General features: G+C 37.4%; 2 protein-coding genes across 4 annotated transcripts in view; both read left to right on the top strand.

Moving 5' to 3' along the window:
• Nucleotides 1–15,035: 15,035 nt before the first annotated feature.
• Nucleotides 15,036–60,012, top strand: LOC137634243 (uncharacterized). Of its 3 annotated transcripts, none has more exons than XM_068366519.1 (8): nucleotides 15,036–15,156; nucleotides 19,257–19,808; nucleotides 23,228–23,497; nucleotides 26,292–26,549; nucleotides 35,183–35,254; nucleotides 35,467–35,517; nucleotides 42,576–42,641; nucleotides 58,738–60,012. In XM_068366519.1, exons 1-8 carry the CDS (start codon nucleotides 15,055–15,057, stop codon nucleotides 59,500–59,502), a joined length of 2,136 nt encoding a protein of 711 aa, XP_068222620.1. In that variant the 5' UTR covers nucleotides 15,036–15,054; the 3' UTR covers nucleotides 59,503–60,012. The 3 variants fall into 3 exon arrangements, with proteins under 3 accessions (XP_068222620.1, XP_068222622.1, XP_068222621.1); XM_068366521.1 differs by lacking the exon at nucleotides 58,738–60,012 and adding an exon at nucleotides 46,937–50,469; XM_068366520.1 differs by lacking the exon at nucleotides 15,036–15,156 and adding an exon at nucleotides 15,176–15,327.
• Nucleotides 60,013–71,219: 11,207 nt separating this feature from the next.
• The window catches only part of LOC137634573 (uncharacterized), a 4,530-nt gene continuing 3,660 nt past the window's right edge, over nucleotides 71,220–72,089 (top strand). Inside the window, exon 1 of the mRNA XM_068367037.1 lies at nucleotides 71,220–71,327. Within this exon, the coding sequence (XP_068223138.1) occupies nucleotides 71,295–71,327 (33 nt within the window). The 5' untranslated portion in view covers nucleotides 71,220–71,294. The remainder of the gene's footprint in view (nucleotides 71,328–72,089) is intronic.

The raw sequence follows: 72,089 nt of genomic DNA, 5'->3' as shown, positions 1-72,089 counted from the left end.
CAATTGTCCCATTTTAGTGTCCCTTAGTTCTCTGTATGCCTGCAATGAACTAAAAATTTTAATGTCCCAATTGTCCCATTTTAGTGTCCCCTTAGTTCTTTGTATGCCTGCAATGTCCCAAAAAATGTAATGCTAAGCAACACATGAATTTAGTTTTTGAAACAGTTTAGTCCAAGAGCTATAAAGGATTTATCCACAATATTGAGTACAAGATATTCAAATAGCCAATTAGAATCAACTATACACAATTCTTTTAGAATCTAAGGTGTGATTCTTGGTCTGTTTTCATATCAAACTAATAAACGTAATTAAATTCGAAATCACGACACGTACAGTCGGTACCCAACGTCGTAATAGATCCACTAATCTATTGAGACGAAAAATAGCCTAAAATAGACATCACTACAACAAAAAATCAAACGAAAAAAAACATGAAAAAAGATAAAAGAAAATTGTCTTTACTCTACCTTTCCTGACAGCTTATTCCTCGGGGATGTCCTTACCTGGAAATGGAAAAGAAACAATAAAACAAAAATGTTATAAAAATTCACTTTTTGAATATGACTTCATCTTATACATTTTGCAATAATTTCCGACATTACACTGATTCTCCTTGCAGAGATGACTCTAGAGGTTATGCAATTCTTAATTGAAACCTAGACAGAAGGTCGATTTAATTAGTAGAACGTTGCCAATCAACTTCATATTGTATGCACGCTCGTTACTTCGAGTGTCAAGGCCCTTCCTTTCTAAAGCTTCTGCTAAGCACCTATATTTTATTGTATGATGCTATAAAACCAAATGCTAGGGTTGTCGTTAGTCACTTTGGTCGCTGCAAACTCACCATCCTTGTGAGCCATGGATGGGCAGTATGGCGGAGCCTACAGGTCTACTTGCTGAGTCATCTGTAGCCATTACCTGGCCCTCTCTAGTCCCAGTTTAGGTGGAGAAGGGGCTTGGGGGCTGATCATAAGTATATATGGTCAGTCTCTAGGACACTGTCTTGATTGCTAGGGCAATGTCACTGTCCCTTGCCTCTGCCATCCATGAGTGGCCTTTAAACCTTTAAATGAATTAACTTATCAGGGACACAAGGGTTATTCATAAGCAGGATTAATTACTGGTGGAAGGTGACTTCTGAAGAACAAAGTACCATACTTTCAAATGGAGCCTTTGGAACTGGAGCCGCGAATCTCTATAAAGGATTCAAAATGTCTCCAATGGAAGATCCAGATTTCTCTAGCAATATTTTCATGAATTTCAATAAGATTTTTACATTAATAGTTTTTTTCATTTCTATTGATTTTCATTTGTATAAATGCACTGCCATTATAGCGTATACGGACTGTGATTTATTGGTAACAATGCCCTGACGATAGCCAAAGTTAGTGGCTGAAACAGCTGTCGGAGAGGAATTCAAGGAAAAAACAAACAAACAAACACACACACACACATAAATATATATATATATATATAATATATATATATATATATATATATATATATATATATACATATATGTACATACAAATATATATACATATATATATATATATATATATATAGATATATATATATATATATATATATATATATATATATATATATATATACATATATTAACATATATACCGTTACATATATTTATATATATATATATAATATATATATATAGATATATATATATATATATATATATATATATATATATATATATATATATATATATATATATATATATATATATATGTTTATATATACAGTACACCGATACCACTTAAATCTCCCTGTATCCTACTCCATAAGCAATATCGGCTGTGACTTTGGAAGATTCCTAGTTCGCATTTCATACTTTAATGTAGAAAATGCCTATTCAGGATATGCCTACCACTGCTATCCATCCTTTTATCTACCTTTCAAAAGACTGTGGCCACAATTTCCTTTTCGAAGATCGCGGTGATATTGAAAAAGAGAGAGAGAGAGAGAGAGAAGAGAGAGAGAGAGAGAGAGAGAGAGAGAGAGAGAGAGAGAGAGAGAGAGAGAGAGGGAGTGTAGAGTTTTCAATTTATAGGCCAAGATCTTAAGTTGTATAAACGATAAAGGCCAGGAAAAAGAAAAAAACACCCTAAACGACAGACATTGTCATCAAAGCTGAGATCAAAGCAAATATAAAGTGTCAGTTTTTATATCTCAACTAGTGTACATGACCCGTCAAAAATGACGCCTAAATATTACTGTATGGACATGAGTCGTGGTATGACAATGAGACAATATCCAACAGGTTGTGTAGATTTGAGAACAAAGGCCACAGAAGAATATTGGGAGTTGAAGGTTTGGTGAACTAATCTCTCTTAGGGAGTGCGAAGAGCATGCACAAACCATTGCCATCTGCCCCTTGTCATGATCTCATCCACATATGGCAGTCGAGTAATCTCTCTGTAAGTTTCATTGCTAACCCTGTCCTGCCGACAGGATTAGAAATGAAACTACAAGAGAGATTACTCGACTGCCATATGTGAATGATATTATGACGAGGGGCAGATGGGGATGGTTTGTGCATGCTCTTCGCACTTGCCAAGTGAGATAGTTCGCCAAACCTTCAACTGGGCTCCGCAAGGCACTAGAAGAGTTAGAAGACCTAGAACTACATGGTTGAGGACTATGAAGCGCGAAGATGAATGGAGAAGTATTGATTTAAAAACTCAAGATACAGGCGACTGGCGAAATCTAACCGAGGCCCTTTGCGTCAATAGGTGTAGGAGATGATGATGGTGATGAAATATTTAGATAGATATTCACGAACAGGCAAAAACACACAAGATTCAGCTCCTCCTAACCCCCCCCCCCCCCCGTGAGAAAGGTTTAATCTATGTGGGCATGTACGCGTGTTCATATCCATGTGAATAATCTAAACATAATTTTGACGGCTCGGGTACACTAGTATAAACATAAGCATGCAATAAGACTTATCTAATTAAATCATGCCATGCAATATCCACAAAACTACCATCAACATCTGTCGAGTCCAGCAATCATTGCATTACAACAGTGTCACTTGCTCAACCGTCATCGGCAGTGGCCTTATCTGCTCCTCTCCCTTAATGAGGTTCAATCTTGTGGATTCAAACCGACTTACGGGAAACTGTGGCAATCACACTAATTGCTGCCCTAATTACCAGCTTCATAACTCGACGACAGAGACTATGTCTTAATTAGAAACTCTGGCGCCTCTTTGATTGGTTGGAAATCAATATTATACCCTCGCACTGAAATGTTCGTCTATCCTCAATTGACTTCAGGTTTTAGAAGTTTGCTTGCAGAATCTTAAGATTTTCAACTTTCTTCAGAAAAATAGTTACTTTTAAGCCCAAATTTTTTCTGTAGAAAAACCGGCATTTTTAATTGTAAATTCTTTTTCACTTTCTGCAGAAAAAAGCGGCACTATTAAGGGAAATTTATTTTTCACTTTCTGCCGATAAAGCTGCACTTTTAAGAGCAAATTCTCATTTTACTTTCTGTAGAAAAAGCAGCATTTTTATGCGTAAATTCTTTTTCACTTTCTGGAGAAAAAAAGCGGCACTATTAAGGGATATTTATTTTTCACTTTCTGCAGAAAAAAAAAAAGCGGCACTTCTAAGCGCAAATTAATTTTCACTTCCTGCATAAAAAGTGGTACTTTTAAGCACAAATTATTTTTTACTTTCCCCGGAAAAAAGCAGCGGTTTTTAGAATTTTTTTTTCACTTTCTGCAGAAAAATCGGCACTTTTAAGGGGAAATTATTTTCCCCTTTCTGCTGAGAAAGCGGTAATTTTTAAGCGCAAATTATTTTTCACGTCCTGCATAAAAAGTGGCACTTTTAAGCACAAATAATTTTTCATTTCTGCAGAAATAGCGGCAATTTTAAGCCCAAATTATCTCTAATTTTCTGCAGAAAAGGCGGCAATTTTAAGCCCAAATTATTTTTCACTCTCTGCAGAAAAAAAAAACAGCCCTTTTAAGCAAAAACTATTTTTTACTTTCTGCAGAAAAAGGGCCACTTTGAGTGCAAATTATTTTTAACTTTCTGGGGAAAAAAGGCAACCCTTTTAAGCAAAAATTATTCTTTACTTTCTGCAGAAAAAGGGCCAGTTTTAAGTGCAAATTATGTTTCACTTTCTGGGAAAAAAAGCAGCCCTATTTAGCAAAAATTATTCTATACTTTCTGCAGAAAAAGAGCCACTTCAAGTGCAAATTATTTTTCACTTTCTGGAAAAAAAAACAGCCCTTTTAAGCAAAGATTATTTTTGTTTTCTGCAAAAAAAAAAAAAAAAAAAAAAAGGGGGGGGGGCCAGTTTTAAGTGCAAATTATGTTTCACTTTCTGCGGAAAATATCAGCCGTTTAGAGCAAAAATTATTTTATACTTTCTGCAGAAAAAGAACACTTGTAAGCACAAATTATTCTTAAATTTCTGCCTAAAAAGCAGAGCTTAAAAACGTTTTACAAACGCAACAATAGCAAAGAACATAAATAAACATATTTAAGAAAGATACGCAAACACCTGGATAATACTAATAAAATAAGAACTTTCCAAATTGCTTTCCTGCGATATGACTTGATCAATATATGTGTGTGTATATATATATATATATATATATATATATATATATATATATATATATATATATATATATATATACATATAATCATTATTATTATTATTATTATTATTATTATTAGCCAAGCTACAACCCTAGCTGCAAAGACAAGATGCTATAAGCCCAAGGGCTCCAATAGGGAAAAATAGCCCAGTGAGGAAGGAAATAAGGAAATAGATAAATGATGAGAATAAATTAAAAATAAATCATTCTAAAAACAGTAACAAAGTCAAAATTGATATGTCATATATAAACAATTGACAACGTCAACAACAGATATGTCACATATAAACTATAAAAAGACTCGTGTATATGTATATAATAATAATACTAATAATAATAATAACAATAATAATAATAATAAATCATACTTTAAATAATATATCAACGTTAATAAAATATATCGACACAAATAAAATATATAAATGTATATATAACAACCTAGTACACGATATTCCAAAATATATATACCAGGCAACCCTCTGGCCGGCATGCCATCAAGTGTCGCCTCCTTTTGGGGCCTTTATCGAAGGCCAATGACACGCTGTGAAAATCGTTAGCTCAACGCCCACCTTACGACGTTATCACGCTGGAAAGCCTTGGAGGCCAGATGCTAATTTTGGAAGGACCTTTCCTTATCTGTGACTCGACTAAATAACACCTGTCTGTAAAAATAAGTCATTTCACTCTCTCGATAACCAATGAATAATGGGTGAAGGAAATATGATTGAATTGAGAAATTATGTTTGATTTTCAATATCAGTGAAGGTTTTATTTTTGTTGTTAGATAAATAAAACTTATGAGAACTAGAGGGCATTCAGTAGAACGCAGATCTCCGCCGCCGCAGCTTATTTCTCGACCTTTTGCTCGACCGTGACCTTGACCTATGACCTTAACATGCTTTAATTGGCGTGAATGTTGATACACTCAAATATGAACCAAGTCTGAAGTCTCCGACAACAATGTCCAAACTTATGGCTAATTACGTGAACTGGACATTTTACTCGACCGTGACCTTGACCTGCCAAAATTTAATAATTTCCAGCTTTTTACATAACAGTTAATCTCTGCAAGTTTCATTATTCTGCGATTGCAATTGTGGCCATGAAGCTCTTCACAAACAAACTTACACAAACAAACACACAAACAGGGGCGAAAACATAAATGTTCAGTGACTAAACCCTTGAGAAAAGAGGAATTTCTATTTTTCCCGCCTGAAGTAGCCCGTGCAAAATTACAGTGCAGTAGCTAACCCCTCGAATGAAGAAGAAGGATTATTTTTCCTGAAGTAGCCTCTAAACAACTACAGTGCAGTAGTTAACCCCTTGAGTGAAGAAGAATTGCTATTTTTCCTGCCTGGTGTAGCCACTGAAACTACTGCACTGTAATTGTTCAGTGACTAAACCCTTGAATGAAGAAGAATTTCTATCATTCTTGCCTGAAGTAGCCCGTGAACAAAAACAGTGCAGAAGCTAACCCTTTGAGTGAAGAACTATTTTTCCTAAAGTAGCCACTGAACAATTACAGTGAAGAAGTCAACCCTTTGAGTGAAGAACTGCTATTTTTCCCATAGTAGCCAGTGAACAATTGCAGTGCAGAAATCAACCTTTCAGTGAAGAACTGCTATTTTTCCTTAAGTAACCACTGAACAATTACAGTGCCGAAGTCAACCCCTTGAGTGAAGAAGAACTGTTATTTTTTCCTGAAGTAGCCACTGAACAGTTACAGTGCAGAAGTCAACCCTTGGAGTGAAGAACTGCTATTTTTCCTAAAGCAGCCACTGAACAATTATAGTGCAGTAGTTAACCCCTTCAGGGAAGAAGAATTGCTTTTTTCTATGATATCTCTAGCTCATTCTAAACATTTTCTGATAAGCTCTTTACTATTTCTTAACTCATTTCTTAAAGGTTTAAAAGGTATAAAGGCCGCTCATGAATGGCAGAGGCAAGTGACAGTGACATAGCCCTATCAAGCAGGACAATGCCCTAAAGACTGACCATATATATATATATATGATCAGCACCCAAGCCCCACCTCCACTCAAGCTAAGACCAAGGAGGCCCAGTCAATGGTTGCTGATGACTAAGCAGATAGACCTATACCCCAAACCCATCCCTTCTTAGCTTTTCCCTTCCAACCTTTAGATTCCTCCTTGACTGACCTATTTCGACCTGCCTTAGCCCCTCCCCTCGTTCTCAGATCTCGCCTCTTTCTCTTTTCCAACCTCTTCGCCATTCTTCCTAATCCTTTCCGTATCCTTCAAATCACCATCGACCCTTTCCAGTTTTCCAAGAGATCCGATTCCCCCTCAACCATTAATCCATGCATTTTCCATGTCTTTGTTACCCCTACTCCTTATATCTCCCCCCATCCCCAGGAGACCCCACCCCCATCTTTCTCCAGTTTCCTTTGTCGTCCTTTAAGCAGGGTCTTTACATGGGATAATGAAGGTAAACAATATTCAGTGTCGCATATCCATAGCAAAAAGAGACGTCTAGACTACATCTCTCTCTCTCTCTCTCTCTCTCTCTCTCTCTCTCTCTCTCTCTCTCTCTCTCTCTCTCTCTCTCTCTCTCTCTTTACTCTTTCGAATGAACGTGCCACATGCAGTTCATTCATAAACTCTTCCTTCAAGAAATTGGTCTCTCCATTCAGCCCAATGCTTTTCTATTTTAGTTACAGCTCATAAGTTAGCATTTCTAAGGTTAGTGTTTCTCACCATTTACCATTTTAAGAATTTCAATTCATTTGTTCTATATGTATCTTATTCTTCCAACTAATTACCATATCACATGCACCTGTAGCTACTTCTATTTCCTTAGATTGTCTTCAAAGTTCCTAAGTAACCTTTTTCATCGGTTACATCAAGTCACCTCTATTTGATTCTGCTATCTATATCATTATTCTTCATTCCAAGACCTCAAATTTCATTAAATAGCCTACAATATGATTGACATTGATCTAAGATTTGCTACAAGAATATGACGAAGTAAACATCACTAACAGACAAAAAAATAGAGAAGTAGTACAGTACAATAATCAATTGCTCTCCTTATCTATAGTGATGACCACTAAAATTATAGCAATTCTTTCTCTGGTGCTTTTCCTATTCCTCCTTTACTCAACCCATTCACTGACTCTTAAACTTAAATAATACCTCTGAATAAGGTAGACCAAATTTTACCAGTTTCAAAGCTTTAAGAATTAATGTCTCTTCCTACATTATCGATTCTTATTTATATCAACCAGTACTTTTAACATAGACATCATCTTAAGCCCTGTCCACACGATCGAGCATGCCCGACGGGCAAACAGTGATACCAGACCACAATAGTTAGTAAGAATGAGGGTTAATGACGTCAGAAGTGGGAAAACCACAGACAGGGATCTGGCATCATACAGTGTTGCCAGATCCCTGACTTTGGCTTTCTCGCTTCTGACGTCATCAACCCTCATTTTCACTATCTATTGTGGCCTGGTATCACTGTTTGCCCGTCAGCCATGCTCGATCGTGTGGACAGGGCTTTACAAGCCCACAGGCTTTGCCTATGAGCAGCTCCTTCATATAAGTATGGAACTTATTCATCCTTGTATGGGACCTTTTCAATAGGCTAAGAATGACAATAACTTCAATTCAATTTTGATGGGATAACCAAATTGCATGCAAACTATGAGCATTAATTCTCACAGAAACAATACACCTATGCTATCGTCTCCTTAGTTGGATAAGAATTATAGAAAATTGCCTCATAATTAAAAGGAAAATATATTATAAAAGAAAACAAAAAACAAAAGAGCTGATTCTCCATCGGCATATCAAATACTCTCACGCAAGAATGATTGTCTCGAATATCCAGGTTTTCGAGAAATTGGATCTTTTCACAACTGAGAGAAACCTAACCCTACGCCTACATTTGATCTCTTTCCCCTACAGGAACGCCAAGACAAGGTTTGAATCCCCCCCCCAAAAAAAATCTTTCCTTAATAGGAAAAACTTTTCTTCAAAAAAACTTTCTCGAAAAAAAACTTTCCTTAAAAAGAAAAACTTCCCTTCATAAAAACTTTCTTTAAAAAAAAAACTTCCCTTCAAAAAAACTTTCTTAAGAAAAACTTTCTTAAAAAAAAAAAGAAAAACATCAAATATCAGGTGGTGAGAAATTCTCCGTATGGAAGTACAACCTCTATTCTCATCTTGGCTTCTCGTTTTGGCTTCCAATTATGTTATTCAACTAAAAAAATCAGGATTAATTTGCGAGAAATTTGCAGATGGACGATGCACGAATTCTAATATTCAGGTTAAACCGAATGTTTCTGTTGAAACCTAATAAAAAAATTCAGGTTAAACTGAATATTACAGCTGAATCCTAGTTCCAAACTTCAGGTTAAATTGAATATTACTGCTGAAACCTAACATATTTACGTTTTAAATCTTTTATAAAGGATATATACCATCAAAAGATTCGTATGATCTTCGTAAACATAGATATGAAATTGCATAGAAATGAAAGAAAATCTTTTGTAATAGATATACTTAAGAGATAGGCGCAATATAAAAGAAAATAGTTATTTGAATACCACCGGGTGAAAACAACGGGACCTATAATTAAATTACAGTATGCGATATATTGCTGGTTCCGAGAGCGAACTGAAATTAACAGTACCGTTAAAAAAAGATGATGGGTTTTATGTAAAAAAAAAATTGAAAGCAGCGTTTTCTGTTCTTAAAAGTAGTTATGCATTCTTAATCGGGATCATTACGTGAATGGGTACCACCTTGGAACGTTAAACACCGCTGGTATAAAACTCCCATGCACATGTGTAATGGGACCAGGAACATATTGTGGCTATATGCAACGCAGCGAGAAATGAACGTAAGGGTAGAGCACCTGGTTTTAAACGGATTCCCACACTTATGCCACATCTGCACAGATCACTAGCTTGCCTTGTATCTCCAACCCTGCTTGACCTCCTTACTCTCTCTCTCTCTCTCTCTCTCTCTCTCTCTCTCTCTCTCTCTCTCTCTCTCTCTCTCTCTCTCTCTCTCTCTCTCTCTCTATATATATATATATATATATATATATATATATATATATATTGGCCAATTTGTGAGAGATTATAGTTTCTGAGAGGTTGCTGCTCAGCGTGACAGGGAATATATATATATATATATATATATATATATATATATATATATATATATATATATATACATATATATAATATATATATATATATATGTATATATAGATATATATATATATATATATATATATATATATATATATATATATATATATTGTATATATGTATATATATATATATATATATATATATATATATATATATATACTGTATATAATCAGTATATAGCGAGGGAGATCCTCAAATATCCAACTATTCCTAATACATATTCTTTACATAAAGCCGACATTTTCATTAATTGATATCAAATATTCCATATTGTTAAAAAATCTATGCAAGAAATTTAAATAATAATGATAAATTCAATGGAAAAAATATAAAAAATGTAAACTATGATTACCTTTGACCTAATAGTTTTTCGATAAAGTCATTTTGAAAGGGTCGGTATCGGCATTGATTATCTGTAAACTTTTTTTTTCTCTAATGCAGTATTCTAATCTAAGCCAGTTTGAATTTTGTTTATTAATATGGTTACCGATGCTATATTGGGAGCAGAAGCATGAACACACACATATATATATGTACACACAAAAACATATATGAATATATATATATATATATATATATATATATATATATATATATATATATATATATATATATATCATATACATATATATATATATATATATATATATATATATATATATATATATATCATATACATATATATATATATATATATATATATATATATATATATATATATATATATATATATATACTGTATATATGAAATATATATACATATATATATATATATATATATATGAAATATATATACATATATATATATATATATATATATATATATATATATTTTCATATATACAGTATATATATATATATATATATATATATATATATATATATATATATATATATATATATATATAAATATATATATATATGAGTATGGGTAAGTGGGCTCATATACAGTACTTGCACTCTCAATAGCAACAGTTACCAATCTCCAATAGATAAATGGTACAGTAATCTCCGATAGATAGACCGATCAGTGATCTCCGATAGATAAATGGGGCAGTAATCTCCAATAAATAGACCGGGCAGTAATCTCCGATAGGCAGGACAGTAATCACCGATAGACAAGGCAGTAGTCTCCGATAAATAAGCAGGCCAATAGTTTCCGATAGCTATTCTGAAAAGTAATCTCCAATACATTGACAGAGCAGTAATCTCCAACAGATATACAGAACAGAGTAATCTCCGACAGATAGACAGGGCAGTAATCTCCTAATGGATCAAAGGAAAATAAACAAGGCAGTTGTCTTCAATAGCTATGCTGGGTAGTAATCTCAGGTAGACAGACAGGGTAGTAATCTCCGACAGATAGACAGGGCAGTAATCTCCTGATGGGTCAAAGGAAGATGAACAAGGCAGTGGTCTCCGATAGCTATGCTGGATAGTAATCTCAGATAGACAGACCGGGCAGAAATCTCCTAATACAGTAGGTCAAAGGAAAATACCGCATGATGTAGTCCTTAAAAAATTTCTTAGCAATTCTGGACCTCCATCTACATATCCACTTAATAAAGAATAAAAAAGACGAAAATTCAAAGAAGAAAATATTAAACTGAATTTCATAAATACATAATTCTACTGTAAAGGGAAAAACTATTTAGAAAATGGTGACCGGATATAGTGGCCTGCATGTAATAATTTTGCTGGACAAAGAGACCTTTAATTTAAGAGGCCATTCTTTCTGTGTCCTCAGTCTTCGGTTCAAAGGAAAGGGAGATATCGAACTGCTTAATTGCCAACTACAAGACAGAAAGGGACTAAATGTCGCTCTTTTACAATGGCTATGGCAATACATACTTCATTACAGAGAGAGAGAGAGAGAGAGAGAGAGAGAGAGAGAGAGAGAGAGAGAGAGAGAGAGAGTTTCAGATTTATTCTGATGGTTATTTATGAAATAGTATTTCAAACTTTTAGATTTCGCCAGCTGTCTCTGTCTTGAGCTTTTAATTCAATACTTCTGCAAAAAGACAAACAGGGGCGAAAACATAACCCCCTTCCAACTTCGTTGCGGAGGTAAACGTGTACCAATAGTCAGTTCACTTCTGAGAATCGCCACACATTTGAGTTCATCGCCCCGCACCCCCCCCTCCTCCTCCCCCCCCTCTCTCTCTCTAATTTCTTCATGTCCATTTTCTGGACCTCTGCCCCCTCGGTGTTTATAAAGATCATTCCAGGAATCCGGGAATATTCCTGGTAGAGCCAAAATTCCTAGATCCTCCGCCTTTGGCCCGATACTCACCCACGCACTTATCGGACAAAGTCTTTTCTCTTCTTGATGTGTTGTCTTCCTGGAATTTTCGTTTTCTTCCAGGTTTTCTCTTTTGACGGTCATTAGTCATTGCAAAATATTGCCTCGCCATTTTAACGATTTTCGTTTGATTGGGAATTAACTTTGACTTGGTTGATTATATCGATATGAATATATCGTATACTTAGAAATCCTTTTATGCTAGTATACACGATCTATATATATATATATATATATATATATATATATATATATATATATATATATATATATATATATATATATATATATATATATACAAATATATAAGTTTATATATATATATATATATATATATATATATATATATACACACATATATTTATATATATACATATACATATATATATATATATATATATATATATATATATATATATATATATATATATATATATATATATATATATATACGCACAGTTTAAATAAATATAAACTGAATTTATATACAGTATATATATATATATATATATATATATATATATATATATATATATATATATATATATATATATATATACATAGTATATATACATATGATGCAATAAACCAAAAGAGGCTAAACAAATCAGAAACCAGAGAAAAAAATCCTCCAAAGACAACATCAGTTACAGCACAAACTGAGTTTTAATTTTTCTAAGAAATAAGACCTCCATGCATCTAAATGTATAAAAAAAAAAACTCTTTTTAACTGCATTCTCGAATGTGACCTCAACCCCCCCCCCCCCTCCAAACGTTTGCTGTCTTTCTTTATGTTTATTCTTAGTCTCGTCCACGTATCATTTGCCCCCAGGTGATATGACGAACATTGAGCACACCGAAAGTTTACCTTAACTGAAAACTTTAACGAAGGAAATGGGAAAAAAGTTTCTGTATCGTTGAAAGTGATGTCAATGCCTTATCATTCAGATAGGGAAATGGAAAAGAATCTCGTCCCCAGACGACGTACAAACTAACATACGTATATGCAAAGACTGAGAGACTAAAATAGATGTTGGTTGTTGCTTGCTTTTCAAAGGGTTTGGGTCATACTTAGTGCCAGAGATTTATTATTATTATAATTGCTATTGTTATTATTATTATTATTATTATTATTATTATTATTATTATTATTATTATTATTATCATTATTATTATTGTTGTTGTTGTTGTTTTAGTAGTAGTAGTAGTAGTAGTAGTATAATAATAATAATAATAATAATAATAATTATTATTATTATTATTATTATTATTTGCTAAGCTACAACCCAAGTTGGTAAAGCAGGATTCTATAAGCCCAAGGGATCCAGCAGGTAAAATAGCTCAATGAGGAAGGGAAATAAGGAAATAAATAAACTACATGAGGAGTAAAGAATAATATAAAAAAAATTCTAGGAACAGCACCAACATAGAAATAGATCTTTCCTATATAAACTATAAAAACTTAAAAAAAGCAAGAGGAAGAAAAATAAGATAGAAAAGTCCCCAAGTGTACTCTCAAGCAAGAGAACTCTAACACAAGACAGTGGAAGACCATTGTGCAGAGGCTATGACACTATAATGAGATCTTGATGTTACCAACAGTTTCAAAATAATGTTATGAATTTCAATAGCATGTCCCATAATTTTTTTTTTATTGCAATTATGTAAATTTCTATTTTTAATGCAATTAGTAGTGCTCTGCAAAAAACAAAAAAAAAAAACAAATAATAATAATAACAGTTTATATTCAATTCCTGGTAAATTGACAACCAATTAATATTGACATAATGGGAGTGATTTTTATCCAAAAGAGATTTTTTACCATGTAGTTTTTTCGGCAAATATTTTTGTGATTCAGTATACAGACTTGTTATAGTAATCATGTAAAAAATAATTGAAGTATCTACATTTGTATAATCATGGAGACTACATTTCTTGGATGACAGAAATCGGGATATCAAAGTAGAAAATAATTATTTTAAGACAAGATCTCGATGCATGTATATATATATATATATATATATATATATATATATATATATATATATATATATATATATATATATATATATATATATATATACTGTATATATGTGTGTGTGCGTGTGTCTGTGTCTGTAACTTGTAAAACTTCATTCACAAATGTGACCTCTAACACATGCATAACCCGGTTAGACATACAGTACACATGCACCACATATGTCCATGTAAACTTTGTCTACTTCTTATTTCTCTGATCTGCCATTTATAGATTTTCATCCATTATAACTCCTATACATCATCCATTTTATTTTTTAAATTTTTTTTAATGACAAGCTATCCAGGCGCCTTTTTTCTTTTTTTTATTTAAGACTATTAATGTGTAGGCTACTTTTTAACCAAATGTTATTCGTTTTCTGTTTATCCAGCTCTTGGGGTCTTATATCAAGTTCCACAAATTTTATATTCTATACAGTTTATAATGAGGTAAAATTGTGTATATTCTACAATTTCTGAAAAAAAATATTAAAAAAACAGCATAAATTGATATTGGTGAATACTAATCTAAAGATTTTCTTCGTGTTTGGAAGTTTGCCTTTAATAGAATTTTTCACAATCACAAACCTGAATCCAAATAAGTATGAAAGAGAGAGAGAGAGAGAGAGAGAGAGAGAGAGAGAGAGAGAGAGAGAGAGAGAGAGAGAGAGAGAGAGAGAGAGAGAGATATTTCAGTGAGGCCATGTTTACCTGAATATTGCTTTGCAAGGAGGATGGTACAGTCGTACTCATGGTTTACTGTATTTTCATGAGGGGACAATTCCCATGCAACCCCTAATAGCAAGGCTTACACCACTGACTGTTTGAGATAATTGCTATCAGTTAATCAATATCTTATCATACCCTCAAGCCTTCAACTACTGATAAAGCATTGCATTCAACATAATTATGTCTACCAAGATGGAATTATCTCCTGTCCGTTCTCTATCGGGAGTAATCCTATTTAAAGTGGGCGCTCAACAACCTGTTCAAACGAGACCTCCTTGTATGGTACGTGTATTTGGAGAAGAAGAAGCGATCCGGTATTGTTTACTTTTTCAATGTCTCACGAGTCTCCTCAGTGACGTCATATGTGCGATTATCGTACTAACCTCGTTCCAATCTCTTACTTATAGAAGTTAATGTAAGATGCCAACTCAGGCAAAACAGATAAAATTACCGGTAAGAGTGTTCTGACTGGTTAATGGTTAGTTCTAGTGTTCCCAAGGCTTTGTTTAAGGGTAGGGGATCAACGTGAGGTTAGGCTAGGTTGCACAATATAAGGTAATTACGGGTACCACAGGAGTTAGAGAACTATCAGATAAGATCCAAGAAAGTAGACTGAGGTGGTATGGTCATGTCATGAGAAGAGATGAACATTGTATTGGGAGGAGAGTGATGGACATGGAGGTACAGGCAACGAGGAGAGGGAGACCAAAGCGAAGGTGGATGGACTGTATCAAGGATGACCTTCGATCAAAGGGATTAACCGGTGATGAAGTGTGGGACAGAGGTAGATGGAGAACGCTGGTCAGAAACATCGACCCCACAAAAGTGGGAAAAGATGCAGACAAAAAAGAAGAATTCTGAACAATTCCTTTCTATCTGAAATATATATCGTTCCTTCAGTTTACTCTTATATTGTCTTTTGTAGGATTCTATCGTAGGATATGTGATTCACCCACCCAGCTGTTCTTCTATTATAAGAAAACTGCCCAATTTTTCCTTGACTGAATTTTAAATCTGACAACCTAACAGAACAGAATTATGAATCCAGTGAAGTAAACAAGGCTAACTGCAGTACACACAGAAGAAGTCCTTATCTTGAAGGACGCCCAAAAACTACCGTGTGTATGTATAATGACGGCCATGCTCATACCTCTTATTTTCAACCATATTGCTAAGAATAAGGCAGTCTAAGGGAGGTCCCCTCTTCCCCCATTAGGTATATATACAAGGGCAAGGCTTGTAGGTTAGGTGAGGAAGTTTAGATTAAATGGCAGTCTATACATGTGTTCCTGTCCGTCTTTATACAAAAGCTCCTAAACTAGTTTTTCTACTTAAGTTATGTATTCAGTGAAGGGGGAAGTATCAAAACAGTGTTTACAAATTGAGTCCATCAACAATATCTATGATAAATTGTTATAGAAAAATTAAAAATATCTACACATGAGTGATCATCAGCAAAACACTAATCCTGCTGTTCCCCCTAATGTAACCTAAGATGCTGTGTCCTAACTCTATAGGGCGAAATGACCCCTCTTTTACCCATACATATCCATTTGTTGTATTCTTACTCTATGATACCCAAGTGTCTATGAAGGGGCACAGGTTAGGGGCGTATATAAGATAACGGCTACCTGTACGTATGATGACGGCCGACTAAGAATACGGAAGTGTAAGGGAGGTCGCAGGGGGAAGTTAGACCCCCCGTTAGGTAAGTAGCTAATGACACGGCTTGTAGGTTAGGTTAGAGGGGAGAAGTTTAGGTTAGTAAATCTTTTATGCACACTGGAGGAACTGGCCGCTAATATACAAAGGGACCCAGTTTAATACACTTAGCGTCAACTTTACAAAGTAAAACAATATCCAGGCACCGTCCATAGATTTACTTGTAAGATGTTTGACATGTACGACCTACTATAAGTTAGTTTAATGTTGGCAAGCTAGGGATGAAGAGTAATGATACAACGCTGTACTGTGTAGGTGACTTAGGGAGGTAGCGGGTTTTCAATGTTTCCTAGTGATGAACCACAGGTAGAGTTGTACTTGAAATAGATTAATTAAAGTAGACATAAGGTTCATGTCTGTCTAGAGAAATAATTATTTCCAACATCTATGTTAATAGATTACTTATCATAGATACTATGGGTAGTTTGTAGAATAACGGAAACTCCTTCCAAATGGTCCTATTATTATTATTATTATTATTATTATTATTATCATTATTATTATTATCATTATTATTATTATTATTAAATGCTAAGCTACAACCCTAGTTGGAAAAGCAGGATGCTATAAGCCCAGGGGCCCCAACAGGGAAAATAGCCCAGTGAGGAAAGGAAATAAGGAAAATAGAACATTTTAGGAATAGTAACAATATTAAAATAAATACTTCCCATTTAAACCATAAAAACTTCAACAGAACAAGAGGAAGAGAAACTAGGTAGAAAAGTGTGCCCAAGTGTACCCCCAAGCAAGAGAACTCTAACCCAAGGCAGTGTAAGACCATGGTACAGAGGCTATGGCACTACCCAAGAATAGAGAACAATGGTTTGATTTTGGAGTGTCCTTCTCCTAGAAGAGCTGCTTACCATAGCTAAAGAGTCTCTTCTACCCTTACCAAGAGGAAAGTAGCCACTGAACAATTACAGTGCAGTAGTTAACCCCTTGGGTGAAGAAGAATTGTCTAGTAATCACAGTGTTGTCAGGTGTATGAGGACAGAGGAGAATCTGTAAAGGATAGGCCAGACTATTCGGTGTCTGTGTAGGCAAAGGGAAAGAACCGTAACCAGAGAGAAGGGTCCCATGTAGTACTGTCTGGCCAATCAAAGGACCCCATAACTCTCTAGCGGTAGTATCTCAACGGGCGGCTGGTGTGTTAGTTCCCCCCAAAAAGTAATGCTGATGTAGGTAAGGTTAGATGGGGGCATTTTCGATTACCGTAGGCCACATTTCTATGGTTTACTAAATTGAGATTGAACCTCTCTTCCTTTTTTAGCTGAGGTTTCCCGTGCCTGCCGATCTACAAACACATCGGTAATACAATATATGAGTAAGGGAACAGTTTTGTAGGTCAGGTCAATTAAAAGCAGAGTTAGGGGCATTAAGCCCCATCGATGAGTAAGGACACCAACATCGTAATCTTGGAGATTAGGTTAATATGGAACGTTTCCATATTTACTTGTGTTGGCATCGGGTGGTGGATTATCGTATTAAATAAAAGTAGTGTTTTATCTAGGTTAGCCTGTGTACCAGATTCTGTTAGACACTCTTACATAACCCTTATCAATAGAACTAGCTTATTTACATTAAAATTGACCAGACTTGGCATTGCAACATTAGTAAGTGATGCACCACTATGCCTTGCTAGGCAAACTTAGCTACCCAAACTTGCAGCTGGACAACTTTGCCTCTATAGTCCGTTTCTTTTAGCGATGCATATTTGCACCGACTCGCAGCGGTGCCCTTTTAGCTCGGAAAAGTTTCGTGATCGCTGATTGGTTGGTATTATCTCGTCCAACCAATCAGCGATCCGGAAACCTTTCCGAGCTAAAGGGGCACCGCTGCGAGTTGGTGCAAATATGCATCGCTAAAAGAAATAGACCATAGGTTGGGTTGCTTATATCAGTACAGTGTATGTAATTTAAATTACCATTGGCTAATTTTTTCTTTACTGTTTATGGTGTCATTTTTTCCTTTTAGATTTATTTTGTAATTTCCAGACTTGAAACATATATGGTTGAAATGAATAAAAAAAAATAAAACGTTAGAATTTGTAATCCAATAATTATGTTGCCAATTTTTATAGCTACCCTAATAATTATACTTTCTTAAATCCAGGTTGACTTCATTTCAGTTGACTGTACTATAATGAAGTTTTTTTTATCTTAATTTATAAAGTTAATTATATTCTATATATGCATAAACAAACATTTCTAATCATAATACCTGTAGTCTAAATTAAAATAGACCAAGTGTTCGCTAGGAATGCCTAAATAGTATTTTGAGTAAAAATAACCCAACTGCTCACTAGGAATGTCTAAACGGTATTTTTTTAATATACGGCTCATTCGATATCCTTATTTATATTAAACATTCTTATATGATGTCTTGTCATGGCATACAAATTACAGTAATTTAAACTTCTGAACACCTCTTAATGTATTAAGTCAATATTATGTACGTCTTTTGTAATCTACATAAAAGGAAGTCAATATTTTTCTAAATTTTGAACTCAATTGCTTACATTACTAAGAAAATACACCATTGCCAAGCTATAAATAATTTGAATAACTTTCTATTCGTGAGTGGTTTTTTGTCATGAAAAAATATAACTAGTGATTGCAGCAAGTCAGAAAATATGACATTTAATTCATTGCCTGTTACAGGATCTTACAAATGCAATAGAAGCTGGGATACTCACCGACTACAATCCAACATCCCAACGATATGAATGTGCCGTGTGTTCAAAGGTCGGCTTTGGTGACGTCATGCCTCATATTTCAAGTCCACAGCATAAGAATTCAGCGGCTTGGGAGGTCATTTACGCACAGAATCCAAATAGGGCAATGCTAAGTTTCCTTCCTGAAATTGTGAGAGAGGCAAAGATTAACGATGAAATAGAAGCCGTGGACAGAAGAGTCTTTTCATATCAGTGTAAAATATGTGTCGGCAAGAGGCCTTTCAACGGATTAACTCCTCTGCAGTCACACTTGAGTGGTGGAGATCATCATAAAAATAAAAGAGCCTCTAATATCACTATGCAAATGCAAAACGATTCTTCTCCAAGGCCAAATTATTCGACGTCTACGCCTAGAGGCCACCAGCGCTCGAGTCCCTCCGAATACATCCCAACAGACTACTCACCCAAAGGATCTGTGATAGAAGGAGGAGCAAAATCAAAACACAATCTGTCCTGGCCCCCAAAGACATTACCAGATGTAAGCATACAATGGTTGTTATTCATGTTGAATTAAAAACTTTTATAATGATGTGGGGTAGATATTCAAATTCAAATACTGTACATTATAAATGCATGTTTTTTGCCTCTATTATATACTTCTATATTTGAAGCAAGGTTCTTATACTTTATTGTAAAGAATTTTAGCAGTAAAGATTATTTTTTATACTTAAAAATATTTTTTTATGCAAACCCATTAGTCATATGATACCTTATGGTCATGAAAAAGCCATAAAGTTCCACTGACTAAAGATGAGAAACAATGCACCAGTTCTATTTGACCAGGTCCATTTGATGTTTTAAACATAATCTTATTCCATTGTGTCCAAACCAGAAATAAGACGAGTGCTGGGATAGGAGGTAGAAATGTTTTCTTATTATTAATGAGTTTGTATGTGAAAAACTGTTCTTATGCAAATAAAAACCATCGTCCTTTAGTAAGGTAAGATTCTGACGAAAGCTGGAAACAGGCAATGAAGTACTGTACAGTATTATCAAGGCAACCTCCACCCAATATCAACTGACGAAAGCTGGAAACAGGCAATGAAGTACTGTACAGTATTATCAAGGCAACCTCCACCCAATATCAACTGACGAAAGCTGGAAACAGGCAATGAAGTACTGTACAGTATTATCAAGGCAACCTCCACCCAATATCCATTGGAGGTACAAAACTGGCAGCACTCACAGCCCTCATTCTGATAATGGGTGTCGAGCTGCGCAGACTTGTTCTCGATGCTCTCCAACCTGCTTGAAGTTTTTCTAATTTTCTTACTTTTTCTCATTTTAGTATGAGTGTGAAGGAACTTACTAGAATGCAGACATATCTAGGGCTACTAGATCAATACTGTGGCACCTTTACGAGTAAGGTTGAGGTTAACCCTGTGTCTGATTTGTAGAGGGCACCGCTGCACTTCTGACTCCCCTTGTGATGTGTGGTGGGCGTGGTCGTCCTCCTAGTGGGTGAGATTTCATTGTAGGAGGTAAAAGAGATCCAGCAGCAATCTTTCTCACTCGGGTTCATCCTTAAGGTCGGGGAAAATTGGTGAGGTTCCGACTAATGAAAATCATCTCACCAAACTGTCTTTAGTTAACTCTCCAGAGAGAAAAACAAAGACCGATGACCGTATAATTGAGGGGTAAACTCCCAAGGCGATAGAGTTCCCTGCTTCCCCCTAGAGAAATGGGGTTACCTCCCCTTGCAAAGGAGCCTCATTCTGCTTTGGAAATCCCAGCCCTATTGCGCCATCACCCTTTCGCCTCCCATGAGCATCGACTCCTATGATAGAGACTTTGTCTCCGCATTCTCTGCATACTCTTCTGGAAGTGATGGAAGCAGTTTTTCGGCCTATAGTCCAGTTCAGCATACTGGTTTCGCTGATAAACCAGAGAAGAGCGCCCCTGTATCTCTTTGCACTTCTGTGCCAATTATGACTCTGCTGATGAACCAGAAGAGCGCCCCTGTATCTTTTTGGATTGTGCCAATTATGACTACCAGGGGCATGCAAGGCAAGGAGCGTCAATTGTGTCATCCATAAATGCTGCCTCAGTCTGTGGGGATCCTCCACCATAGAGGGAGTGAACCTCAGTCAAGGCATTGCCCACTTGTGAGTGAGAGGGTTGACGAAAAGCGCCACCAATCTGCACGCGACCAAGCAGAAGAAAAGCTTCCATATGCCCAAGTATTCACTTGAAGTGAGGTTTTCTTGCTATACAGACTAGTCAGTAGTACCATAGTAAAAGGATGATAAAGAGTAAGGAGGACTATCAGTTAATACCCTGCTCACATTTTGGACAACTTGTCACACCTTGACATCTAGGGAGGAAATGTCCTAATTTCTCCAAATCAATTGCCTGAGATAGAATTTGGCACAGGTGGACTAACATCTCTTCTGCTCCAGCCAGAGCTGGGATTGCGAAGAATAAAGTCGTGACATTAGAATGGTCTGACCCATAGTTCTATTTTGCTATGTCCATATTAAAGGAAAGACCAATTTAGCAACAGTTTTCCAAAGGCATCAGTGTGCCTGACATGTGGAGTTTGTTAAACTTAAAAGAAGACAAGTTCAGTAAGGGTGTTATCTTTGCAGTAAATTCCTGGATGGAGGCTCTAAGGAGAGGCTTATGAGGCACAGTATTTTGGTCAAGATCCTCAGAACTAGGACCAGACCTAGCCTGGAGTCTTTGTCATCCCCTTTTAGACAGGTCTTGCTAAAGTTTCTCGACATGTCTTTAGAGGTTCCTATTGCTGCCTTCTTGATATCATTGGAGAGAGATAACCTATATCCTTTGATGGCTGAGAAATAATTTTTTTTGCTCAGGAAGATGAGATGAGAAAATCTGAAATCAAATCGTTATTTTTCACAAAAAAAGACAACCAAGTCCATTTTGCTTGAAAGAAGTTGTTATAAATCTTTAGTATGTAAAGATAACAGATACTGAATCATTTGAAAAGCTGAAGGAAGTCTACCCTGCCGTGAACATGGGCTGCTTTAGATGTTTCTTCCAATAGTCCATTTTGGAACATTTGCTAATAGTCCCAAAATGTTTGAGATTTACTCTTCCTAAAGTCACAATGGCTTGGTGAGAGTCCTGCAGGTTATCTTAACAGCCCTGAGCTGCCATCTTCTTTTCCACTGCTATCCATACATTAATGGATCGGTTGCCTGACGTGCCCTCCTCAATGCCCTTTATCAAAGGTATCTTCACTGCTACATGTCTTTTAAACATGACGATTTAATAGTAAATGAACAATATGCGATATGAAACGTTAAATACTCTGAACAAATATGGTAAAACGACAGTGGAGGTCCTGTATAGAGTGGGGTTCCCCTGTTGTATGGGACCGGAAAAGCAGCCATCAAAGTAAAAGTAAGTAAGTTCCTCCATGGATTTTTAGGTATGCTTCAGAGGTTGAGAGTTAATCCTAATAAAGGTGCCTTGAATGCTAGGAGACACAAGAAAAGGGATTGCAGCTCTCAACATGTTGATACGACTCGGCTGCTGGGTTTGTAAGAGAAAAATTTTTGTTTTTAAAAATATTTGTTCTGCTAAAGAAATTAGTAACTTTGCTGACAGAAAATCTCACAAATTGTTTTGACACAAATAAACTATCACAAGTACTGTACTGTTTTCTAATTTCAAGATTTTTTTTTTATTTAAATAAATGTAATGGAATTTTATTGAAAATTAGATTGGGATTTTTAATGAATTCTTGTTTTGAAAAAAAATTATTACTTTATTACTTTGAAAAGGAAATTAGAATAGGATTTTCTAAGGAATTCTCATTTAAAAAAATTAAAAGGATGCTATTTTGAAATGAAAATTGAAAATTTATTTAAGGTTGTAATACAATTTTGCATGTCACAGACTTTTAAAACTAAGATTTATTTTTTCTAGTCATTACAACCCCCGTCTTCAAGTAGAGGTAGTCCGGCTGGTGGAGCCTTTCCACAGAGGACCTCGCCAACTTCCTACAGCCAAGACGAAGGTCTACCCCAAGAGGTTGTAAATGCACTGCAGTCTGGTACAGTCGTTGAAAAGGAAAAAACGAGCAGCTGGACATCTTACATGTGCAAAGCTTGCAATGTTCCTCTCACTGGTCTTAAACCCCTTATGCAGCATTTGGATAGCATCAAGCATCTAAAAAGGATCACTGGACCGCAGATGGTAAGAAAAAATTATCCTTGTTCTTAGTCAAAATTACAAATCTTATTATTAAGATATAAAAGTATGTAAAAGTAAACTATTCACTATTGCTGTTTTCCTACACAAATTATAAACATTGTCCTTTAATAAGAGTATAATTTTAGCAATGCTAGAAAATTCACTTACGCTGTTAACAAGGAGGTTGTAATTACTGGCGAATAGAGGTAGGCCGTGTCCACCCAGCAGTCAGTGAATCTCCCATTTTGATTTCGGCTGCAAGCTGTACAGATATACATGTGGCTGTTTTAATCTTTTGCCTTTTCTTTCACTATTGCATGTACTGTATTGAGGCACAATAGGACTCCTCACCCAGTCATGTAGGTGCCCGGAGAATGGTAAACCTGGGAAAAAATTGTTAGGTTTATGTCTTAAATTAGTGGTGGATTCTCATCATCTTTGTACTTTTTGTAGGGGGCATGATTGTTTACAGCGGTTCCCTTGTGACGAGAGTAAGTCTTGACCTCCTTTCTAGTGGGTGGAATTCAGCATGAAGGCTAAGAGGGATTCTTCAGCTTAGGATGTGACAAGTGACATGTGTCCAAGATGATGCCAAAGAAACCAAAGCTTCTTCTCTTCTTCCACGTCTGTACCATCTGTGCATTCTTCGGCTTTTTCTAAGTCCGGGTCCTCTGAAGGAACTCGAAAGGAGAGAGGAGAGGCATGCTTCAGGAAAAGTAGAATTATTGGGGTGCACCCCACTATAGTTCCTGTCAAGGGATGATGTCCAGTGATTGGCACTTTGTCGCCCTTCTAAGGTCGACCCTAGAGTTGACATGGTCGTAACATGTTCAGGGATCTTTGGTTAGGGTCAATTCCTTGATCTCTCTAGCCTGTCAAGCAGAATCATGCCTTCCACGCTCTTTCGACAACCAACGTTTTTACATGCCAGAGAATGCAGACCCTTGTCCCCTACCACCTGATCCAGTAGTAGTGGTAACTGACATCAGGGACCTCGGTGGATAGACTCAAGTAAGAGAGCATATTGTTCTTTGCCCTTAAATCTGTTTCCATAGCCAGCTAAGCAACCTCTTGGATCAACCAACATTGGTCAGATGTGGTCACTTACTTCCCTATGACCCTGGATTTGGCAAATATCAAGATGAGAAAGATGTACTGTATACCAACTTCATCTTGTCAGGCACCAAGGCCTGAACTTCTTGAGGCACCAGTTGTTCAGCGGGGTCCTGAAGAGGAGGTATGTCGTTGCCTTCCGCTTTGCCAGGCAGGTGAGGCAAGAGGAGGCACTGTCCCTAATGACTGCCCTGGTGTTGGATACTGCAGCCATTTCCCTACAGAAGGCAATACTGATCACAATGGAGAAGTGGGAGAAGGTAAGCTGGACTTCCTTATCTATCAGGCAGTTACCTTTAAGAGGCCAGGCACTTGAAAGGCAATGTCAACAAGAACCTCGAACCCCATCACACCTTTATAGATAGCACTAAAGAAGACACTTGGAACATTTTGGTCAAATCTGTTCATCCAGTATTTTCCTCCTCTAAGAAAGATGTGGACAATGTTTTTCCCTTTTGCTCCCAACCTTGTCAGTCCAGGAAGTGGGATTGAAAAAGGATGGGAGGAATGGGATGCTGAAGTCAGCATTCCTGTCCTACATTTGCATTTAGTGGGGGATGCATGACTGTTCTCTTAATTACTCATTTTTTTTTCTGATTCATCACAGCATCTTGGTGGATTCAATCAGCGGCCCTCAGTGTAAACAGATGTTTACATTTTTCTTCTTTCCAAACGTTTTGAGATCCCTGGTGGACAGGATACAGAATGAAAGACCTAGGAAGCACTGTTCCTAAGTGATCCTATTAGAAAATACAGTGCTAATGGAGTTACGTCATTAATTTTCACCTAAGTTTTTGTAACCATTAATATATAAAACTGAAGCTTATTATATTTCAAAAATAAAACTTTTGTAAGTACAGTAAATTTGTGTAGTTATGTACATCTTTATCTTAAGAAGAGATGGTGTCACAATAGAGGAATTTTTGTCATTAAAAAAATTTATATGCATGCATATACAAAATCATATCTAACTTTTAAAAAAAAACTGAACTTATGTCAGAGAAATTGAACAACCCTCATAGGAATAAATGTAGAATAAGACGTCCCCTATTATTTCTCAGTAACCCAGGTTGTGCACACACAAAAAAAAAAACCACAACCCGAAGCCAGGCAAACATGTACACCCTGCAAGTGCAACTAGAAAACTAAAAAGACCAAGAATGTATTGGTATATCCACACAGTGCTACTTGCCATTAACTGCCAGATTATCTCAAAGAGAGCAGGATCTGTTTTAGTTTAAGGGTAAACATTAATATTAAACCAAGCTTCTAGAGAGAATCACTGAACATAGGCTAGTATAGAAATAATACATTTCACTAAAATACAATTCTTTTATAAGAGCTATCATATTAGGCTATTTTCTAGTTTATTTTCTGATGCAAGGTAATCCTGTATGTATTATTATTATTATTATTATTATTATTATTATTACTACCTGCTATGCTACAACCCTAGATGGAAAAGAAGGATGCTATAAGCAACAGGGAAAATAGTCCAGTGAGGAAAGGAAGCAAGGAAAACTAAAATATTTTTTAAGAACAGTAATATCAAAATAAATATCTCCTATCTAAACTATAAAAACTTCAACAAAACAAGAGGAAGAGAAATAAGATAGAATAGTGTGCCCGCGTGTACCCTCAAGCAAGAGAACTCTAACCAATGTCTGTATTATAACTTTTTCAGTCTTCTTCGAGTACTCCTGGCCATAGCAATGAATCTTCAGGACCCAACACCCAGGATTTTTCACCCGCCTATTCGCTCAGTCCCTCTGCTATTGAAGCCCTCAAGACTGGCGTTGTTGAAGAGCTAGACAGCGGTTACTTATGCAAAGCGTGTAATGTTCCTCTTACTGGGCCAATGCCTCTTAGTCAGCACGCAGAAAGTGAGAAGCATAGAAAAAAAGCTGGGGTCGATTTTCCCAGAAGCATGGCAAGATTACAGGTAAGCAATTCCAGGAAGAAAAAACTTATATGTAATTTTCACAATTCTAAGGTGGTGCAAACTTGGGTTGTAATATTAATTCTTTTTATAATCTAACTTTCACAATTCTAAGGTGGTGCAAACTTGGGTTGTAATATTAATTCTTTTTATAATCTAACTTTCACAATTCTAAGGTGGTGCAAACTTGGGTTATAATATTAATTCTTTTTATAATCTAATTTTCACAATTCTAAGGTGGTGCAAACTTGGGTTGTAATATTAATTTTTTTTATAATCTAATTTTCACAATTCTAAGGTGGTGCAAACTTGGGTTGTAATATTAATTCTTTTTATAATCTAACTTTCACAATTCTAAGGTGGTGCAAACTTGGGTTATAATATCAATTCTATATTATGTTCAAATATCTCACGAGTATGGAATTTGCTGCAAAGTCTCCAGATAAGAGGACTCCATTCTCGTATCCTAATACTGTATACCCTTTACTTTCATAGTAAAATGACCTACAATCTTTTCTGTAGTTGAGGTTATTAAAAATACACAGCAAAAATTGCAATTTAGAGGGATTTTAGAAGTGCCATAAAAGTAATTTAAAGGTCTTTGTTCAAAATCAATCCCTTGTCCTGTAAATCAAATATGTAATATAGATTACATTATGGTGTAGTCCTCGTTGTTGCCTGCATTCAAGGAATTAAATAAGAAAATAAAGCAGCCTAATTTGCAAGAAGTATGACGAGTTCAAACCTAAGAACTCTAGTAAATGAGAAGGTTCTCAACTTGCAAACATTCGGAGATACGAAGACAAGTTCAACCGAAATCGTAAATCACAGATATTGTATCAAAAGCTCATTATGAAATTCTGTAATAAAACATAATTATATAATCTAATGCAGTAAGAAAGACGACGTTTGCAATAGGAGACGAGACTTTGTTGACCTTTGCAACTGAAAATCGAAACCATGTAAATTAGCCCTTTCACCCCCAAGGGACGTACTGGTACGTTCTTGCAAAATACTGTTAATTACATATTTTTGATAATTTTATGAGAAACTTCAAGCATTTTCCAAAAGAATGAGACCAACCTGACCTCTCTAGGACAAAAATTAAGCCTGTTAGAGCAATTTAAAAAAAATATATAGCAAATTGTGCTCGAAATTTAACCTTATGGTGGGGGTAAAAGGGTTAGGTACAGGTTACCCTAGGCCAAAATTTAGAAAAATTCAACTTAGAAACAGCTTCTTGGAACCACTTTAGTTTGTAAAGTGAGGACTTTCTGTGTACTGAAGGCATTTTGTTCTCTATGATTAGCCTATACTATTTATTCATTCATTCATTCCTTCCTTCCTTCTTTTTTTATTCTCTCTCTCTCTCTCTCTCTCTCTCTCTCTCTCTCTCTCTCTCTCTCTCTCTCTCTCTCTCTCTCTCTCTCTCTCTCTCTCTCTAAGACCACATCCGATAGGCATTGTATCGTAAGCAAGATTTGAGCATTCTGGAAGCGTTGTAAACGTTTTAGAGGCTGTGCAGTGAGAGCAAGTGGTGTAGTAGCCTCTGACCTTAGGCTTTTGGAGGCCTTGTAGACATTGTAGGATTGTTTGGTACCCTTGACAGCGAGGCATTTGTTGACGGAATGGCCCACTTATAGTACCAAAATAAAGGGATTTTGACGAAGGAAAAATCTATTTTTCAATATTAAACTTACCCGATAATCATGTAGCTGTCAACTCCGTTGCCCGACAGAATTCTATGGAGGGATACGCCAGCTATCGCAATACTAGAAGGGGGTGTACTTACCAGCGCCACCTGTGGCCAGGTACTCAAGTACTTCTTGTTGACACCTCCTCAATTATTCCTCTGTCGTGCTTCCGGCAAGACGTTCTGGGATACGCTTATGATCTTCGAGTTTGTTCACGGCTAATTGGTGAAGTATTCTCTCAGATTTCGGCTGTCGCTTTACTGGAAACCTTCTTATATTAGCTAGATAGCTTTTATATAGTCCTGATTAACGGTTAACGATCTTTTGCTTGATTTTGGAACCCCCTTTGGCTAACTCTTTGGATTCAAGATGTCTGACATTTCGCAAGCCCCCTCCCATAGACGATGTAGGTCTTGCAATAGGCGTATTCCGAAGGCCTCGGTAGATCCTCACACCGCTTGTTCTGACTGTAGGGACAGGCCCTGTCAGTTAGAAAATCGATGTGAGGAATGCGCCGGACTTTCGGAACTGGAATTTGTCCGTCTTTTGAAATATTCAACTAAGTTAGAGAGAGGTAGAGTTAGGAGGAGTTCTTCTCACTCTTCACTTTTTTCCTCACCTCATGATCCCCCACCTTTTCCTACCCCTGTAGTGGCTACCCCCGAACCTACTGTTTGCCCTCCGCCTGATATGTCTGTTGTTTTGCGTGCTATTCAGGCCTTAGGCGATAAAGTAGAGTCAGTGGTAAGTGATCATAAGTCTCTGATGGCCGAAGTCAAGGAACTTAAGGTCAAGAGTGCAGTGGGTGGAATTAGTGCCAGTGCTGTGACGAGTGCTAGTGTCAGTGCAGTGCCAAGTGCTAGTGTCAGTGCCAGTGTGGTGCGTGAGGATACTTCTGTGCGAGCCAGTCGTCCTCCCAGTCCGGGACCTCTTGCAAGCTCCCAAGCCCAGGGGAGAAGCAATGTCGAAGGGCATAAGGGTTCGGCAGGCCTTGTTAGGCGCACAGAAGTATCCTCGGTGGTTGCGGGCGTGTCTTCCAAAGACCGTCACTCCCACCTGCAGAAGATTGAGCCCGTCTTTTTCTCGTCCGCTGATCAACTGTCAGGGAAGAAACGTTGGTCTCAGGTCTCGAGACCACTTAAACGCAGAGTCCAGTCCGCGAGTGCTCAGCCAGGTTGCAGTCATTGGCTCAGCTCTGACTCGCCGCAGTCATCTGTCGACTGCACTCCGCCCAAGAGGAGTAAGGTTCTGCCACAACAGAGCTCGACTGTTAAGGCTTTACCTCAGCCTACTGTAGTTTCTTCCGACCCCAAGTGGACTCTTCTACAGTCCATGCAAGCACAGCTTTCGGACTTGATGCGTGAGTGTCGGGCTGAGAGTGTTGCGCCTCCGCCTACACTCCCTCCGCCTGCGCTCGCTCCGCCTGCGCTCGCTCCGCCTGATCGCAGTACCACCTGCCAGGCGTACGATGTTGAGCCACATTCTGAGTTTGCTGTTCCCAGTGGTGTTCAGCCTCCGCCTTCTTTAAGGCAACCTTTACAATGGGATCAGGAGGATTATACTTCTCTTCCTCCGCCTCCACTTGCTGCTCCACCAGTGGTGCAACACTCGGTTGAGGTACAACAACCTCTCCCGTCCATGAGTCAGTCTCCTCAGCTCTCGCTGCAGCGAGCTCAACCCTCCACAAGGCAAGCACCACTACACCTTGGCCTTGCGCCTCAGGAGCCTCAGCTTGCGAGACATTTACCTTGTTCTGCGCAGCCTCTACCTCATCGCGCTCCGCTCACACCACAGGAACAGGAGCTTGCTACTCCGCTTCCGCCAACCGCTCAGCAAGCGCAACCCTTGGGTTCAACCACTCATGCTAGGAGTCAGCCTCCTCCTCCCATGCGCCTTCCTTCTGCTTCGTCTTTTATTCAGCCTTTGCAGTCTGAGCCTCAGGTTTTCCCTCAACAGTTACTTGAAGAGGAAACCTCTAATATTGTTCCTACTCGATCTGACTCTGCTGTTCAGCATTCTTGTCCGATCTCTTCGCTACACTCTGGTGATGAGGCGTCTGATGATGAGGCGGCACACCTGGATCCCTCGTCAGACGTGGATGAATCCAAGCTTTCTCCACAGTCTATTGACTTTCGTAAGGTCTTGGCTCTGCTTAGGGAGGTTTACCCAGACCACTTTGTCTCTGCTATTCCCCGCTCTCCGCCTTCTGAGTTTTCGTTGGGCATACAGCAAGCTAAGTCCACCTATACTAAGCTAGTCCTAGCAAGGTCCTCTAAGAGAGCGCTAAGGATCTTAGGGGAGTGGCTACAGACTAAGCAACACCTTGGCAAAACTTCTTTCATGTTCCCTCCGACTAAGCTCACTTCGAAAGCGAGCGTTTGGTATGCCACAGGAGAAGCACCAGGCTTGGGAGTACCTGCCTCTGCCCAGGCTGACTTCTCAAGTCTGGTAGACTCGCCTCGGAGAACTGCAATGAGGCGCTCTAAGGTTTGCTGGACCTTCTCAGACCTGGATCACTTACTGAAGGGAGTATTTAGAGCATTTGAGATGTTCAACTTTCTAGACTGGTGCCTGGGGGCCCTCAGCAAGAAGACCTCTCCTGCGGACAAGGATTCTGCCATGCTATTAATGTCCTGCATGGATAAGGCCATTAGGGATGGTTCTGGTGAGCTTGCGTCGATGTTTGTATCAGGGGTTTTGAAGAAAAGGGAACAGCTGTGTACCTTCCTTTCCTCCAGCATTACACCTTGTCAAAGGTCACAACTCCTTTTTGCTCCGCTCTTGAAGTTCCTCTTCCCCGAAGAGCTGGTTAAGGACTTGTCTGCTGCCCTGATACAAAAGGACACACACGATCTTGTAGCCTCATCGGCTCGTAAGTCTAAGGTTGCTACCTCAGTCCCCAAGACTTATCGCTCCCCAGTGGCTGATACCCCTGCTACGAGGTTCATACCGCCCTTTCGTGGTAGAGCCCCCAGCCGAGGAAGCTCCCGTCCAGACTCTTACAGGAGCAAGTCTAGGAAAGGCTCCAAGACATCTAAAGGAAAAAACTGACTCTCCGCATCTCCAGACAGCAGTAGGAGCCAGACTCAAGATCTTCTGGCGAGCCTGGGAGAAGAGAGGTGCAGACGCTCAGTCTGTCAGTTGGCTGAGGGACGGTTACAGGATTCCATTCTGCCTCAAACCACCTCTGACCACATCTCCCATCAACCTCTCTCCCAACTACAAAGAAGAGGACAAGAGGCTAGCATTGCACCAGGAGGTGTCGCTACTTGTGCAGAAGAAGGCAGTGGTTATAGTCCGGGACCATCAATCCCCGGGCTTCTACAACCGTCTCTTTCTTGTGGCCAAGAAGACAGGAGGTTGGAGACCGGTGCTGGACGTCAGCGTGCTCAACGCGTTTGTCACCAAGCAGACGTTCACGATGGAGACGACGAAGTCGGTCCTAGCAGCGGTCAGGCAGGAGGACTGGATGGTCTCGTTGGACTTGAAAGATGCCTACTTTCACGTTCCTATTCATCCAGACTCCCAACCTTTCCTGAGATTCGTTTTTGGAAAGGTTGTCTACCAATTCCAAGCCCTGTGTTTTGGCCTAAGCACAGCTCCTATGGTGTTCACTCATCTGATGAGGAATATAGCAAAATTCCTACACTTATCAGACATCAGAGCCTCCCTCTACTTAGACGACTGGCTGTTGAGAGCCTCCACGAGTCGTCGCTGTCTGGAGAATCTCAACTGGACTTTGGACTTAATCAGAGAACTGGGTCTGTTAGTCAACATAGAAAAGTCTCAGCTCATTCCCTCCCAATCCATTGTGTACCTGGGAATGGAGATTCGGAGTCAGGATTTTCGGGCTTTTCCATCGGCCCCCAGGATAAGCCAAGCCCTAGAGTGCATCATGAGCATGCTGAAGAGGAGCAGTTGCTCGGTGAGACAGTGGATGAGTCTCACAGGGACCCTTTCATCACTGGCCCTATTCGTCGAGCTAGGGAGACTCCACCTCCGCCCTCTTCAATTCCATCTTGCAGTTCATTGGGACAAGGGTTCGACTCTCGAAGCAGTCTCTATCCCAATCACCCAAGAGATGAAGACCACTCTCCTGTGGTGGAAGAACAATCTCCATCTCAGGGAGGGCCTATCGTTGGCTATTCAGACCCCCAATCTTCATCTCTTCTCAGATGCATCGGACTCGGGCTGGGGTGCGACCTTGAACGGACGGGAATGCTCGGGAACGTGGAACGAGGAACAAGGATTGCTCCACATCAATTGCAAGGAGCTGCTAGCAGTTCATTTAGCCCTGCTGAACTTCAAGTCCCTCCTGCTAGGCAAAGTGGTGGAGGTGAGCTCAGACAACACCACAGCCTTGGCTTACATCTCCAAGCAAGGAGGGACCCATTCGAGGAGCCTATTCGAGATCGCAAGGGACCTCCTCATTTGGTCAAGAGGTCTAAACCTCACTCTGGTCACGAGGTTCATTCAGGGCAATATGAACGTCTCAGCAGATCGCCTAAGCAGAAGGAATCAGGTCATTCCCACGGAATGGACCCTCCACAAGAGTGTGTGCAACAGACTTTGGACCTTGTGGGGTCAACCTACCATAGATCTGTTTGCCACCTCCATAACCAAGAGACTTCCGCTGTACTGTTCCCCTGTTCCAGACCCTGCAGCAGTTCATGTGGATGCTTTTCTACTGAACTGGTCCCATCTCGACCTTTACGCATTCCCACCGTTCAAGATAATAAACAAAGTTCTGCAGAAATTCATCTCGCACGAAGGGACACGGCTGACGCTGGTTGCTCCCCTTTGGCCTGCAAGAGAATGGTTCACAGAGGTACTTCAATGGCTAGTCGACATCCCCAGGACTCTACCTCTAAGAGTGGACCTTCTACGTCAACCTCACGTAGACAGGTTGCACCCAAACCTCCACGCTCTTCGGCTGACTGCCTTCAGACTGTCGAAAGATTCGCTAGAGCTAGAGGCTTTTCGAAGGAGGCAGCCAGTGCGATTGCCAGAGCAAGAAGGGTTTCCACTCGTAGAGTCTACCAATCTAAGTGGGAAGTCTTCCGAAGCTGGTGTAGAGCCAATTCAATATCCTCTACCAATACCTCTGTGACCCAAATTGCTGACTTCCTTCTACATCTTAGGAATGAGAGATCCCTTTCAGCCCCTACGATTAAAGGGTATAGGAGTATGTTGGCTTCAGTTCTCCGCCACAGAGGTTTGGACCTTTCTTCCAACAAGGACCTTCAAGACATTCTTAAGTCTTTTGAGACGTCTAAAGAGCGTCGTCTATCCACTCCAGGCTGGAACCTAGACGTAGTCTTAAGGTTCCTTATGTCATCTAGGTTCGAACCTCTCCAGTCAGCTTCCTTCAAGGACCTTACCCTCAAGACTCTTTTTCTCGTCTGCCTTGCAACAGCTAAGAGAGTCAGTGAGGTTCATGCCTTCAGCAAGAACATTGGTTTCACGACCGAATCTGCAACATGTTCTTTTCAGCTCGGATTCCTAGCAAAGAACGAACTTCCTTCACGTCCTTGGCCTAGATCGTTTGAAATACCTAGCCTCTCCAACATGGTAGGTAACGAACTAGAGAGAGTTCTTTGCCCTGTCAGAGCTCTCAAATATTATCTTAAGAGGTCTAAACCTATTCGAGGACAGTCAGAAGCCTTATGGTGTGCCATCAAGAAACCTTCGAGGCCCATGTCCAAGAACGGGGTTTCGTATTATATAAGGCTTCTGATTAGAGAAGCCCATTCTCACTTAAAGGAGGAAGACCTTGCATTGCTGAAGGTAAGGACCCACGAAGTAAGAGCCGTAGCTACTTCGATGGCCTTTAATAAAAACCGTTCTCTGCAGAGCATAATGGATGCAACCTATTGGAGGAGCAAGTCAGTGTTTGCATCATTTTATCTTAAAGATGTCCAGTCTCTTTACGAGAACTGCTACACCCTGGGACCATTTGTAGCAGCGAGTGCAGTAGTAGGTGAGGGCTCAGCCACTACATTCCCTTAATCCCATAACCTTTTTTAACCTTTCTCTTGAATGCTTTTATTGTTGTTTTTATGGTTGTTACGGTAGGCTAAGAAGCCTTCCGCATCCTTTTGATTTGGCGGGTGGTCTATTCATTCTTGAGAAGCGCCTGGGTTAGAGGTTTTGTAGAGGTCCTTTAGTAGGGGTTGCAACCCTATATACTTTAGCACCTTTGGGTTGATTCAGCCTCCAAGAGGAACGCTGCGCTCAGTAAGGAAGACGAACTTAAAAAAGAGGCAGAGTAACGGTTCAATTCGACTTCCTTACCAGGTACTTATTATTTCATTGTTATTTGAGATAACTGTTATATGAAATATGGGATACTTAGCTATCCTTTAATCTTGTACACTGGTTTTCACCCACCCCCCTGGGTGTGAATCAGCTACATGATTATCGGGTAAGTTTAATATTGAAAAATGTTATTTTTATTAGTAAAATAAATTTTTGAATATACTTACCCGATAATCATGATTTAATCGACCCTCCCTTCCTCCCCATAGAGAACCAGTGGACCGAGGAATAATTGAGGAGGTGTCAACAAGAAGTACTTGAGTACCTGGCCACAGGTGGCGCTGGTAAGTACACCCCCTTCTAGTATTGCGATAGCTGGCGTATCCCTCCATAGAATTCTGTCGGGCAACGGAGTTGACAGCTACATGATTATCGGGTAAGTATATTCAAAAATTTATTTTACTAATAAAAATAACATTTCTGGGGAGAGACCCAGAAAATAGATATATGGTTGAGGCTCGTGGTAAGAATGGCAGGTCCATCCTTGCCAAGATTCTTGGACAAAAATCATTGTATTTGTAGAAAGTTAATATTTTGTTTTAATTTACACCTATGAGTAAGTGAAATGATCAGATATTCTCCTAATAGTGTATTAATATATGTACTTGAATTTTTTCTCTCCAGATTCAAGATGCATCAGATTCCAGAGTAAAAGATAGAAATGAACAGCAGACATATCAATGGCCAAGTCTAGAGGTATAAAGTTTATTCTCTCTCTCTCTCTCTCTCTCTCTCTCTCTCTCTCTCTCTCTCTCTCTCTCTCTCTCTCTCTCTCATATTTCTTGAATAACTTCCATCATAATATTTGGGTTAATATTTTTTAACTTCTCACCCTTTAAAAATCGTTTTGAATTATAAAGAACCATAAAGTTATTAAAGAAATTTAATTGTGATCCAAATTCTTCCAGGTACGAGGTGCTTCAAATGCTCAAGTTCATCTACAAAGAGGAATTCAAAAGGTGAATAATTTTTTCTAATTCAAATTTATGTAAGAGTTTGTTTTATTCAAAAGTGCGGTTTATCGAGAAATGTATTTTTTTCATGCATAGATCAGTGCCTTTATTATATTTTTCAATCCTAGGAAAAGAAGGACCGTTTGAAATTAGCAGATTTTAACCCCCAAACAAAATTTTAACATGACTGATGTGGTTGTAGTTGATGTTGCATGGCTTTGGAAAAAATACCTCTAGCCTATGCTTACAGTGAATGATTTTATATTGAACAGGCTGACATGAGTCTCTCTTCATAGTTTATATATGACAGATTTATTTTAATCTTGTTACTGATTTCAAGATATACTTTTTATCCATTTCCTCTCTTATAGTTTATTCATTTCCTTTTTTAGTTCTCACCGGGCTAATTTTCCTTATAGGAGCTCGTGGGCTTTTAGTATCCTGCTTTTCCAAGTTATAATTAAAGTATATGGATTAGGTGTTTAGTGAGAAATTAACTTTGAAGGCAGTTTAAGACTTTGATGTTTCTTTTATGATTGTTCACTTTTTTTACTTGTAAAACAATGAACTACATTAAGAAAGGTACGTTTTTTCAATATTAATCTTACCCGATGATCATGTAGCTGTCAACTCTGTTGCCCGACAGAAAAATCTAAGGTCGGGATACGCCAGCGATCGCTATACAGGTGGGGGTGTACAACAACAGCGCCATCTGTCGAGTAGGTACTCAGGTACTTCTTGTCAACAAGAACTCAATTTTTCCTCTGTCGTGCCACCGGCAAGACCTACTTGGATACGCTGTTGTTTCTGGAGTTGTTTTCACGCTTTTGGTGATGTATTCGCTCTAGATTTTAGCTTTCGCTATTCAGGAACTATTATCATTAGCTTATCAAGCTTTTTGATTAGATTTGGATTAATTGTTGATGAACTTTGCTAGATTTTGGATTCCCCCCCTTGGCTAATTCAAGAATTCAAGATGTCTGACCATTCTCAAGTCCCTAAGTACAGGCAGTGTAGCGCTAGGGACTGTTCTAGGCGTCTTCCGAAGGCCTCTATAGATCCTCACACCGTTTGTTCCAATTGTAGGGGTAAATCCTGTCAATTGGAAGATCGATGTGAGGAATGCGCTGGGCTTTCGGAATTCGATTTTAATGAATTCCTAAAGAATGCACGTAGGCTAGAGAAGGATAGGATCAGGAGGAGTTCTTCTCGCTCGTTTGATTTTTCCTCTCCCCATGCCCCTCAACCTATTCCTTCCCCTGTAGTGGTGACTCCCGACCCTGCTACTAGTGCTCGACCCTCCATGGCGGACATGATGCGTGCCATTCAGGCTCTTGGTGACAGAGTGGAGTCATTAGCTAATGACCGGAATCAACTTTTGGCCGATGTCAAAGAGTTGAAAGCGAAGAGTGCAGTGGGAAGTGTAGTGAGTGCAAGTGCGGTGAACAGTGTCAGTGTCAGTGTAGCGCATGAGGGTGCATCTGTTCGTGCCAGTCGTCCTCCCAGTCCGGGACCTCTTGCAAGCTCCCAAGCCCAGGGGAGAAGCAATGTCGAAGGACCAAAGGGTTCGACAGGCCTTGATCAGCGTACGGATGTACCCTCAGTGGTTGCGGACGTATCTGTCAGAGATCGTCCCATCCACAAACAGACGAGTGAGCCCATTCATTCCTCGTCTGTGGAAGAAGTTTCTAGGAAGAAACGTTGGACCAAGGTCTCACGACCTCTCAAGCGTAAGGTCCCTTCCGAGCGAGTCCAACGGCCCAGGTGTAGCCACTGGGTCAGTTCGGACTCGCCGCAGTCTTCCGAAGACTGCACACCTCCCAAGAGAGGTAGAGTGGTTCCGCAGCAGGCAATCACTCCGTCTGTTGCCGCACCAACCACGGTAGACCCTAAGTGGTCCATGCTGCAGACTATGCAGTCTCAGCTTGCTTCCTTCATGCAGGAGTATCGTGCTGAGAAGGTTGACACTACACCTGTTAACCTACAACCTGCCACGGTTGTGCGCTCAGCAGATACTGCGGCTGCCTGCTCCCACACTCCGGCTGTGAGAGCTCTACCACCGATGCGCATTCGACCCTGCCAGACGCAGCGGCAACCTCCGTTGACATGCGTGAGCTACCGCATCAGCAGTGGGAAGGTGCTGTCAAGCTGCCGTGTTTTGACGCAATGCGGCAGTCTCCGCAACCCACGGCAGTCCCTCCCACGCACCAGCACTCCGCTTTTGTTGTTGCCAGCTCGCAGACTGACCAGCAGCGGCATGATGTTGGATCCAGTGCAGCTACGCATGCACCCGTGCTGCCGGATTCAGCCGTTCAGCTTTCTGCTCCACCTTTGCCACTTCCTCCTCAACTTTCGGATGATGGAGTATCTGATGACGACGAAGCTGCGCATTTGGACGATCCGCACTCCGACATAGAAGAACCCAAGTCTACGCCTCCCTCCTTAGACTTTAGGAAAGTCCTTGCACTGTTTAGGGAATTGTATCCGGAACAGTTTGTGTCTGCAACCCCGCGCTCACCTCCCTCCGAGTTCGCTTTAGGCATGCAGTCAGCAGCTCCTGCCTTCACGAAACTCGTTCTCGCGCGCTCATCCAAGAGAGCTTTGAGGGTACTGGGAGAGTGGTTGCAGTCCAAGAAGCAACTGGGGAAGACTGCCTTCATCTTTCCTCCTACCAAGCTTGCTTCCAAATCTAGCGTCTGGTATGCCACGGGAGAGGAACCCGGCTTGGGAGTTCCTGCCTCTGCCCAGGGCGACTTCTCAAGTCTGGTTGACTCTCCCCGCAGGCTGGCTATGAGACGCTCTAAGATTTGCTGGTCCTTTTCTGACATGGACCATCTGTTGAAGGGAGTTTTTCGTGCTTTTGAGATCTTCAACTTCCTCGACTGGTGTTTGGGAGCGTTAAGCAGAAAGACCTCCCCTTCGGATAAGGACTCTGCCATGCTTATCATGTCTAGCATGGACAAAGCCATTCGGGATGGGTCTGGTGAGCTTGCGGCTTCGTACGTGTCTGGAGTGCTTAAGAAGAGAGATCACCTTTGCTCCTTCTTGTCTGCGGGGATCACACCATGCCAGAAGTCGGAGTTGATGTTTGCTCCGCTTTCCAAGTGTCTCTTTCCGGAAGAGCTGATCAAGGGGATTGCTGCCTTGTTGATCCAGAAGGATACCCATGACCTGGTGGCGTCTTCCGCACGTAAGGTCACAGCTTTACCTTCCGTGCCTAGACCTAGGATGGACACACCAGCGTCTAGGTTCATCCCGCCCTTTCGTGGCAGAACCTCCAGCAGAGGAGGTACCCGTGCCGACAGTCATCGTGGCAAAAAGAAGAAGGGTTCCAAGTCCTCAAAAGGCAGAATCTGACTGCCTACCTCTCCAGACAGCAGTGGGAGCCAGGCTCAAGAACTACTGGCAGGCTTGGGAGAGCAGAGGTGCAGACGCTCAGTCTGTGAAGTTGCTAAGGGAGGGGTACAGGATTCCGTTCTGGCGCAGTCCCCCTCTAGCAACTACTCCCATCAACCTCTCTCCCAACTACAAGGAGGAGGACAAGAGGCTAGCTTTGCGGCAAGAGGTGTCTCTCTTGCTACAAAAGGGAGCGGTAGTCATAGTCCGGGACCATCAATCCCCGGGCTTCTACAACCGTCTCTTCCTGGTAGCGAAGAAGACAGGAGGGTGGAGACCGGTGCTGGACGTCAGTGCTCTCAATGCTTTTGTCACCAAGCAGACGTTCACAATGGAGACGACGAAGTCGGTGCTAGCATCGGTCAGGAAGGAAGACTGGATGGTCTCGTTGGACCTAAAAGACGCGTACTTTCATGTCCCCGTCCATCCAGACTCCCAACCTTTCCTAAGGTTCGTCTTTGGAAAGGTCGTTTACCAGTTCCAAGCCCTGTGCTTTGGCCTAAGCACGGCACCTCTTGTGTTTACCAAACTGATGAGGAATATTGCCAAATTCCTTCACTTGGCAGACATCAGAGCCTCCCTCTATTTGGACGACTGGCTTTTAAGAGCTCCGTCAAGTCGTCGCTGTCTGGAGAATCTCAGATGGACTATGGATCTGACCAAGGAATTGGGTCTCCTGGTCAATATAGAGAAGTCCCAACTCGTCCCATCCCAAACCATTGTCTATCTAGGTATGGAGATTCAGAGTCGAGCTTTTCGGGCTTTTCCGTCGGCCCCCAGGATCAGTCAAGCCCAAGAATGCATCCAGAGCATGCTGAGAAGGAACCGGTGTTCAGTCAGGCAGTGGATGAGTCTAACAGGGACACTTTCATCGCTGGCCCAGTTCATCGAGTTAGGGAGACTCCACCTCCGCCCCCTTCAGTATCATCTAGCTGCTCACTGGAGAAAGGACATGACGCTAGAAGCGGTCTCAGTTCCTATATCCGAAGAGATGAGGTCTGCACTGACGTGGTGGAAGAACAGCATTCTTCTCAAGGAAGGTCTACCATTGGCTGTTCAGACCCCCGACCACCTTCTCTTCTCGGACGCATCGGACACGGGCTGGGGTGCGACACTGGACGGACGGGAATGCTCGGGCACGTGGAATCAGGAGCAAAGAACACTTCACATCAACTGCAAGGAGCTATTGGCAGTTCATCTGGCCTTGAGAAACTTCAAGTCCCTCCTTCTAGGCAAGGTGGTGGAGGTGAACTCCGACAACACTACAGCCTTGGCGTACATCTCCAAGCAAGGAGGGACTCATTCGAGGAAGTTGTTCGAGATCGCAAGGGACCTCCTCACCTGGTCAAGAGATCGAAAGATTTCGCTGGTAACGAGGTTCATTCAAGGCGACATGAATGTCATGGCAGATCGCCTCAGCCGGAAGGGTCAGGTCATCCCCACAGAGTGGACCCTTCACAAGAATGTTTGCAGCAGACTATGGGCCCTGTGGGGTCAGCCCACCATAGATCTATTCGCTACCTCGATGACCAAGAGGCTCCCGATTTATTGTTCACCGATTCCGGACCCAGCAGCAGTTCACGTAGATGCCTTTCTTCTGGATTGGTCCCATCTAGACCTGTATGCGTTCCCTCCGTTCAAGATTGTCAACAAGGTACTGCAGAAGTTCGCCTCTCACGAAGGGACACGGTTGACGTTGGTTGCTCCCCGCTGGCCCGCGAGAGAATGGTTCACCGAGGTACTGCAATGGCTAGTGGACGTTCCCAGGACTCTTCCTCTAAGAGTGGACCTTCTGCGTCAGCCGCACGTAAAGAAGGTACACCCAAGCCTCCACGCTCTTCGTCTGACTGCCTTCAGACTATCGAAAGACTCTCAAGAGCTAGAGGCTTTTCGAAGGAGGCAGCCAGAGCGATTGCCAGAGCAAGGAGGACATCCACTCTCAAGGTCTACCAGTCAAAATGGGAAGTCTTCCGAAGCTGGTGCAAGGCGAATTCAGTTTCCTCAACCAGTACCTCTGTAACGCAGATAGCCGACTTCCTTTTACATCTAAGGAATGTAAGATCCCTATCAGCTCCTACGATCAAAGGTTACAGAAGCATGTTGGCAGCAGTCTTCCGCCACAGAGGCTTAGATCTTTCCACCAACAAAGATCTACAGGACCTCCTTAAGTCTTTTGAGACCTCAAAGGAGCGTCGGTTAGCCACACCAGGCTGGAACCTAGACGTGGTTTTAAGGTTCCTGATGTCAGCAAGGTTCGAACCGCTTCAATCAGCCTCTTTTAAGGATCTCACATTAAAGACACTTTTCCTCGTTTGCTTAGCAACAGCTAAAAGAGTCAGTGAGATTCACGCCTTCAGCAGGAACATAGGTTTTTACATCTGAAACGGCTACATGTTCCTTGCAGCTTGGTTTTTTAGCTAAAAACGAGCTTCCTTCTCGTCCTTGGCCCAAGTCGTTCGAGATCCCAAGCCTGTCCAACTTGGTTGGTAACGAACAAGAGAGAGTACTATGCCCAGTAAGAGCTCTTAAGTACTATTTAAGACGTACAAAGCCATTACGAGGACAATCAGAAGCTTTATGGTGTTCTATCAAGAAACCTGCTTTACCGATGTCTAAGAACGCAGTTTCTTATTACATCAGGCTTTTGATTAGAGAGGCCCATTCTCATCTGAAGGAAGAAGACCATGCTTTGCTGAAGGTAAAGACACATGAAGTTAGAGCTGTCGCTACTTCAGTGGCCTTCAAACAGAACCGTTCTCTGCAGAGTGTAATGGATGAAACCTATTGGAGAAGCAAGTCAGTGTTCGCATCATTTTACCTTAAAGATGTCCAGTCTCTTTACGAGAACTGCTACACCCTGGGACCATTCGTAGCAGCGAGTGCAGTAGTAGGTGAGGGCTCAACCACTACATTCCCATAATCCCATAACCTTTTTTAATCTTTCTCTTGAAATGCTTTTTATTGTTGTTTTTTGGGTTGTACGGAAGGCTAAGAAGCCTTCAGCATCCTGGTTGATTTGGCGGGTGGTCAAATTCTTTCTTGAGAAGCGCCTAGATTAGAGGTTGTGATGAGGTCCTTTAGTATGGGTTGCAGCCCTTCATACTTCAGCACCTAGGAGTCGTTCAGCATCCTAAGAGGATCGCTAGGCTCAGTAAGGAAGACGTACTTAAAAAGGCAGAGTAATGGTTCAAGTCGACTTCCTTACCAGGTACTTATTTATTTTATGTTTGTTATTTTGAAAAACTGCTAAAATGAAATACGGGATACTTAGCTTCTAATGTTAACATGTATGCTGGTCTCCACCCACCCCCCTGGGTGTGAATCAGCTACATGATAATCGGGTAAGATTAATATTAAAAAATGTTATTTTCCTTAGTAAAATAAATTTTTGAATATACTTACCCGATGATCATGAATTTAAGGACCCTCCCTTCCTCCCCATAGAGAACCAGTGGACCGAGGAGAAAATTGAGTTCTTGTTGACAAGAAGTACCTGAGTACCTACTCGACAGATGGCGCTGTTGTTGTACACCCCCACCTGTATAGCGATCGCTGGCGTATCCCGACCTTAGATTTTTCTGTCGGGCAACAGAGTTGACAGCTACATGATCATCGGGTAAGTATATTCAAAAATTTATTTTACTAAGGAAAATAACATTTCTCCACAGGTGCAAACTGTCTCAGATTCTGAAATCATTGATTACAGACAATATCAAGGACAGCAGTCTCAAGAGGTTAGTTTATTTTCATTTTACAGTAATAATTTACAATATCTTTTTTTGTGATTTCTTGTTTGATTTAAACTTAATCGGTAATAACTGTATTTCTGGACAAATTTATTTTATTCCATTTTTTTTTTTTTTGTCATGGTACGATGCTTTGCCCTCTAGAAATTGAAAGGCTCTTCTATGAAGTTTGATCTCTGATTATAGCATGTAACTAAGACAGGACCAAAGGTATTTTTGCAAGATTTTAAGTCAAGGTTTTGTATGAAAGAAAAATGAGCAGTGATGTATTGACCTTTTGAGTGTTGTGCTGCAAGTTGGTAAAGTGTCGTCGTCCCCATGAAAGCTTCAATGTCAACCCCTCCCTTTCCCTTTCTGGACTTAAGCCTGTAAGGAGTTATTTCAACTTGAGTCCATCCTGACCTGTGTCTTCTAGAACTCCCATTCAATCCAAGTCTTCATCTGACCCCTCATGATTCATGCCACTTACATATTTTCATATCTTCTGCTTCTCTGCACAAGGGTTCCTCATCCCTTCTCATATGTCTAAACTTTCTCCATCTTAAAATTCATAGATTTTTTATAGCTGCTGGATAACACGTCTTTTCATCAATTCCTCATTTTCGATATTATTCAACCATACTCCAGCTGCGTACCTTGAAATTCTGAGGTTACACACGCACCCTCTATCAAAATCGCTTCCATGTCTCTGCAGTATAGAGTAGTATATGTTTTATGTAACATCAAGAGTTTCTGCACTCTATTAACGGTACCTTTTCATAGAAATTCTTCTGAAACATCCTCATCAATAGGAATGGGGTTAACAACTCTCGCCTATCCAATTGCTCTGTTATATTTCACATTTTAGACATTTAGAATCTCTTCCATACCACTCAGCAGCTTCCTTTGTCATCCATGGCCTCATAGCTCGTTTGTATCTATGATTATACTCCTCTGGGTTTAAAGGCTTAAAGTATTAAAGCCCGCTCATGAATGGCAGGGGCAAGGGAGAGTGACATTGCCTTATCGAGTAGGAAAATGCCCTAACAACTGACCATAAATGAATATGATCAGCACCCAAGCCCCCTTTCCACCCAAGGTAGGACCAAGGAGTGCCAGCCAATGGCTGCTGATGTTTCACCAGATAGACCTATAGGCTCCCCCAAAACCCCCCATCCTAAGCTCACAAGGATGGTGAGGTTGCAATGATCAAAGAAACTAACAAGTTTGATACAGTGCTGTGTTACAGCATACACATCTTTGCAGCAAAAATTGATTTGAAAGGAATGGGTTCATCAGAGACAGACAGTACTATGAGGGGAGAGGATATGTAATGGCTCCTCACCTATCCTTCTCCTTAGATTCCTAGACTGGGTTAAGTCTGTTTGGGGTGCAGATATCTATGGTTATCTACGGATACGTCCCTGATTATACACAATATCTTGAGATAGTCGTTCTGGGGGTTAGAATCCTGTGATACCTGACGGTAATTCTCTTGTAATATCATTCGCAGAAATATTATACAGTAGGAAGCTGCCGGAAGGACCTCCCATCAGGACGACATGGCTATCTCACCCAAAAATAGATTTTTCCTTCATAAAAATCCGTTTCAAAATCTTTACACTTTTGTTGCGTATTAGACATATATTTAGAATTATCTGGTGAAATTACTGTAATGCACTCCACCAAAAACAATATTGCATTGCCATGAATATTTTGAAAAAGTTCATGTTGATTTATTCATATCAGGGCTTTCAGCACTAAAGAAAACAGTAATTCATAATATATTTTCAGTGATTTTCAACACTGTCACTGTGAACAATGATACTTCTTTTAATTTCAATATTAGGCAATAAAGTTATTATCAAGCCCCATAAAACATTAGTCAAAACCAGTAGTCTACAAAGCTGCCAAGAAGGTTTCTTGTAAAAGCATGTTTTTTAAGTGAGCCAAAGACCTAAAGTGCAGCAAATCATTTGCATAGTACAGCAGTAATTGAAAATTGAATAGAAAACAAAAAACATTTTGATAGCTTTCCAACAACGAAAAGTTGAATCAACTCTTACAATGTTGCCTGTATGGACGTGGCAGTACCAAAACACGTTTAATTAGGTCTTAAACAGAACTAGAGTTCATAATTTTTTGCTGTCATGTGGAGAAAATGTTATGCAGTTATGAAAATATAAGCTTACAACATATTTTTATATTTGTGTATGAATTGATGCAATACTAAAATTTATAGAATAAAAAAAATAATTGGTTGTGGCAGTAAACATACTGGAAGGGGGATTTATAGGCAAATGATAACATTATCGTTGTAGTAGGAATGTTGGCTTGCTTTGCAAATGTAATGGGGAAATGATGTATGAATTGCCATTGTTTTTTTTTTTTTTTTTTTTTTTTTTTTTTTTTTTTTTTTTTTTTTATAAAAGAAAAGGTGTAGCAGTCGCATCATAAAATCCCTTAAAATATTCCAATTCTCAAGGGAGGCCAATAGGCAAACATTCAAGAGGTTGCTTGCTACTTAACCCTTTTACCCCCAGGCTCTTTGGAAATTTCCAACCCTTAACCCCCAGGGGGTTATTTTTTTCCCAGCACATTTTGCAGTATATTTTTTTCAAATTGCTCTAACAGTCTTAATTTTTGTCATAGAGAGGTCAGGTTGGTGTCATTCTCTTGGAAAATGCCTGAATTTTTCCAAAAAATTATCAAAAATATGAAAAAAAAATTTCTTATAGCATTTTTTCGCAAGGACGTACCGGTACGTCCATGGGGGTAAAGGGGTGGCTTTTGTGAAACGTACCAGTACGTCCTTTGGGGGTAAAAGGGTTAAAAGAGCACACTCCCTATCTTGAGCAGAAGTTTCAAGCTACACTAAGCCCACAGGTGGGGAATCCATTGACAAGAACTGCATTGAACCTTTTCAATTAGCTCTATTTTGCTTACATTGATTTCCAGTCTCATCTCTCCCTATTAAACTCCTACCTAATTTAAAGTTATTTGTCATAGCTAAGTTTAACAAACTATTCATAGTTGTATTAACAGACTTTCAAGACATCTGAATATTTTTTTGGGATCAGACTTTCAAGACATCTGAATATTTTTTTGGGAAACTCTGCCTCAGTAGTAAACCTTGTATTTTTGCCGGTCTATAATCAAGAGAGCTTATGTAATGTTAAGTATTTTTAGAAATACAGTACAACTCAAAGAGCTCCCTCCAGGTTTTCATTTTAATGTGATGTCACCCATAATTTTGAAATTATCCATAATGGTTCCTGTCTTAGCGACTAGATTCTTCTCAATCATCAGTGTTGAATTAACGGTTGTGTAAATTGTAGGGAAAAAATGGCATCTGGTAGAACGAGCATAGCCTATTATGCTAATAACTCTCAGGTTTGAGTCTACATTAATATCAAATACCTACCATGGAAAGAAATCTGGAGTCATGCATTAGATAGAATAATCTAAAAAATATAGAAAGTCTTTGTCTACAGGAATAGTAGAGCATGTAGCAGTTATTAAGGCTGTTGAAGAATAATACTTTACAGTCCTGTAGTTTTAATTAGTGCAAGATACTTCATCAAATTTATTTAAACTAATCCAATGATCTGGAAAGATAGTCAACTATTTTTTAGAGAATGTCCTCTTTGAAATACCATAGGTTTAAAATTAACAGACCTGTTTGGTTCAGTTAAGAAAGGGGACTTTTTTAGTCTTCTTAGTGTAAGGCTTCTTATGCAATATTTACTGATACGGAAGTCATTAAAAGGCTTTCGTGAATTATGTAAAACTTACACTTAAAGGTCAGTCTTAGTAAATATAGAAATAAAATGATTAAATACTTGGAGAAAATTATTATTTTCAAAATTTTATGATAATTTGTTGAATTTAAATTTAAAGGTTTTAAGCCATTATTTAATTTGGCACTGGCAATAGAAAACGTGTCTCCCTGTGAGGACAGCAGATATAATTTTTGTTGGGATCAGGTTGTTATTACTCGTTACTGAAAGCCTCATTTCTTTAAATTTTATTTCTTAGTCTTAGTTATTTGATTTTTGGTTGTACATATTGCAATTTCCCCAATGCTAATGTAAAAGTTTTGGTATTGTTATGTCCACTTTATGTATAGAAAATCAGTGTCCCCTTTATGTATAGCAAATCAATGTGCTGGATTAGAGTAGTCAATACAGTCAGTTGTTTGACAAGAATCAAATTGAGATTTTTTTTTATTGTGGTCTGTATTTTTTAGTTGCTCAGCAACTTTAATTTTATATGGTTGCTAAAACCTGCCCATCACCTTACAGGACTTTTGTAATGAGGAAACAGAGACAGATAGTGTGCAGCACCACCAGTACTCTCCTTCTGCTGATAATTCTTGTAATGAGGTGCTTGATCAGCAGAATAACCATGGCCGTAATCTTGAGCCTTGTAAAGTGCTGTCCTTAAATGAATCGATAATGGCTTCCGCCATGACTGCCTTAGAACGTGTCGATTACTTTGAACACAGAGAATCTTCAGAATTTTGTCAATTCATAACTTCAGAACTAAATAAACTTGACCCCGATCTTTGCAAGAAGGCCAAACGTAAAATACAGCTAGTGCTTTTTGAGTATCAAGATATACAAGAGCAAAGAGATGGTAACTCTAGTCAGGACCCTTGGTCTTTGACGACGGCCAGTTATGCTAACACTTTGTTTTCGCCTGTAGATTTTATTTCGGAAGTACGAGCTGTTCAACCTATTGGTCCCCCCAAAAAGTGTACATGAATTCATTGGGTCTTAACTATTGTTTTGCTGAAAATTAACAATTTTATTCATATACTGTACTTTTTTTCTCGCCAAAAGATTTATTACCTCTTCTCATTTTGAACTAAGGCCGTAACTTTATGCTTAGCTAAATGTGAACATTAAAATGGTTTAGCCAGCTTAAAGTAAGCTCATAACTTGTGTTTCAAGTTGTGCATGTACACTTAGATCGTTGAAACATCAGTGTGTGTTTGCACTTACAGTTTACAGAATGCAGTCGGCTTGGTACATTGTCATTATCAATGTGATAGGGATGTGGCCAAACTAAACATCACTCCCTCCCCCTTCATCACCGTATATTAAAATTTCCAGAAATAAGTATAATTTAAATATATCTACTTGTAATGGAAAACTTAATAAGATATGCATGTTTAATAAGTGAATTAAGAAGGCAATTAGAAAAATATTTTAAATTAACTGTAATCCCTACAATTCTTGTCCGATCCGATCCCTTTAGTCTCGTACAGCTGTTCAATGTCCTCTTCAGTGAAGACTATTACTAAAAGTAAGTGTTTTCTTTTATGATAAGCTCATAATTCTATCTGCTTTCCCTGATTCCTGGGATAGGGTGGAGTCATTAAACTTTGTAATAAACTATGTAAATATGTATTTGAAGTGATGCATACAGTAGTTCCATACATAATATGTGATGCATCCAAGTCTATACAGTATAATGTACCCGGTACTAAACATATGATTAAAAATGGCAACATCTTTATTTTTATCTCACATACGTACCTTAAACAATTTTGTTTCTTTAAATTTTTTAAACATCAATGAACACAACTGATGGTAAAAATTAATTACCCAAAGATCTTAGCTTGTGCAGGATAACTCGCAAGAAAATCTGTAAATTTTAAGAGCACCTTATGTGGAAGTCACTGACCCAGAGAATTAATTTATACAAACAATTCATATAAAAATTCAGCTATAATTGGTCATATAACTACTGTACTCCTGTATTAGCCAAACTACAGTACAGACCTAGATGCATCACATATTAATAATGAAAGCACCCGTATTTTATACGCTAAATAAGCTTAGTTGAAAGTGCTTTATGGAGAAATAATAATAGGAATTAAACCATAAGAGCAAAAGAACCTAATCATATAAACTGCATCATTTGTGATCCCATTTTAAAGATAATCATAGTTAATCCTTCCATCTTGGGAGTAACTTGAACAAAATCCAAATCCTTTACTTACCTGTGATATATATTTGTCTGAAAAGTGATATACAGTGCAGTACTATAGATACCACTATAAATATACACCTTTTATATATTATATATGAAAGTTTTATCTCTAGCACAAAGGATTTTCACACCTTCAAATATTAAGCCACGAATAGCTTTTAATATCGAATTCACTCTTCCTCAGGACCAAAATCAAAACTTTTTCATGATACATATATATACTGTATATCTATACAGTATGTGGTAAGAGTGGTTCCTCAGAAATATTTTCCCAAAAGTCACCAACACATTGATATACAACTAATGAATCAAGTATAAATCCTGTGTAGAAAACTTCCACAGTATCAGCCACTTGTGTACCTACACAAAAGCTCATCAGTAGCTTGTTGAAGTCTTCACTACACACTGCACCATTTGGCATCATTGTGCCCACACAATCCTGGATATTTAATCCCTTCCTTTTCTATACCTCTCAGCAATTTCTAAGTCTTCCTCTCCTTCCTTCCACAATTCCAAATTATACAATTTATACCAACCTCTCCCCCTCCTTTCTCCTCACAGAATCAAACTCTCTCAAATCCTCATGATCCCTGATTATTGTCTGTATCCTCTGTATCCTGTTTTCCGCGTCTTTCAGTATCCTCACGTTTCTTGCATAATCCAAACCCTCATCAGAAAAATTAAACTTTTTAGTTTTAATCAGAATTAAACTATCTCGAATTCACTTCCATCAAGGAAAGATTGGACGACAATCCCTCCATACATTCCAACTTGGCTTCCATACACGCTACTTTTCTCTTCCAAACCATATGCCTATCTACTCTACAATTCTCTCATAACTAAATACTTTCACCATCCATAGCAACATTCATCGATCCATATTCCTGTTCTATTCCCTCAAATTTTCTTTACTCTCCATATTCCAAATTCTATCATCAATATACAACAGCCACTCCCCACTCCTTTCATTTCTGAAAGTTGCTATTTGTCATAGTGTGGAAGTTGCTGAAGCTGTATGGTGTGGAAAGAATTTCTTTATAAAAATACTTATGAGGAAAGAGAATTATGTCTTGAAGTATACTGTTACGACTGGAGAGTGATTGGTTTAATGCTAAAGGGAGTTTGATATAAGGATATTTTATATGCTCAAGGTTCTTTATAACATCAAATGATGTGACAAGTCAAAGAAATGACAGACGAAGGTGGAAAGACTTACGGTCACGATTGGAATGTTGAAAGACTGATGTACACAGGCAATATGTTGTTGATTGAGTTAAAGAGAATATATAACTACAGATTAGCAACAGATTTTGTAATAAATGACACCAAGAAAAGTATCTGCCTATGCAAAATAATTGAAAAAAAATATTGTCTATGGAAGAGAAATTTATAATGTATGGAATGCAAAATAAAGGAAAAAAAATATTGTCTATGGAAGAGAAATTTATTTATAATGTATGGAAGGATTTATTCAGGTTGGAATGTGTGTAAAGATTATTTTAGCCAATCCTCTTAAATGCAAGTGATGCACGACGTTGAATGTCAATTTAAAAAAAATCAGTGTTAATGCCGTTGTCAACCTTGTTGGAAATACATAACGTATAAATTATTTTGAATTAAGAAAATCAGTTTTTATGCTGTTGACAACCTTGTCGGAAGTATGACGTATAAATTATTTAAAGAGTGAGAAATGTGAATGGATGAAGTTTTGATAGGTTGGTAAAATTGTATACATTGGAAATGTTCAAGAGAAGGAGGATAGGAAAGCATAGAAAGTGCTTTGTAGGTTCAGAGGAATAGAACAGTCTTGCTACATGGAAATGAAGTGCTTGTAAAATAAAGAGGCGTATGGTGCAGTGTGCATTCGTGTGTAAGGGTTCAACACGTTAGTAATATCTTTTATGTAGATAGGTTAGGTTGCTCAATGCAGAACCACATTACATGGAAAAACAAGTATTACATTTAAAAAAAAAATTATATAGTATACAGTACTGTATATGCAATGTATAAAACATGATACATGTCAAAATGATGGATTTTAGGACACAAGTCAGCCATTCAGTGGTTTTGTTATGTAATGTGCTCTGCATTGGACACCGTATCAAATACAAAGCTGATACTCTTGCAGAAGTTTCCTACACTTGGAGTTTATACTTGATTTGGCAAGTGAAGGGGATATGTAAAATTGACTTATTTTCATGAATACTTTTCTTTGAGGCTACTTTTATATTACTATAAGACTCAAAGAAAATTAGCTTGGGAAAACTATGTATTTTATCTATTGCCTCAGCCACGTACTGTGGTAAATGTGTCAACAAAATATTTATGTGGTAAAAACAGCTGATGTGTAATCGTTTTAAGGGATGTAAATAGTTTTCTGATCCTGTGATGAATATTAGTCAAGATACCAACTCCTTTAATACTCATAACATACCTCTTGGGTACTATGCATATTGGAGCTTTCCGGTTAGCAAGTTTGATGAATCAGCTTTTTATCTGAGGAATATTATCCACAAAATGTAATGTCTTTTGCTGTAACATTTTTCCTAGAGCACCTGTCTGTAATACAGGAAGATGCTGGCATTTTCCATCTGCAACAAACATAAATTTAATGGGTGGCCAATAGAAGCTAGCTTTTAATGAATATTAGCATCTGAAGATGAATTACACCCAGACAGGTCCATCACATCTCGGATAAAGAGCAACGAGTGTTGGACCGTTCAGTGTTTTGACTCCTTTTCATCACAGGATCAGGAGCTGATTACTCTCATGTTCAAGGAATAGGATTTATTTTCACAAGCAGTTTTGAGACATTAAATATCTTCCCTGTGGGAAAAGGGGTAGATGCTTGATGTCTTGAAGTGTGTGTGAAAATATTCTCAATTCCTTGAACTCTTTTGATATTTATAAGGAAAGTACTACCTTACTGTCTGTGCCTTGATATCACTGTTCACTTGTACTTACCAAATAAATATCTTGTTCTTCCACATTAACCATTGTACAGGGCTAAAGTAACAACCAATTATATGGTTGTCACCCTATGAATTTGTTTATTATGGCCCCTTGTATAGATTAGTATTCTGCGGATAGAAAGCAGGTCTCGCTATTTATTTCTAGTCCATTAAATATTTGGGCTTGCTAGCTATGATTTTAACATTTATGTTTTAGGTCTTAAAGATTTCTAATAATTGCACTAAAACAAATATTGTTAGAATGTTAATGTACCATATAGCCAAAACAGGTGAACTAAACAATTGGAGGAAACACACTAATGGCGTCCAGAGTTTAGTATAATAGAGTAAATATATTGATATATCCCACCATTGTTCCGAGTGCCTTAGCATCTCTCGTGAAGTCTGAAATAGTATTTTTATGCGACTCGGACGAATGGGAGCATCTATAGTATATTTTCATTTTTATAATAGGCAATTAACTATACACATTCAAATTTGCATGTCATGAAACTTTAATTAGTTATATTTATAAAGATATTTTTTCACCGCTTAGTGTCTGAATTATAATCCACGCTTACATTGATGTCACTTATAGTGTAGTTTATAATTGTAGATTGAAATGATAAAGAAATTTTTTTTATAAGCTTCATCAGTTTTAAACTGAAATGGAATATATGACCAAAGGTAAAATAGTAAGAGGATTAAAAATAATTAGTATCTAACCATAAATTAAAGATTAAGAGAAGAGAATATATATATACTGTATTTTGATATGCTTTATTAGATTATCAGATCAGAATCTGCTTTTCAAATGTTTAAAAGGAAATAGCACCAGTCCTCTTTGATAAAGATTAGAGAGACCCTACATGTTTGTCTTTTTTCTATAGTGACAGAAGGGATTTAATCTAGCTTATCAATTTTAGATAAAGGAGAGGCAGATTACTGTACTGGAAATGTCTCACTATTTTACATTAAATGGTATTTACATATGGTGGGTAATTGAGTACTTAATTGTTTAGAAATTTCTGTAGTGTTACAGTACTAATTTAAGTTTAACATTTGTTTTACCTAATGTTGCTCTAAACATGAAAAATTGTATTTTACTTTAAGTCACTATAGTTTATATGATGTATATGGGAAGAGCTATGGATTCGAATATCCAGCCTTTAATGCAACACATAATTTCAGTAAAACAATCGCTGTTGAATGTAGGGAATGCTTTTTTGCTTATGCTATTCAAATATGTTATGTCACTTGCAGTGCTTAAGTCCCGAGAAGAATACCCCAGTTCATGCCAGTACTGTATAGGATATTAATTTGATGCTTGAATTGTGTGAATTCTAAGTCCATTTCACATTTCCTTCTATATTGTAATGATATTACATATGCTAGAGTGTATGTTTGCTCATATTCACAAGACGTTTCATTTTACGAAAATCTTTAGTCTTTTCTCTGATGTTTGTTTGAATTCACAAAACTCCGAAGTCTTCTTGTGCTTTGTGGACAATTGGGTTGTTTGATATACTTCATTAAAAACACTTTTCCTCTGAAAAAAATAAATGTATACTATACTGTGTTCATCTAATAATTTTTATAAGAAATCAAGGAAGCTTTGTAGATAATTGTACAGTATCTATGTTTTCCTTCCAATGCAGCGTAGAGCCATCTTTTTTCTAATTTTCTATGGACCACTTGCATTAATCCCTTTCTTGGTACAGAAATTTCTAAAATTTTTGCTGAAGTATGATTGCATTTTACTCACCTAAAACTTTTAGCATAAACGTTAATATTGTCAGTAATTGTATATATTTAGAATATACCTTATAGACCAAATTAGAAGGTTACTCAAAGATCAGTGGTATGGACAAATGAGCAGAACAGGAGATAGAGACCTGCCTCAGCCCATGAGTTCAAGCTGTTTACTGGGGAGGTTACTACTCTAGCTAGGCACCACATTGAAGGTTGTGCTTACCTAGCTAACGTTCATCATTTCAGATGTAATTGTAACTAAAATCAAACACTTTTAACCTTTTTCTAAATGTTTATTATTTCTATGAACCTTCCACGGTGTTCATATTGCTGATTTCTGGAAGCTCGGTTTGATCGAAATTTACCCAAAACTAAAAATAAATCCCCCTTTTTTTTTCCTTTCAGTAGATTTATGCCTCCAATGTAATGAGACAATCTATCAGTTAAAGGCAATAATCAGTGGCTGGAGAAAATCATACTGCCTATATCTTCAGTCTCTGCTAGTCTGCGTCACTGTCTGCTTGTTGACAAGCCCTTAACTCCAGGTTGTTCAGATTTATTTTTTTCAGTGCTTTTAGATCTTCTTCAGGATTTGTTAGTAACTACGGCATAGATTGCTCAAGGGAATTGTTTCTAGCAGGTCATGATCCACATTGTCTTTGTGTCTCATGTCGGAGGCAGTATTGTGATTCAGATGACCATTGTGAGGAGTGCGAAGGCCTCGCAGTTCCTCTCATGGAAAAATATGTCTCTATGGTTGAAGGCTAAATAAAAAGTGCAAAGGCAACCTGCTTTTAGTTCAGTACCATATTTCAAAATGTATTCTGAGATGGTTTGTTACCAATAATCTAGGCTACAGGTGAGGCTACATTTTAAACACTAAATGACTTATCTCATTCCTTAATAGGCAACCCACCTCCATCAGAGTGTGGGATTCAGCGGTATGAACATCATGGGAGATTCATAGGAATACATAAAATCTTCATCAAATTTGTTATTTCTATACTCTCGTAATGTTCATATACATGCCCAGCCTCCTCCCCCACTGACTTGAGATGTCAAGAGGATAAATAATGGTTATTGCCATTAAATACTAGATTGTCTCTACTTTACTAGGAGGCATAAAGTCTATTGAAAGGAAAGAAAATCGGAAAATTTTCAGTTTTTAGGGTAGATGTTAATAAATCTGAGCTTCCACAGAGAAGCCACATGATCGTCAGGTGAGCATAGAAATAGATTTTATCAATAAAAGTGGGGTTTTGAAAGCTGAAAGTCAATGAAAACACATCAGTGTAGAGTATCATTTTAAGTAATTGTTTCATGTATAAAAATGTTTGTACATAATTGAATTTATGAAGATATGCAAGTGGTCCTCTTATGTACAAACCATTCACTATCTGTACTGTACTTCATCAGCAAGTACAGTATAATGAAAATATAAGTTTATTATTGTTTTTGTAATAAGTAGAACAAAAGCTTGAATTTCAATACTGTAATATTGTTGGGAGAAAGGAAATATAGTATAAAGGAAATTCTTTAAGTTTCAAACAATCCTACAACTATGTCTCGCGAGTCGTGATCATTTAAGACAATAGCTTATTTTTTTAACAAACGCATAACTCAAAGTTTCACTGATTTGCCACAAAAAGTCTCCCAGACTAACCTCATCCAAAGGAACGAGAAAAATGTCGGTTCCATCATACGAGTAGTGGGTTGGAACCATAAGGGCCGATTAGTCTTGCGTGTCAAATTGGATTTTTTTTTTTCTCACTTTCACTCACTTATTTCATCATTCTCAAACTCAGTTTTCTCAACCTTACAATATTTTGACCTAATTAGTACAGTACTGTATGCACGAGTGTACGTTATTATTCTTAGGATTGTTTTTTTTTAACCTTACAATATTTTGACAGTTAGTACTGTATAAACTAGTGTATTAAATCATTCTCAAGATCAGTTTTTTAACCTTACAGTATTTTGACATGGTACTGTATACACCATTATTATTATTATTATTATTACTATCCAAGCTACAACCCAAGTTGGAAAAGCAAGATGCTATAAGCCCAGGGGCTCCAACAGGGAAAAATAGCCCAGTGAGGATATAAGGAAATAAATAAATGAAGAGAACAAATTAACAATAAATCATTCTAAAAAAAGTAACAGCGTCAAAACAGACATGTCATTAAATTATCAACATCAAAAACAAATATGTCATTAAATATGTCATTAAATGTATTAAATCATTCTCAAGATCAGTTTTTTAACCTTACAGTATTTTAATGTAATTAATACTGTATGCACTAGTGTATCACAACATTCTTAATTTAAGCTCATTTTATTAATCTTACAGTATTTTGACGTAATTAATACTGTAGGCACTCGTGTATACAGATAGTGCCGTTTTCATTTGGTGGTAGTTCACAAGAAATCATTCTTAAGATATTGTTCCCAACCCTTGCTTTCTATTATCAGGATTAGGACTAGAAGTATTACTATAGAGTTCTCTTGTTTGAGGGTGCAAGATCTAATTTATTGTTATTACTGTTCTTAAGATATTTCATTTTGATGTTTATTACTTCTCTTGTAGTTTGTTTATTTCCTTATTTCCTTTCTTCACTGGGCTATATTTCCCTGTTGGAGCCCTTGGGCTTATAGCATCTTGCTTTTCTAACTATGGTTATAGCTTAGCAAGTAATAATAATAATATACAGTATACTTTACTCCAAGACATAGATTTTCTTTGCAATATTGAACAGTAAAAATATCACCAAATAACATTTGAGATACTGTAGCTTCGTGTGTCGCTAGTGTTCCGTCACATCTTTGCTTACAGTATATGTATAGAACAGCCGGACCTTATGGTGTAAATATTCTATTTACTTCAAGAACTGATCTTGTTCTTCCTTTGGAAAGGTTGTGTGGGAAACATTTAGTGACAACGAATTGACACTACAAGTTATGGGTTTTTATTAAAAAAATTGATTAAATTTTTTTGTTTATGTTATTTTATTTACCACATAATGTTAATTCATTTTGTTCATTGTCGTTTATTAACAATAAAAGCAAAACATAATATTTTTTTTACTATTAGTAATCGTATAAAGAAAAAAACTTGTCGTTTATACATATACGTTTACTTCAGGTGGAACATAGAAGGTTTTAAGCACAGTTTTCCAGGTAATTGTAACGTAATGCGATACTTGATCGTCCCTTTTACTGTCTTAAGATTACTATCAAGGTATTTATAAGAGTTGTTGTACTAATGTTTGTTTTATGCTTTACTATGGTCACTACGTAATAAATAGTTTATTTGTCCGTGTTTACAGCTACAGTTTCTTATTAACAAATCCCCTCCCCCCTCTTCCAGACAAGATAGTAATCAAAGTACTTCATTTTACTCATATAAAAAAGTTTATTTATGCATACCCCTTGCCACTTCTTGTGATGGTAAGATAATGAAAACTTTAAATAGAGTGGTAAGTACATGGAAATGAAACTAATGTACAATATATGTAAACAAGAATAGATACTTAGCATATGTTTAACATACTGTAATGTATTTGCTTTCTTGTGCATGAGTAAGGTTATACATTTCCACAAATTCTACAACTGCATGCTCTAATGTGCCCTGTCATCCTGTTATTTTGTATCTTACATTTTTTCATATCTACTCCTTGATAGAATAGTGAAGAAACGGCTATTTCTCATCAATGTTCTCTAACCCATGAGAGAGAAACAAAAGAAGTGAGCTCTATGATTATGAATAAAAGTGATTTTGACGTAGGAAAAATCTATTTTTGGGTGAGATAGCCATGTCGTCCTGATGGAAGTTCCCTCCGGCAACATTCTACTATATAATATTTCTGCGATTGATATTATAAGAGAATTAACGTCAGGTATCACGGGGTTCTAACCCCCAGAACGACTATCCGAAGATATCGTGTATAATCATAACACTTAGTCATTTTAACCCTTTCACCCCCAATGGACGTACTGGTACGTCCTTGCAAAAAACCTATTTACATTTTTTTTTGCATATTTTTTATAACCTTATGAGAAACTTCAGGCCTTTTCCAAAAGAATGAGACCAACCTGACCTCTCAATGACAAAAATTAAGGCTGTTAGAGCAATTTAAAAAAAAGATATAGCAAAATAAGTTTGAAAGTTCAACGTAGCTTGGGGGTAAAAGGGTTAAGTTACACCGGTGGTTCTCCAACTTATATTTTTCATCAGTCATGATTTTGTTATCAACAGTGTGGGGAAATGTTTAAACATGCACAGCAATAAGCTAGAAACCGCTTTGTTAATGAAAAATTAAGTTTGTTCTTAACATACATATTTAGAATCAGCATGTAGGCCCTTAACTAATTCTTAATTTTCTCCAAAAAAAACGTTATAATAGGAAAAAATGTCATACAGGTTGGTTTGCATTACAGCATAAATAAAATATACGCAATATGTTGTGCATGTACGTCTATCACAAAATAACTAAATACTGAAGTATACATTAATTTTTATACTAAATTCTATGTAATTCCAGTTGGCCATATAATTTTCTGGGTATTTAATTGTACATTATAATCTTGGATCTAATACTGATCAGAATGACTAACCTCTAAACTTTCTAAGCATGTAATATGGAAAGAACTTTTGTAATATCCTTAAGTAGAAGATGCTGCATAGAAAAAAATCAGTAAAGAGGTCATGATTATGGATATCGTATTAGAGGGAAAAAGATCCTTGGTAAATGTGTTGGCTCTTTGGGAAAACAAAAAAGGTAATAATTGTGGATAAAGTGATAATTGTGGAAAATGCATTTTTACTTGTTTTAAATGTTTACAGCATGTTTTAAATAGCGTAATGGATATAATCCAAGAAAATTTTATTTCGGTTGTAATCTTGGCAAATTTAAAGTACGAAGGTACGCAACGCTTAGACAACCAATAATATTTCTGAAAAAGAAATTAATTTAATTTATTCAGCCATGATTTAACAATTTGAATAAGTTTTAAACTTTATTTTTTTCCATGATTTAACAATTTGAATAAGTTTTAAACTTTATTTTTTTTTCCATGATTTAACAATTTGAATAAGTTTTAAACTTTATTTTTTTTTATCTTAAAAATAGAAAAACTCATCTTTTTAAAAATGCTTAAGCCCCAACATTCAGCAAAGACAACTTTGCGTTATTTTATAATAATTGAAAAACAGTGGAGCATCATCTAAACTAAATTCTATATGCAGTAGGCTAATAATATACTTGAAACATAAGTGCTGTATTGTATAATTTACGTATGCATTCTTCTTGTGCTCTCGTTTGCTTGAAAAAAAAGTTGAATTTAGAAATAATGACAGAATTTTCCGTTGATAAAGTTCTCAGAAATATATTTCATTGCAGCTGGATGGGAGGTTGTACTTCAAGTGGAATGTGATCTCTGCCAAATGTGTACAGTTCTCGCAAGATGTCTACCGCAATAGTTCACGAGGTGGTGTTTTCATTTTTAACTATCTATTTTTACGAACCGTGAATGAAAGGCAGGGGGGTAGAGCAGATTCCCAAAATCTCAGAACACTTTTCATTAGAATGGGCTATAAAGTTTGGCTTTTTGAAGAGCTTAGTAAGAAGGAAACCCTTGAAAAACTGAGGATGATTCAGAGTCATCCGCAATTAAGAGATTTCGACTCCTTTATCTGCGTCATTTTAAGTCACGGGAAAACGGATACCCTTTTTACTACTACAGACGGGGACCTAGACCTAGATGATATAAGATACCATTTCACAGACTCTGCATGTCCATCACTCAAGGATAAGCCTAAAATATTTTTGGTGAATTTTTGTAGAGGAACTGTGAAAGAAATAACGAGAAAAATTGAACATGATGGAGTATCTCCGGAAGAATTAGAGGCACCTCAAGATATGTGTACCATATATGCCAGCATTAGGAATTTCAAAGCTATGAGAGATCCCGAGGTAGGCACATTATTCGTTTTGGCATTATGTGAGGTGTTTTCGGAGAATGCTCACGACACAGACCTCAATTCACTGTATAATAAGCTTTGCGATACTATGAAGAAGAAAGATGGTACAACTCCCGAAAAGCAGGAGTATGGTTTTAGGAAAAAGTTTTATTTCAACCCATATAATGTGGAAAATAATTTTTAGTTGTTCCAACACGGTTACTTACCTAGAACTACCTTCTTAGGAGTTACAGTACTGGCTAACTCTACCTAACCGACCAGCTTTTTGTATAGTTTATCTCCCTCTTCTCGTTTTCTACGGGGTCAACCTCTGGCAGTGTGGTACATGCCCGAGGCGACCCCGGGGTTATTTTTAGTTTTGTATGTCCTGATAGCATCAGGAATTTCAAATGGATAGAATATGGGAATCATTGGTTAAAAGGTTGCTCATGAATGGCAGAGGCAAAGGGTAGGACTATGATCTAGGGACTAATTATTTATACAGACGATCAGTGCCCAACCGCTCCTCATAATCAAGCTAAGACCAGGGAGAGCCAGGCAATGGCTGCTAATGACTCGACAGGTAGACATATAAGCTCTTATAATCTTGTAATCTTTCATTTTGATAGAATTTCCAGACTAAAATAACTAAGAAATTCTCTCTCTCTCTCTCTCTCTCTCTCTCTCTCTCTCTCTCTCTCTCTCTCTCTCTCTCTCTCTCTCTCTCTCTCTCTCTCTCTCTCTCTCTCTCTCATATACAGTATATCCTTCAGTTTGAAGTATGGTTCTCTCCACAAATACCCACTTTTAGACAATTTATTTATAAAAATTCTCTCTCTCTCTCTCTCTCTCTCTCTCTCTCTCTCTCTCTCTCTCTCTCTCTCTCTCTCTCTCTCTCTCTCTCTCTCTCTCTCTCTCTCTCTCTCTCTCTCTCTCACCCACATATATAACCTTCAGTTTGAAATATGGTTCTCTCCACAAATAACCACTTTTAGACAATTTTTTTTATATAAATCTCTCTCTCTCTCTCTCTCTCTCTCTCTCTCTCTCTCTCTCTCTCTCTCTCTCTCTCTCTCTCTCTCTCTCTCTCTCTCTCTCTCACCCACATATATAACCTTCGGTTTGAAATATGGTTCTCTCCACAAATAACCACTTTTAGACAATTTTTATATATAAATCTCTCTCTCTCTCTCTCTCTCTCTCTCTCTCTCTCTCTCTCTCTCTCTCTCTCTCTCTCTCTCTCTCTCTCGGCAGGCCAATCATAAGCATACAAGAAAGTACAATGATCAGCCATGGTATGTATATTCATAGACGGGAAAAACGCCAGTCTATGGTGGATAAAGTCTGCGTATAGTGTAATCTGCCTGGGAGTTGAATACAGTCTTAAAATTGTCTCAAAGAGAATTCATAGATATTGTTTAGAATGGTATAAAGTTTTGCGATTTAATAAGTTGATTTATGTTGCGGAATTTGCAAGAAATTTTTTTTAGTTCTTTACACGTCAAATAACATTAGCTTAAGGCCAACTCTATAGGAAGACAGATTTGTTGAAAACAGTAATAACAATTATTAAAGATGTACTTCAAGAAGTAGCCTGAATTTCGTTTATGGTACAAGTTACAATCCAGACACTTACTTGAAGTTCAAACTTGTATTCATAAGCCTCAGTGTGTCAATCCTAGGTCCTGGTTGACCATAAAAAATTGAAGGAGAATACTATAAAGAAATACATGTATATTAGGTGGCAGCTGATCATCTCGGATAAAAAGATGATGGGGTTATGTGTCTGGGTAAAATTCTATCCAACCCAAAAACATTATTTTGAGCCTGAGATCTATCTAAGACAATTGTTACTCTACAGTAGACTACTGTATGCGTTAATACATATTAATACATTAGAATTATATCATACAGTAATTTTAATAAATTGTTTACTAATATAGATGTGTGAATCTTAATAAAGCTGTGATGAGTATAAACCAAAAATTTTGTGCCTTAAGAGTGGAATCACAGGTGCTATGTTACGTATTAGAATATTCTATTATTTTTCATATTACTGTACTATCAATATTAACGATAACCTTCGACTTTTCTTACATTACCAGGAGCTAAGTAGAAGGCTATTTAGGTTAGTTCCAAGTATTCCATGACAAGTACAGCATTGAGTATGCAATACTCCCCCATATGTATTTTTATTTTTATTATTATTACTTGCTAAGCTACAACCCTAGTTGGAAAAGCAGGATGCTATAAGCCCAGGGGCTCCAACAGGGATACAGCCCAGTGAGGAAAAGAAACAAGTTAAAATAAAATATTTTAAGAACAGTAACATTAAAATAAATATTTCATATATAAACTATAGAAAAAAAATACAAGAGAAAGAGAAATCAGATAGAATAGTGTGCTCGAGTGTACCCTCACGCAAGAGAATTCTACCCCAAGACAGTGAAAGACCATCGAACTATACAAGACCAGAGAACAATGGTTTGATTTTGTAGTGTACTTCTCCTAGAAGAGCTGCTTACCATAGCTAAAGAGTCTCTTCTACCCATACCAAGAGGAAAGTAGCCCCTGAACAATTACAATACACCCCCATATATATAGCCACATAGGGAAACTTATCCCAAATATTATAGCATCACATTCATGTCTGTGATCAATCATAGTGCCCGGCAAGATTAAAAACTCGGATCACAGTAATACCCCTCTCTATGTCGGTTCAACATACGCCAATTCCAACTTCATGTCGCTCATCCTTAAATATTAAATTCCAAAAGTAAAATCCACGTCGCGCTATTTTACGCAAGCTTACATCGTAAAGTAAGCATGAAGTGCTGTACTACTTTGACTCATTACTGTATTTTCTGGTTCTACACTTTAACTCATTACTGTATTTTCTGGTTCTACACTTTAACTCATTACTGTATTTTCTGGTTCTACACTTTAACTCATTACTGTTACTGTATTTTCTGGTTCTACACTTTAACTCATTACTGTATTTTCTGGTTCTACACTTTAACTCATTACTGTATTTTCTGGTTCTACACTTTAACTCATTACTGTAGTTTCTGGTTCTTATAAAATGATAGCTAGTTGTAAGTACTTTTTCCATGTTCAGTACATGGGTTGTGGTGGCCTGGTGGAAGCATCCTTGCCTGTTGATTGCCAGACTGGGGTTCGAGTCCTGGTCAAACTCGTTAGTTTCTTTTGGTCACTGCAACCTCACCATCCTTAAGCTAAAGAGGGGGGTTTGGGTGAGCCTATAAGTTTATCTGCTGAGTCATCAGCAGCCATTGCCTGGCCATCCTTGGTCCCAGCTTGGGTGGAGAGGGGTCTTGGGCACTGATCATATGTAATATGGTCTAGGGCATTGTCCTGCTTGATACGGCAATGTCACTGTCCCTTGCCTCTGCCATTAATGAGTGGCCTTTAAACAAGTATAAAGGTAAAAATTGGACCAGAGTCGAAAATCGACTTGCCTCGGCCCATGAAATCAATTAGCGATGTAGGGCAGGGTTTTACTGCAGTACTGTTCTGTATTTAAATTCCTCTTTCAACTGAATCATCTTATCTCACTACCTATCAAATAATAATAACAACACACAACTGGCATCCCTGACACCCGCTAAAGGCTTAAAGGCCGATCATGAATGGCAGAGGTAAGGGATAATGACATTGCCCTATCGAGCAGGGCAATGCCTAGAGACTGACCATATACACAGAAGATCAGCCCCCAAGCCCCCTCTCCACGCAAGCTAGGACCAAGGAGGGCCAGGCAATGGTTGCTGATGACTCAGCAGATAAACCTATAGGCTCTCCCAAACCCGCCATCCTTAGCTCACAAGGATGGTGAGATTGCAGCAACCAAAGAAACTAACGAGTTTGAGTGGGACTCAAACCCCAGTCTGGCGTTCACCAGTCAGGGATGTTACTACATTGGCTACCACAATACTTGGGCTTTAACCCTAAATACAATATGGTACATACAGTACATCCACGTTTTCAATAGTTTAGAATATTAGCACTGTTTGCTGTCAATATGAAAGTTTTTGTGATGAATGCACAGAATTCACTGTTTTATTTGATATTAAGGAGGATAGGTGATTTTGAAGTAGTTTTAGATGATGGTAAATGCTTTTTCTCCTGTATCACAAGGAAGTTGTTGGTTCTACTATTTAATGAAATGTTAATGATGCAATAATTATAATATTGTTTCTTCTAGTTTTATATTTTTTCATAAAATTTTGAATTTAATGGAAATTACCATTAAGAGAATTGTGCCTTGATATTCAACTGTTGATTCAGACTTCGCAGGGATGGAAGTAATATTTAGAATCATTATTAATTTATGCAAAATCGTGGTCCAATCCTTATGACTGAAGCAAACTACTGTACTGTATATAGATTACAATCTGGGAAAAGTCTATTATTCCTATGAACCTTGCCTGATGTTCATAATTTATGGAGAAATATATTCTTTCTGGGTAAAAGAAAACTCGAATTTATCATCATAATAAAATAAATATTTGCTCCATTTTATATTGATATGGATCATTGAAGGAATATTTCAGTTGGAACTTGTATCAGCATTCTTTGAAGTGATACACTTGAAATATGGTTTCTTTTGTAAACTGATACAAAAAAGCTTATAGATATTTCATACATATTGAAACAAAGGAAGTCACACTTGAAGGAATAATTTCATACATATTGAAACAAAGGAAGTCACACTTGAAGGAATATTTCAGTTGGAACTTGTATCAGCATTCTTTGAAGTGATACACTTGAAATATAGTTTCTTTTGTAAACTGATACAAAAAAGCTTATAGATATTTCATACATATTGAAACAAAAACCGCAAATAAAATTAAACAAGCAGGAAAATACACGCAAACATTGCCTATGATTTGGTATGCATTCCTTAGTTGTAGCAATTGTAAGTTTTGGTTTTCCTGATAAACTTTTTCAAAAACTAAAAACTGCAAACAAAATTAAACAATCAGGAAAATACAAGCAAACATTGCCTATGATTTGGTATGCATTCCTTGGTTTTAGCACCTTTAATTTTTTATTTTCCTCGGAAACTTTTTCAAAAACTAAAAACCGTAAATAAAATTAAACAATCAGGAAAATAAAAGCAAACAATGCCTATGATTTGGTAACTAAGAATTTTTTTTCAGCATTATTGCTGATTTATTATACATAGTCAATTTTAGATACAGTACTACATACACAATTAGTATCTCAAATACAATATAGAGTTTACGTTGACTTCCATTACTATTAAAATGTATCTCGATTTTATAATAATTAATAGATTCTTTTTTAAAATACTACTCCCTGTCTAATTCATGAAGATATCTGTCCATAGTGTTATAATAGTTAATGAATATTATCAAAGTATATTTTCTTGTATGAGTATTATCTAAATAATGACTGTTCTAAATTGCAGCTTTTTATATCATTAAGAATTCTTTATTTTTTTATTTGGTACTAAAACATTTTTAGTATAGTGATATATTAAATTTAGGTTTCATTGATGTGAGAAATCAGACAGTTTCCATTGGCATATTATTATAGTCCTAAATGTGTGGATACAAACAGTTTCAGTTTCTTGTGTATCAAATGTCGTCTCTTGATCGAATACATTGTACGGTACATTGAGATTCTTTTGATGAAAATAGGAATTCTGCTGTTTCAATAAATGAAAATTTATCCCAATGATGTTTTTTTTTAATTCTTCTTCTTTGTCTGCATCTTTTCCCACTTTTATATGGGGTCGATGTTTCTGACCCAACTGAGGGGGGGCCAAGCCAGCCTCAACTTGGTGCCGGTCCCAAGCTCGGGTAAATGGGGAGGGTTGGCGGCAGGAAAGGCATCCGGCCATGAAAAGTTAGCCAAAACCATTATGTCCATTGAAAGTTGTGAAAATGAAATTAATGACGTTTTTTAATTAGAAGTATTTTATTGGAAAGTAATTTTGGTTGTAACATTAAGATGCAAAAGTCAGTTTTACCAAGCTTTTATCCAATGGAGATATACGCATTTTGTTATGTATTTTGTAAATTGCAAATAATAAAATTTTGTGTTAAATCTAGATTATTATTATCCATCAACTATGATAACTCTCTTACTCAAAAAATCACCATAACTATTTGATATTTTGTCCATATCCATTTGATATTTTGTCCAAAACTATTTGATATTTTGTCCATATCCATTTGATATTTTGTCCAAAACTATTTGATATTTTGTCCATATCCATTGGATATTTTGTCCAAAACTATTTGATATTTTGTCCAGCAGCTCATCAAAACTCATTGATATTTTGTCCAACTACTCCTCAAAACTCAATGACGTGAAAACAACGTTGCTGTACTAAAAATCCAATAATTGTTTGGTGATTCAAAAGTGAAACAAAAGAAAATAATAACACATAAGCTCTATAACATACCTATTTCCAAAATATTTACGAATGTATACTAAGAGAGTTTTACAAGTATAAAGGATTACAGTATACTGGATACCTACATACTTAAAGGTAAGGTAAAGGTCTCTGGTTTCAGTTCCAGTTTCATCAGAATAGATGCTCACCAGAACGTCAGCCGGGCAACCCCAACCACACACTGTGGTGCCCAACCACAGCAGTGGCCTCCCCAGTAAACAGCTTAAATTCACGGTCCCCGAGCTGGGATCGATCTGCTGCCGTGCGAATGCTAAGTGAACACATTATCACTGTACTAGCCAGGAGGCTATAGTCAATCTCCAGGGCACTGTCATTATCCCTGGCCTCTGCCATACATGATCCATCTTTAAAACTTTTGATATTTAAGAAATTGTGAAGTGGATAACCCTCACAGCATTTATAGACCAGACAGGAAGTAAATAGTGGGACAGACCAGACAAAGTAAATAGTGGGACAGACCAGACATAAAATGAATAGTGGAACAAACCAAACAGAAAGCAAATAGCGGGACAGCCCAGAAATAAAGTAAATACTGGGACAAACCAGACATGAAGTATATAGTGGGACAGACCAGAAAGAAAGTAAATAGTGGGACAAACCAGAAATAAAGTAAATAGTGGGGCATAAAGTAAATAGTGGGACAGACCAGAAAGAAAGTAAAGAGGGACAAACCAGGCATAAAGTAAATATTGGGACAGACCAGAAAGAAATTAAATAGTGGGACAAACCAGAAATATAGTAAATAGTGGGGCATAAAGTAAATAGTGGGACAGAATAGAAGGAAAGTAAATAGTGGGACAAATCAGACAAAGTAAATGCTGGGACAGACCAGAAAGAAAGTAAAGAGGGACAAACCAGAAATAAAGTAAATAGTGGGACAGAATAGAAAGAAAGTAAATAGTGGGACATAAAGTAAATAGTGGGACAAATCAGACATAAAGTAAATACTGGGATAGACCAGAAAGAAAGTAAAGAGGGACAAAGCAGAAATAAAGTAAATAGTGGGACATAAAGTGTATAGTGGGACAGAATAGAAATAAAGTAAATACTGGGACAGACCAGAAAGAAATTAAATACTGGGACAAACCAGAAATGAAGTAAATAGTGGGACATAAGGTAAATAGTGGGACAGACCAGAAAGAAAGTAAAGAGGGACAAACCAGAAATAAAGTAAATAGTGGGACAGAATAGAAAGAAAGAAAATAGTGGGACAAACCAGACAAAGTAAATAGTGGGACAGACCAGAAAGAAAGTAAACAGTGGGAAAGACCAGAAAGAAAGTAAACAGTGGGAAAGACCAGACAAAGTAAATAGTGGGACAGACCTGTCAGAAAGTAAATAGTGGGACAGACCTGACAGAAAGTAAATAGTAGGACAGACAAGACAGAAAGCAAATAGCGAGACACCATACAGAAAGTAAACAGTGGGAGAGCCCAGAAAGAAAGCAAATAGTGGGACAGACCAGAAAGAAAGTAAATAGTGGGACAGACCAGACAGAAAGTAAATAGTGGAACAGACCAGACAGAAAACAAATAGTAGGACAGACCAGACAGGATATAAATAGTGGGACAAACCAGATAGAAAGCAAATAATGGGACAGACCAGACAGGAAAAAATACTGGGACAGACCAGACAGAAAATAAATAGTTGGGCAGACCAGACAAAAAGTAAATGGTGGGACAGACCAGACAAAAAGTAAATGGTGGGACAAACCAGACAGAAAGTAGAAAGTTGGACAGACTAGGCAGAAAGCAAACAGTAGGACAGACCAGACAGAAAGTAGAAAGTGGGACAGACTAGGCAGAAAGTAAATACAGTAGTTGGACAGACCAGGCAGAAAGTAAACAGTGGGACAGACCAGAGAGAAAATAAATACTGGGACAGACAAGGCAGAAAGTAAATAGTCGAACTGACTAGACAGAAAGTAAACAGTAGGACAGACCAGACAGAAACCAAATAATGGGACACACGAAATGAATCTTTGCGTTGTACTTGACCTATTTCAACCGGTGAAAGGAAGCCTTCTTAAGAATGCGAGACTCTTGACTAATTGACAATTGGCCTTTGTTCCTCAAAAATCATTGACCTTTATCAATTAGAAAAGTGATTTTTTGTTATCGATTAACCCCCAGACCACAACAATGCAAGGATGGTTACAAAGTGCAGTGACCGCGGAAATGTTTTCACATGTTACACACACACACACACACACACACACACACATATATATATATATATATATATATATATATATATATATATATATATATATATATATATATATATAGACATACATCAATACTTACAAACACATACCTCTATATATATCTTCCCTATATAATGAAAAGCAAGTCTGGATATCAATTTATATATATATTTATATATATATATATATATATATATATATATATATATATATATATATATATATATATATATATATATATATATTATTGTTGTTACTCTTCTTAGAATATTTTATTTTCCTTTTTTCCTTTCCGCACTGAGCTATTTTCCCTGTTGGAGCCCCTGGGCTTATAGCATACTGCTTTTCCAACTAGGGTTGTAGCTTAGTAAGTAATAATAATAATAATAATATATATATATATATATATATATATATATATATATATATATATATATTGTGTATATGTATCTTGTCACGCTGAGCGGCAACCACCCTGAAACGAGAATCTCCCGCAAATTGCCCAAACTGCCGTGTGGTAGTTAGATATGGGGGAGGGGACAGAAAGGGTTGAATCTGTGTGTGTGTGTGTGTGTGTGTTTAGCAGTTATTATTAATGGGTCGTATACACACATAAACTATATAATGTCTGTGTCCGTGATATGACATTTTCCATTTTAATAAAGAGGACCCAGGTTCGAGTCCAGAAGGAGGCAAAGTGATAAATAAAACTAGCTACTTTTCATTGTCCCTTGCCTCTGTCATTCATGAGATACCTTTAAACCTTTAGACAGATAGCCAGGCAGGTGTACTTGAATTTCAACTAAGGGGTATTTCAACTGAATTTAATTTGGATTATAAATTGAATTTAAACTAACGGTATTTTAGTCGTTTAATTTGAATTCAAACGAAGGGTGTTTTAATTGAATTCAACTTGAATTATAACTTAAATTTAAACTAAATGTGTTTTAACAGTTTAACTTGAATTTAATCGAAGGGTGTTTTAATTGAATTTAATTTGAATTTTAACTTGAATTTAAACTAAATGTGTTTTATTAGTTCAACTTTAATTTAAATGAAGGGAGTTTTAATTGAATTTAATTTGCATTATGACTTGAGTTTAAACAAAGCGTATTAATAGTTTAACTTGAATTTAAACGAAGGGTTTTTGATTGAATTTAACTTGAATTTAAACTAAACGTGTTTTAATAGTTTAACTTTAATTTAAACTGAGGGCGTTTTAATTGAATTTAATTTGAATTATAACTTCAATTTAAACGAAAGGTCTTTTAATAGAATTTAACTTGAATTCAAACGACAGGTGTTTTAATTGAATTTAAATTGAATTATAACTTAAATTTAAACTAAAGGTGTTTTAGGTTAACTTGAATTTAATCAAAAGGTGTTTTAATTGAATTTAATTTGAATTAAACTTGAATTTAAACTAAAGATGTTTTAATAGTTTAACTTGAATTTAAACTAAGGATATTTTAACTGAATTTAACTTGAATTATAACTTGAATTTAACTTGAATTATAACTTGAATTTAAACTAAAGATGTTTTAATAGTTTAACTTTAATTTAAACGAAGGGTTTTTAATTGAATTTAACTTTAATTTAAACTAAAGGTGTTTTCATAGTTTAACTAGAATTTAAACTAAGGGTTTTCTAATTGATTTTAACTTGAATTATAACTTGAATTTAAACTAAGGTTGTTTTAATTGAATTCAACTTGAATTGTAACTAGAATTTAAACTAAAGTTGTTTTAATTGAATTTAACTTAAATTTAAACGAAAGGTTTTTAATTGAATTTAGCTTGAATTTAAACTAAAGGTGTTTTTATAGTTTAACTTGAATTTAAACGAAGGGTTTTTTAATTGAATTTAACTTGAATTTAAACTAAAGGTGTTTTCAAAGCTTAAGTAAAGTTTAAACTAAGGGGTTTTTAAGATTGAATTTAACTTGAATTTAAACTAAGAGTGTTTTAATTGAAGTTAACTAATGTGTTTCAACAGACCATGGCCAAACTTTGTGGTTGAGTTATCAGATATACAATAGATTATTGAAAAAATAAACTGGAGTACTGGATGATTAAAAAAAATATCTGAAAACAATAATAGTGTCCTATTGAATAACCTTTTCTAGCTAAGGACGGTCGTTATAAATCAAGGTTAAATTCCATACCACAAGAAACACTTGGAAAAAAGAAAGTGGTTAAAAAAATGTTAATTCAAGAATTTCTCTTGTTCCAAGAAGCAGTATTTTATTTTTTTATTTATTTTTATTTTTTTTTTTTTGCCGAAAGAGACTGGCACACGCTCGTGCGTAAAAGTACACACATAAACACACACACACACACACACACACACACACACACACACACCGTGTGTAAGTACGTACTGAAATTGTGTGGAATTTTGGCCATACGTTTTAGCAGTGGTTCGTTGGTCTGGTAAATCTCATAACTTTTTTTTTTCCTCCTTCTACATAGGTTTTGTATAAATGTGAGTTTGGTTACATAATATAAATTTAAAATGATTATTGGATTCGCTTGTTGATAAGATGGCTCTCGTATGGACTAAGGTGTATATATATATATATATATATATATATATATATATATATATATATATATATATATATATATATATATATATATATTATATATATATATATATCCACATATATACATACATATATACACTCTCACACACACACACACACACATATATATATATATATATATATATATATATACAGTGTGTGTATATATATATATATATATATATATATATATATATATATATATATATATATATATATATATATATTCAATAATAATAATAATAATTTTTTCTATATATGTACATTCAAGGTCCCTTTTCACATCAATGAGTCGGGAATGAAAATAGCAACTGCTAAAATATTATGTGAATTCAAGTATAACCAACAATGCTTTAAATTTCTCTCTCTCTCTCTCTCTCTCTCTCTCTCTCTCTCTCTCTCTCTCTCTCTCTCTCTCTCTCTCTCTCTACAGCAATGACACCAAGGTGAACTATCATGCTTCCTTTTCTTTGCCGGAATTCACTGAGCCAAGCGCCGGAGCAGAACAACCTGGCACCAGTGACCAAGACCTCCCCCTTCCTCCGAGGCCTCCCCCCCCCTCCCAAAGGCTGGATGACGGTATAAATATCCCTGATTGATAGACACTATCCACACTTGGTGGTCGTCTTCGCAAGTATCCAGGAGCTACTACTACTACTACTACTACTACTACTACTACTACTACTACTACTACTACTACTACTACTACTACTACAGCTGGTCCAATTTCCTTCTACTGCAATGTTTCATCTATGTTGGATTCTCGCGGCTGGGGTGAGTTAATTATTATTCTTATTACCTCCGCCAACGTAGTTGGAAGGAGGTTGTGTTTTACCCACTGCGTGTGTTGTTTGTGAACAGCTTCCTGACCATAATTTTAATCGTAGAGTAATAAAAAGTGTAGGATTAACTTATATACAAAGATGGAAGTGATTAAAAGTTTTGGAAGATCAAGGTCAAAGGTCAAGCAAAATGTCCAATTCACGTAATCAGCCATAAGTTTGAATATCGTTGTTATTATTATTACTAGTGTAAACTTTTAACTGTGCTCCACAAAGCACTGGAAGAATTAGAAGACCCAGGCCTACATGGCTGAGGACTATGAAGCATGAAGTAAGAGATGATGAATGGAAAAGTATTGATTTAAAAGCTCATGATATACATTGGCACTATCTGCTTAGTTACTCAAGCGCAGTAAGGGTGTGAATGGGTATACTTCCCCAGAGCGAGGTGTGCCAAGAATTCCTGTGTCCGATTGTACTTGACTAGGCAAAGGAGTAGCAGTGAAATGAGAGCTACTTCTCTTGTAGTTTATTCATTTCCTTATTTCCTTTCCTCACTTGGCTATTTTCCCTGTTGGAGCTCTTGGGCTAATAACATCTTGCTTTTCCAACTAGGGTTGTAGCTTAGCTAATAATAATAATAATAATAATAATAATAATAATAATAATAATAATAATAATAATATGAGCTAAAAATAATAAAAGTAAACAGACTTTAATTACTTGGTATAGGCAATAAAACGAGTACAAATTA

The sequence above is a fragment of the Palaemon carinicauda genome, chromosome 44 (genome assembly GCF_036898095.1).
Source record: "Palaemon carinicauda isolate YSFRI2023 chromosome 44, ASM3689809v2, whole genome shotgun sequence".
NCBI lineage: Eukaryota > Metazoa > Arthropoda > Malacostraca > Decapoda > Palaemonidae > Palaemon > Palaemon carinicauda.
This window is presented reverse-complemented; position numbering and strand designations above follow the sequence as displayed.

Coding starts and splice junctions, on each gene's coding strand:
- LOC137634243 (XM_068366519.1), top strand. CDS start 15,055: ATGTCTACCAAGATGGAATTATCTCCTGTCCGTTCTCTATCGGGAGTA. Junction 23,498..26,291: donor GGATCACTGGACCGCAGATG/GTAAGAAAAAAT, acceptor TAACTTTTTCAG/TCTTCTTCGAGTACTCCTGG. Junction 42,642..58,737: donor AAGGACAGCAGTCTCAAGAG/GTTAGTTTATTT, acceptor ATTTCATTGCAG/CTGGATGGGAGGTTGTACTT.